The sequence below is a fragment of the Engystomops pustulosus genome, chromosome 3 (genome assembly GCF_040894005.1).
Source record: "Engystomops pustulosus chromosome 3, aEngPut4.maternal, whole genome shotgun sequence".
Classification (NCBI taxonomy): domain Eukaryota; kingdom Metazoa; phylum Chordata; class Amphibia; order Anura; family Leptodactylidae; genus Engystomops; species Engystomops pustulosus.
In genome coordinates this window covers 46,136,862-46,208,950 of record NC_092413.1, presented here as the reverse complement: position 1 = coordinate 46,208,950, position 72,089 = coordinate 46,136,862, and the positions used below count along the sequence as shown (strand labels likewise).

At 42.4% G+C, this 72,089-nt stretch overlaps 1 protein-coding gene and 1 long non-coding RNA gene across 3 annotated transcripts; both read right to left on the bottom strand.

Annotated features, from left to right (window-relative positions):
- Positions 1-9,423: 9,423 nt before the first annotated feature.
- Positions 9,424-21,959, bottom strand: LOC140120463 (uncharacterized). 2 transcript variants are annotated; one of them, XR_011853810.1, is made up of 3 exons: positions 21,878-21,959; positions 10,753-10,961; positions 9,424-9,627 (listed from the first exon to the last, which is right to left on the bottom strand). It is a non-coding gene; the product is annotated as an uncharacterized lncRNA (long non-coding RNA). The 2 variants fall into 2 exon arrangements; XR_011853809.1 differs by lacking the exon at positions 21,878-21,959 and adding an exon at positions 12,043-12,430.
- Positions 21,960-65,950: 43,991 nt separating this feature from the next.
- On the bottom strand, positions 65,951-70,648 carry LOC140121288 (cystatin-like). Its single transcript, XM_072140672.1, has 3 exons — positions 70,351-70,648; positions 68,024-68,131; positions 65,951-66,111 (listed from the first exon to the last, which is right to left on the bottom strand). The coding sequence occupies exons 1-3, from the start codon at positions 70,564-70,566 to the stop codon at positions 66,040-66,042; spliced, it is 396 nt and encodes a 131-aa protein (XP_071996773.1). The 5' UTR covers positions 70,567-70,648; the 3' UTR covers positions 65,951-66,039.
- Between the last annotated feature and the right edge of the window lie 1,441 nt (positions 70,649-72,089).

Genomic DNA, 72,089 nt, shown 5'->3' with positions numbered 1-72,089 from the left:
ATTAAAGGTGCTGCAGTTAAAACTATGTTAGTTGGATCTTGAGATGGAGCTGGCGCTCAGCAGCCAGGCGAGCTTTCGCCAATCCAAGCCCCTGTCTCTAGGCTACTCCCCAAACAGCACTTCTAAGAACCTTTTGTATAAGATCAAGTGTACTAGCGTTCTTATAAGTTTAGGATATGGCGGGTGAGGGGAATGTAAACAGATGCGCAAGAAGCGCTGAAATAATATTGGTAAATGATAAAAGTTTGCCAGTATATTTTGTGGATTACACAGCAGGGTGGCGACAAAGTTAACAAGTTTGATGTGGAATCCATGAAAACAACCCAAAATTCTGCCTGACACAGTTCGTTTGATAAGGAGACCATGTATGGAGGCAGCTATATGGACGACTTTTGGAGGCAGCTATGGCGATGACGTGTGGAGGTAGCAATGGAGACAACGTGTGGAGCCAGCTAAAAAGACGACATGTGGAGGCTGCTATGGAGACAATTTAATTTGGATAGTGCCTGTGGCAGTCCAAAAAAGTTTTCAAACCAGAGGAGCAGGTAGGTGGTCCTCCAGAAAAATTAAATACATAGAGTACTATAGCTAGAGCCAGTTGGCCCAGGCAAAAAAATAGCCAGTTTCCTATGCTTTAGTGTACAAAGAGGAGGAGAAGGAGGACAATGAGGAGGAGGAGTGCATACATTATTCAGGTTGAGCTTCTTTCACCTGTTGGAGAATAAAAATTCGGAGAAATCCAGGCTTTATTCATCTTGATAAGCGTCAGCCTGTCAGTCGACAGGCGTGTACGCTTATCGGTGATGATGCCACCAGCTGCACTGAAAACCCGCTCGGACAACACGCTAGCGGCAGGGCAGGCAAGAACCTCCAAGGCGTACAGCGCCAGTTCGTGCCACATGTCCAGCTTTGAAACCCAGTAGTTGTAGGGAGCTGTGTGATCATTTAGGACGATGGTATGGTCAGCTACGTACTCCCTCACCATCTTTCTGTAAAGATCAGCCCTACTGTGCCGAGACTGGGGACAGGTGACAGTGTCTTGCTGGGGTGACATAAAACTGGCAAAGGCCTTGTAAAGCGTACCCCTGCCAGTGCTGGACAAGCTGCCTGCTCGCCTACTCTCCCTTGCTACTTGTCCTGCAGAAGTACACCCTCTGCCGCTAGCGCTGTCAGAAGGGAAATACTGTTTCAGCTTGTGCACCAGGGCCTGCTGGTATTCATGCATTCTCACACTCCTTTCCTCTCCAGGGATGAGAGTGGAAAGATTTTGCTTGTACCGTGGGTCCAGGAGAGTGAATACCCAGTAATCGGTGCTGGAATAAATTCTTTGAACGCGAGGGTCACGGGATAGGCAGCCTAGCATGAAATCTGCCATATGCGCCAGAGTCCCAATGCGCAAAAATTCACTCCCCTCACTGGCCTGACTGCCCATTTCCTCCTCCTCCAACTCCTCCAACTCCTCTTCTTCTGCCCATACACGCTGAACAGTGAAGGACTGAACAATGGTCCCCTCTTCTGTCTCGCCAACATTCTCCTCCTCTTCCTCCTCATCCTCCTCCACCTCCTCCAATATGCGCTGAGAAACAGACCTAAGGGTGCTTTGGCTATCAACAAGGGAATCTTCTTCCCCCGTCTCTTGTGACGAGCGCAAAGCTTCCGACTTCATGCTGACCAGAGAGTTTTTCAACAGGCCAAGCAGCGGGATGGTGAGGCTGATGATGGCGGCATCGCCACTGACCATCTGTGTTGACTCCTCAAAGTTACTCAGCACCTGACAGATATCATACATCCACGTCCACTCCTCATTGTAGACTTGAGGAAGCTGACTGACCTGACTACCAGTTCTGGTGGAAGTTGACATCTGGCAGTCTACAATCGCTCTGCGCTGCTGGTAAACTCTGGATAACATGGTTAATGTTGAATTCCACCTCGTGGGCACGTCGCACAACAGTCGGTGAGCGGGCAGTTGGAGGCGGCGCTGCGCTGCCCTGAGAGTGGCAGCATCTGTGCTCGACTTCCTGAAATGAGCACAGATGCGGCGCACCTTCGTGAGCAAATCAGACAGATTGGGGTATGTCTTGAGGAAACGCTGAACTATGAGATTTAACACATGGGCCAGGCATGGCACATGTGTCAGTCTGCCGAGTTGCAGAGCCGCCAACAGGTTACGGCCATTGTCACACACAACCATGCCTGGCTTCAGGTTCAGCGGTGCCAGCCACAGATCAGTCTGCGCCGTGATGCCCTGTAATAGCTCTTGGGCGGTGTGCCTTTTATCGCCTAGGCTCAGCAGTTTGAGCACCGCTTGCTGTCGCTTAGCAATGGCACTGCTGCTGTGCCTAGAGCTACCGACTGATGGTGACATGCCCACGGATGGTAATTCGGAGGAGGAGGAGGTGGAGGAGGGGTGGGAGGAGGAGGAGGCATAGTAGGCCTTTGAGACCTGGACCGAGGCGTTGGCAGTATATGACCAGCCCCAGGGTCAGACTCGGTCCCAGCCTCCACCAAGTTAACCCAATGTGCCGTCAGCGATAGTGGCTCTGCCCGGCAGCACTCGTCCACGTGTCCGTGGTCAGGTGGACCTTGTCAGAAACGGCGTTGGTCAGGGCACGGATGATGTTCTCTGACAGGTGCTTGTGCAGGGCTGGGACGGCACATTGGGAAAAGTAGTGGCGGCTGTGGACCGAATACCGAGGGGCGGCCGCCGCCATGAGGTTTCGAAAGGCCTCGGTCTCTACCAGCCTATAGGGCAGCATCTCCAGGCTAAGCAACTTGGAGATGTGGACGTTGAGGGCTTGGGCATGTGGGTGGGTTGCGCTATACTTCCTTTTGCGCTCCAGCGTCTGGGGTATGGAGAGCTGAACGCTGGTGGATGCTGTGGAGGATCGTGGAGGCGAAGATGGGGTTTTCGCACGGGAGGTGTTTGGGCCGTGGTCCTGGGCAGGGGGCTGACTAGCAGATGACACAGGGGAAGGAGCAGTGGTGTGCCCGGCCGGAGGTGAACGGGCTTGGTGCCATTGAGTGCGGTGTTTAGCATTCATATGCCTGCGCATACTGGTGGTAGTTAAGCTAGTAGTGGTGGAACCCCTGCTGATCCTGGTTTGGCAAAGGTTGCACACCACAGTCCGTCGGTCATCCGGTGTTTCTTTAAAGAACCTCCAGACTTCTGAAAATCTAGCCCTCGCCACGGGAGCTTGACTACGGGCAACATTTGGCGCTGATGCACCAGCTCTGGCCCTGCCTCTCCGTCTGGCCCCACCACTGCCTCTTCCAACCTGTTCTGCTATAGGACTCGCCTCCGTCTCAGAAGCACTGTGTTCACCCGGCCTATCAACCCAGCTTGGATCTGTCACCTCATCATCCTCCGATCCCTCAGTCTGCTCCCCCCTCGGACTTCCTGCCCTGACAACAACCTCACCACTGTCTGACAACCGTGTCTCCTCGTCGTCCGACACCTCTTTACACACTTCTTCCACTACGTCAATAATGTCATCATCACCCACAGACTGCGACTGGTGGAAAACCTGGGCATCAGAAAATTGCTCAGCAGCAACCGGACAAGTGGTTTGTGACTGTGGGAAGGGTCCAGAAAACAGTTCCTCAGAGTATGCCGCTTCAAATGCCAAATTTTGCTGGGAGGGGGCAGACTGGGGGGAAGGAGGCTGAGGTGGAGGAGCCGGAGGAGTGCTGATTTCGGTGACATGGGTGGACTGCGTGGAAGACTGACTGGTGGACAAATGGCTAGAAGCATTGTCCGCAATCCACGACATCACCTCTTCGCACTGTTCTGGCCTCAACAGTGCTCTACCATGAGTCCCAGTAACTTGAGACATGATGAACCTAGGGAGTGTAGCTCTGCGGCGTTCCCCTGCTCCCTCATCAGCAGGTGGTGTCTCACCCCTCTGACCCCTGCAGTAGTTGGACGCCCACGTCCACGCCTTCGTCCTCTACCCCTAGCCCTCGGGTTAAACATTTTCCAAATTAAAGTGTAAACTTTTAATTTTTTTTTTTTTTAACCAAAACGATGCTATCCTATTGCTATGGCTAGTTTCTAACCTACACTGACAGCACACAACTGGATTTTGTGCTTTGCAAGATGAGTTTGAGCTATAAAATGAAATAAAGGTAAAACAAAAAAATAAATCAGCAGACTCTGCCTAATTCTAATCAAACCCCTAATAAATTGTCCCACTTCGGTGTTTGAGGTGGATATGCATGTCACTAAGAGCTAAACACAACGGTCGCAGGTCTCCCAGCAAATTCCTCACAATATGGTACTAGCTGCACTACTAATGCCAGCAAGCCCAGCCACAAGCAAACCAAAAAAAGGAAAATATAACGCTATTGTAGGCCTAAGTAAGCCGTTGGGGTTCTCCTATGGCTATTTTGTAGCCGACACTGAAAGCACACTGCTTTGCAAGATGAGTTTGAGCTATAAAATGAAATAAAGGTAAAAATAAATAAATAAATAAATAAATCAGCAGACTCTGCCTAATTCTAATCAAACCCCTAATAAATTGTCCCACTTTGGTGTTTGAGGTGGATATGCGTGTCACTAAGAGCTAAACACAACGGTAGCAGGTCCCCCTGCAAATTCCTCACAATATGGTACTAGCTGCACTACTAGTGCCAGCAAGCCCAGCCACAAGCAAATAAAAAAAAAAAATGTATAACGTTATTGTAGCCCTAAGAAGGACTGTTGGGTTCTTGTAGAATCACTCCTGCCTAACACTATTCTAATAGAACACCCTAACGCTTTCCCTGACCAGCAGCAGCTCTCTCCCTAGCGGCATCCAGACAGAGAATGATCCGAGCAGCGCGGGCAGGGGCTAGTCTATTCCAGGATCACCTGATCTGGCCAGCCAACCACTGCTATCGACGTGTAAGGGTACCACGTCATGCTGGGTGGAGTGCAGAGTCTCCTGGCTTGTGATTGGCTCTGTTTCTGGCCGCCAAAAAGCAAAACGGCGGGAGATGCCATTTTCTCGAGCGGGCGAAGTATTCGTCCGAGCAACGAGCAGTTTCGAGTACGCTAATGCTCGAACGAGCATCAAGCTCGGACGAGTATGTTCGCTCATCTCTAATTATGATTCTTTTAATAGAAAAATTAAACAGACGGTGAAACAAGTAATCAAATGTCACAATACTAGAATATTACACATAACACTATAAATTAGTAAGAAAATCTAAAATATAAAAGTAGTGAGAATTCGCAGTGGATATGGACCTGAATCATCCAGGTTGTTCTATTTTAGTATGTCATTTAAGGGGCAAATAAAACGATAAGCACAACCACGTGTGGGGCTGCTCACATGAATTATGGTAAAGTACAATAGGTTATACATCTTCTGACAAACAAACCTGCATTTCAATGCTATTAACCTTTCGTGGAGTTGACCTTCCACTTCTCAAACCAAACGAATATCATCTGCATGTCACAGGGCATTGTTTTCATGTGCAGCCAAAGCTCAAAGACTATAAAAGCATGACAAGTACCGAAAATCACAATGATGTATATTCATAATAATTCTTTAGATTAAATCTCCTGAAGTAAAGATGGCTGCATCAGTGAACCTGTTCTTCCATCCATTTTAGAAGAAACTGTTACAAAGTACATTGTATTGTAATATATTTGTAATATAATATATTGATTATTAACCGTAAAACAAGCAGTAACAAACCTTTATGTTGATAAGAAGGTCCGCATTAGATGAGTAATAAATTGAAGGTACATTTGCTGAGTAGATTTGTCACTGCAATATCTGTATATTTCAGAAAAAGGAGTTACATTGGTTGAAAAGACATGGATTTTTCAAATTCTGTAAAGATAAAAGGAAACATTAGAGGATCTGGTCTACTTAAAGGAAAACATATTTCTGCAGAAACATATCTTGTTTAATCCCTGAGCTGAGTGGTTTTTCTGAAAAAACTATTATAACATCCAGGACCTTGGGAAAGCTGGATTGCATTCAGCCTGCAGTTCATAAACACATTACATGCCTCCTGAACACATTACAACTTCCTGGACTGTCCAGACAGGACTAATCAACCTGAGCTTGGGGATGGTGCAGTGATTGATTACTTCTGCCTGTCAGGCACAACACAGTAATTATCATTCTCTGGAGCAGTGCATAATTAATTTAAGAGGAAAAGCACCAAACTTCAGCACAACCACTCAACTCAGGGATTAAACAAGATATGTTTCTGCATCAGTGTAGCTACAGCAGTCTCAAGGTATGTTTGCTTCATAATGCATGAAATCTAATGGTAGAGTTCCTTTCATACTCTTATCATTGGCTATACAAATACTTATATTTGGCCTCCATCTTGAAGGCAGTTATATGGTCTTACCAAAATTATCATGAAAAGCCAACCTGATTCTATGAGTTTAGGTTGGAGTTTTGAAAATCCAACTCTCGAGTGACGTTACAGGGTGCACCTACACTCCTCACAAATTTAGCACATAAAGCCCCAAACACCTACACAATATAGAGCTAAACTGTAATGCTAAACTTTACCCTTTAAACTTTAAACTAGAGTTCACTCCGTTTCACTGTCACCACCTACCTTTCTATCAATAATTAATATTAAAAAGGAAAGTAGGTGCCATGTCTACACAAGTCCCTCCACTATTTAGAAACCCAAATTACAGATTAAGAATTATTCAATTAGCTAAGGCTCTAAGGCTACAAGAAGAGTCTTATTAAGTTTTAAAATTTAATAAACATAAATAAGAGTGCATACATGCAAAACATACAATTCGCAGGTAAAAAGGTTAAAATTACAACGCATATACAAAATGTTACATGAATATACTTACTAATGAAATAGTAGCAGATATTCACAGCTGCAAGACCCATCTAAGAATTCCTTTGGGCAGTCTTAAAAGGTGTTATTTTAGTGTCTCAAGATAACTGACAAAGAGTAGAAGTTGGCATGCTTTTTTAAAATTACTACTTAATCCTGCCCCCTTTGTGTTGTGACACCTGTATCTGTGCCTGTCCTAATAATTAAAAAAAGAAATAAGACAGCAACCCATGTAATTACCAAAAGCTGTTTTGTTTGATGCACGCAGACCAGGGTCCTAGTGTGCAGGATCCATAGTCCAAGACAAAAAAAGAGAGTTATTCATGTGAATAACAATAAAGGGTTAAGCCATCGAGATTAAAAAGATCTTACCCATTTATGTTGTTAGTCTCAAACCAAAACACGATTCAGTGGGTCACACCCTCATCCAAGTCGTGTAAAAAAAGCCTTATAGAAAATTTGCCATTTAAATGAACCCACACAAAATAAATACTTAATTAAAAACTATGATTAAAAAGCATTGCCCCTACCCATTAATGTTTAATTTCCATGGCTGAAATGTTAAAAAATCACCTAATGCAAGTCCAATGATATTAGAGGAGTCTTCTTTGTTTCTGATTGACAGGTCTTACTGTTAGGACATGCTGCTGTGTGGAAAATTGAGTTGGTGCTCTGTTACATCATTCGCCACTTCATGTCGTGTGACCAGGGTGATGTCTTCTAAGGTCCTGATTTGAAATGTCTACTCCATGTATGTATCTGATCACATGAAATCACAGCAGCTTCCATGGAGGCATGGGGAGGAGTAGAAGTACATGGAGGCACGCCTTAATACTGCCGTGTGATCAGATACATACAAGGAGTAGACATTGCAAACATACCTGGGTAGAGGACACACCCCTCAGATGTAATATAGTTGATTCATATAGTTAATAATAAAGTTGATTTAAGGTCCCCTTTAACCCCATAGCGCAATAAGACGTACCCTTACGTCTTACTGCGCATGGGGGAGTATGAAGAGGGCTCACAGGCTGAGCCCTCTTCATACTCACCGGGCATTTGCTTCATAATGAAGCAAACGCCCGTCGCTAAAGAGCCGGCGGCGCATGGGCGCCGCCATCTTGGCTCCGATCGTCACTCCCCGTGACGTCACCGGGAAGCGGCGATCCGTTGCCATGACAGCCTGGGATCACACAAAGATCCGAGGCTGTCATGATCGAGGCTATCTATTACAATGTGCGATCTGCACATTGTAATAGATGGTATGCAAAATCCCCATATACTGCCATACTGTAGTATGGCAGTATATGGTAGGATCAGACAACCTAGGGTTAAAGTACCCTAGGGAGTCTGAAAAATAGTAAAAAAAAATAATAAAAAAAAAAGTTAAAAAAAAAAAATTATATTAAAAAATTATAAAAATTCAAATCACCCCCCTTTCCCTAGAACTGATATAAATATAAATAAACAGTAAAAATCATAAACACAATAGGTATCGCCGTGTCCGAAAATGCCCGATCTATCAAAATATAATAACCGTTTTTCACTGCGTTAAACCCCGTAGCGGAAAATAGCGCCCGAAGTCGCAAATGGCATTTTTTTGCCATTTTGAAAAATAGAAAAAATTCTATAAAAAGTGATCAAAATGTCAAACAGTCCTAAAAATAGAAGCATTGAAAACGTCATCAGAAGTCGCAAAAAATGACACCACACACAGGTCCATACACTAAAGTATGAAAAAGTTATTAGCGCAAGAACACGGCAAAATGAAGAATTTTTTTTCTGTACAGGTTTTAATTTTTGTAAATGTATGAAAACATTATAAAACCTATACAAATTTGGTATCCCCGTGATCGTATTGACCCAATGAATGAAATAGACATGTCATTTGGGGTGCACAGTGAAAGCTGTAAAAACCAAGCCCACAAGAAATGGCGCAAATGTGTTTTTTCATCATTTTCACTGCATTTAGAATTTTTTTCCCGCTTCCCAGTACACGGCATGGAATATTTAATACCATCACTACGAAGTGCAATTTGTTACGCAGAAAATAAGCCATCACACAGCTCTGTACATGGAAAAATAAAAAAGTTATAGATTTTTGAAGGTGGGGAGTGAAAAATAAAAACGCAAAAACGAAAAAGGGCCTGGTCCTTAAGGGGCTAAGAACAAACCTAAAAACCTAACTTGTACATATTTCCGTGACTTTCTGTAAATCTAATAACAGTGGTGTTATCTACCTGTGATGGTAATAAAATAACATGACAGGATTTTATTATGTTTCATGGTTAGTAAGTTTGAGGATACAGATAGACATGGAAAATGCAAAAATAAATCACCAAAAATTCTTGATTCAAAACAGACTGTAATTCATTTTTCTGATGACACATTTCTCTTTGTATCACGAGTTTGCTTCTAACTTCGTAGAATAAATGGGAAACAATTTGAAATTCTCTTTTAACAAAAAAAATGGTGTTTTCTGTAGTCAGAAAATGTCCTATTTTTTGTGTATTCATAGAAGATGTTCCAGCCTGGATTACAAATTAAACTGAGAGCAGCCATTGTCATATTTATCAACTATTTTATATTTAGAGATAAATTGGAAAAAAGTTGGACGTTGACTGTTCACTGCCTTTGCCATCGACAAAAGCAAGTGCTATACAATAAAATATCTTGATAAAAGTCATTTCCTGCAACAAAATTAAATTATATTTGCTGTGTGAGTGATATGCATCTTCCCCAGAGAAATGTATTTCGACTCTTTCTTCCAAAGTTGGTTCACTTACTCCATCGAAAGAATAATTTCTTGTCCGTGGATTTCTATTAGATTAAAAAAAAAAATTAATCATCAGATGCCTTTGACTGTAAGTGACTTCTAGGCATTTTGTTGTGCTCTATGATACACGTGCCGGTGGCCTTGGATGATCTTGGAATAAATTGGACTTTATTTGTTCTTTTGACATTATGTACAAATGTTAAAATGGTTCCTGAAGGTATTTAATTATAGTCTTAGAGCCATAGTAATTAGGTTACTGATCTCAATTTGTACCACCCTTGGAAAGGGGACTAGAAGAATATTCTAAAATAAAGCTTTAAGTACTCTGTAACTTTCAAGGGATTATATTCTCATCTAATCCGGAACTATGTTCCTTGCATATCTAATGGCTACTGCCATTGTGGAGCCTAACACAAGCAAGATGTGTATCTATCATCAACTGTGTTCTTGAGGTTGCTACATTTGGATTGGAATTGTGGTGGTTTTTAAGTCTTCAGTATCATCACCTTTGGCTTAGTTTAACTTTGATCCATTAAAGGACACCTGTCATCAGGTCTCTGTCCCTATTTCTGTCACCACTTCCTGTTAGAGCAGCTCACAAGATTCCATCCCAGCCTTTATCTAGTCAATTCATACATTAATCATTCTAAGATGATATTTTATTTATGTAAATTAGGTTGGGCACATGAAGAGAGAAAGTGATGTCACCCATGTTACCACTCCACTTTCCTCCCCCTGCTCATGTCTGCGTGTAATGTAGAGTAAAACATTGCTAGTGCTTCATCTACTGCCTGTGAGAGATACACTTGGATCACACTCTTAAATAAGCCGGACAGCTGAATATGATAATGAATTTATTGGACTCTTCTTGGGTCATTTGCATACAGCTTTAGGACCTGATTATTAAAAGGGAATCTGTCATCAGAAATTGACCCTACAAACAACTGTTAAGTAACTGAACAGCTTCTGGATGATGTTTCTTTCATGGCCTAGGGTGGCCGTATCATCCAGAAAAGTGAGAAGTGAGATGTTGCTTGGTTTAATGAAGTCAAAGAGGCGGAGAGTTTAAATTTGAATACAAAATTGATTGATCCTCCGCCTCTACGTTCATCCACTCCACATTTAAGAAAAAAGCAGTGTCTTTCCGATCAAAGGTTTTTGGTACTCACGGGGACAATCCTTAGTCCATACCCAATGTCCTCAGCGTTGTGTGCATAGGGCATGAAAAATCCTCATGTGAGGTACGATATCTCGGCACGGCGTCCCTCCTGGGGATTCCCGAGGTAGCTCGTAGCCTCTGTGCTACTCCTAATTCTTCCCACCCGGGAACTTGTTCCTCCACTTTTCGTTCCACTTTCTTCGTTCCTTCTTCTAATTGCTAATCAGATTTAGGAAGAAAAAAGAAAAGAACGATGGTGCAGTACTTTTCGGATCCTTAAAATTGTTTTATTAGTAATACTCACAAGAGTAGAAATTAAAAAAGGCCTTGTAATAAAAAGAACACACTCGGTATACTGCCCGACTCCGAGTTTCGCCTAGTGTGAAACTCGGAGTCGGGCAGTATACCAAGCTAAAAGTGTAACAGTGTAATAGTCTTTCACCCTCTGTCTGTCAGCCTCTGTGTAATCTCATCCATCTCATGCATCTCTCATCCATCTCATCTCTCCTTCTACGTGTCAGTGTGTTAGTACCAGTGTCAGAAGCCAAATGAAAGTATATTTACACCTGTACCCTGATAATCTAACCACATTGTCACCCTACAGAACTAGATGGGGCATAATGGGGCACATTTACTTACCCGGTCCTGTCGTGATCCAGCGGCGCGTTCTCAGTCGAGGATTCGAGTCTGGCCGGGATTCACTAAGGTATTGCGCCCGATGTCTTCCAGACATCGCTGCTGCGCTGAAGTCCGCTGGAGTTCACTATCCTATCCTGGGTACAGGTAAGCGTGTGTCAAGGTGGCTTTTCCGAATCCGTCGGGTTTTCCGATGGCCACGCTCCCCCCCGATTTCCATTGCATGATGCGCAACAATCCGATCGTGTGCGTCAAAAACCCAGGGCAATTCAGGGGAAAACAACGCAAATTGGTAATATTCGGGAAACCCGACAGAAAAACACGATTCGTGCCCTTAATAAATGACCCCCAATGTGTCTGCTAAGAGAGTCCCCGCCTACACCCTGGAATTTAGCATCCTAGGGAGTAATAGGAGCTAAAACAGCAATAAAACTGCACAAAATTGTAAAGTAAGTGTCAGCACCCGTCCAGCAAACGCGCAACCACAACCAGACTTGGCGCTAGCGGTCAGACTACGTAAGTGGTGGCGAACTCACCCTGCGAAGTCCCTGCGGGCTAAGGCCCTGCCTAAAGCAGATAAACCGCCCTGATAAGGGTGAACCCACTATCAGGAACCTAACTGATGGTCCCTGAGTGACCCTACAACAGGACAGGGGACACTTACTTCGTCTGGCAGCTGCTGGATGGTGGAGCGGACAGGTAACCGGAATACAGGTATAGACCAGTGTTCACACTGGAGCACAGAATACGAACGCAGGACTGAACAGGAAACCAGAATACAGGAATAGACCAGTGTTCACACTGGTGCACAGAATACAAACACAAGACTGAGACAGGTAACCGGAATAGACCAGTGTTCACACTGGTGCACAGAACAGAAACACAGGACTGAGACAGGGACAGATATATACAGGTCTTCAGGCAGATAATCACAGGTGAGATCCAGATACAGGTACAGGCAGGATATACACAGGTCAGGTCAAGATTAAACAGGTAATATACAGGTCAGGTACAGATACAGGCAGGCAAGCAGAAACAGGTCAAGAACAAACGGGTATAAACACAGGTCACATACAAAATAACCAGCCAGGTATGATGGGAATGGGCAGGTATTAAAAGCCGATCTCGGACACGCCTCCAGCAGCACACTGGAGGAACTGTCCATCAGGCTAGTAACCCTTGCTGGGCAAGACAGAAATGCAGGGAGCAGGGTGTGGCTCAGTTAATCCAAACACAAGAATTAAGCCACAGATCACACACAACTAAACGCCTCTATTCCGCCAACTGCGGATAGAGCGACGTTCAGGCACGGACGTTACAGTAAGGGATTAAAATGATCTTTATTGTGTTAACACCATAGGGGATTGAAATGTGAGAATTTTCTTTCGTAGGAAAACCCCTTTAAATTTGTCAGCCTAGACATTGATCCGATAAGGTGACACACCTAAACCTACAAGCCTCTCCTGGCTTCTCCCTCTTACCAACTGGGGTTATTCCCTTACCCTATCATTCTGATATGTGGATATGGCCTGTGCATGATCTCTTTTCTAGGTGTTTCCTTAATCTATCCAAAGCTTAATTCTGGTCCCTTCTGAAGTTAGAAAACTGTAAGGACTTGACATAGGCTCCAATTGAGTCTTCCACTGTACCATAACAGTGTATTCTTAGAGAACATCTGCCATCAGATATACTGATAGTAGACTGCTGTAACTTTGCTCATATAATATATAATCCATTTTACCTGTATGAAGAGACATGTCACAATACATGCTGTAGATCTTTCGCTTGGACCAGAGGCAACAACGTGTAAAAACAAATACGAATCCAGCACCAAACGTGTTGAGGTTTCAATAAGAACTTGTTCTGCGCTGCTGTAACTTACCTGCTCGCCATGTAATCTAGGGATTTGAATCATTTTTATTCAGTCCTGGAACGCTGGCATTATTGAAATATACACTTTTTATAAATTATGCAAATGAGTCGGATGCACTCCGGAGCACCTCCGGGTTTGGCTGCAGGTCAATTATGCATGCCACTTGTATGTTAACTGGGTCCCACCAATGTATCTCTCAGATTGCCAGGAATGTCTACGGGCTGCATATCTTGCATGAAGTTCAGTGTGGCTACGCAAGAAAGCATGCATGTGTAAGACTGTTATTGTTCCTAGCAGTGATCTATTATACAAGGGGCGTGCATAAATTTCCAGCAGCCAGAACCCGTTGTTTGGGCTTGACGGCTGAGCAGCCAATGGACAAGTTTTCAGGCTCATAGCAACCACTGCTCACAGTTAGCATGGCTGTAATTGCCCAGGCAGGACATGTGACCCTGCAGTATAAAAACAGGATCACATGTTCTAAAACCATTACAGAGAGGAGACAGAGAGGAAAAGGCTGTATCTGCAGGGAGAGTGAGGTAAAGAACAGATCTTTAAAGGACACCTGTCATCAGGTCTCTGTCACTATTTCTGTCACCACTACCTGTTGGAGCAGCTCACAAGGATCACATCCTGGCCTTTATCTAGTGAATTCACACATTAATCATGATAAAATCATATTTTCTTTGTTATGTAAATTAGGCTGGTCACATGGTCAGGGGCAGTGATGTCACCCCTGTTACCCCTCCCCTCTCCTCCCCCTGCTCTGTCTGTGTGTAATGTATAGTAAAGCATTGCTAGTGTCTGTGCTTTATCTGCTGACATGCTCTCTCTCCTAATACACATATTTGAGACACAGACATCAGTTACACAAGTACCTGACATGTTCTGCTATAACATGGCTGCCTGGAGCTGTTGTATCTCTATATACACAGGCTGCAAGGGGCGCCAGCACCAGTAAGCACATGGAGGAGCCATTACACCATTATACCTCACACCATTATACAGGCTGTCAGTCATGTGTGTAGGAGTATCTCATATACACACAGGCTGCAGGGGGCGTCAGCCCCCAGGAAGCACATGGAGGAGCCATAACACCATTATACCTCACATCATTATACAGGCTGTCAGTCATGTGTATAGAAGTATCTCTCACACACAGGCTGCAGGGAGCGCTAGCACCAGGAAGCACATGGAGGAGCCATTACACCATTACACCTCACATCATTATACAGGCTGTCAGTCAAGCACTGGGGGTGTGGCTGTGCCTCCCACTCATGAATAAGCTGGACAGCTTGAATATGATAATGGCTCATTGGACATCTCACAGGTCATGACAGGGACAATGAAGGGATAGAGGCAATGCTTTCTAATGGCAGTTTATGAAAATATATTTTAGTTTAGGGGGTTCATTTGCCTGACGGGTTTTCTTTAACATCAAGAACATCAAGAGCATTTAACCTCAATGACATTAACAACATTTAATTTTTTTTAATTATTTCTTAATGTTTTTATTTTTAGTACTTTCCCTAGCCCATTTCTGTAGGGCAACTGCCATGTTATTACCCTCATTTTGCATCCCTCTACCCCTTACAACCTCTATTTTACAGCCATTTTGGGACCAAATTGATTTCAATTGGGTTCCAATTCAACCTGAGGAAATAATCTGGATCCCAAACTGAGTTCTTTCACAATGTTTGGACGAACTAGACCAATCTGAATTTCGTTAAACACCCAACACTTCCAAGAATGGATTCTGCTATTTCCTGACACTTCTGATCTCCTGATTCTACTGTTGCTAACTGTTTTCTTGGAATTGAAAATCCACCATAAATCCACCAAAATCCACTATATATTGATTTATTTCTTTCATTTACAGTTGTTTGGTGCTTGAAAGGTCTGTGAACACATGTGAATTCCAGGATTCATCCCTTTATATCTATTTCTTCTAATATGGTATACTAGTTTCAATCCAATTAAAGAGCAAGGGTAAAAAATTGTAAAATAATTTAATGATAATAATAAATTGTATACAGAGATGAAGACTGCTGCTTTATTACTTCAGTAGGTTCTACTCTTGAGCAACTCTGCATGAGATGAAAGAGGTTTCCATAGGAACAACAGTAAAAAAAAACACATACCTTTGGGTGTATTTTAACAAATCCAGCAATATTATTTTTAAGAAACGTTAAATTAAAATATGATAATCACATACAAATAAAATTGGAATTTTTTCATCTCTTATAGTACTCAGTATGGTAATCTGCCAGGAGCAATTGGATGAAAACAACAATTTATTGGAAGTAAAACAGAAGGTATGCTACTATTTGTTTACATTTTCGAGCAATTAATTTGGAACTTGATAAACAAACGCTGTGAATAAATATGACAAACCATGCACAGAAATTGATCAAAATTCCCATATTAGTAAGAATATTTCGGAGACTAAGCTAAGACATGGAATAAGAAAAGGTATGCAGATTTGGGTTTGTAAAAAAAATGTTTCCCCATAGTTCTGTTCACACAGTGGGACAGATTTACTTACCTGTCTCAATCCTGTCGCAATACTGCGGTGCGTTGTCCGACAAGGATTCGGGTCTGTCTCGATTCACTAAGATTGTGCACCCGAGTTCCTGCATCCATCGCTTCTGCACCAAGGTCTGCGCGGAGTTCACCTGCTTCTTCCTGGTGCATGCGAGTGCTTCATCTTGTGACACAATTACGTTTTTAAATTCTGCGGTTTGTCCGAATCCGTCGGCAACCCCCCCAATTTCTGTTGCAAGCAAGCCAGCACCTATGCGCCACAATCCGATTGCGTGCTTCAAAAACCCGGGGCAATTCGGCTCAGAATGGAAATAATCACGAAACCCGACGAAAGTGCGGTGTTCAGACCCTTAGTAAAAGTGCCCTTGTATGTAAAAAAATCAGATCCATGCAATTAAAGTATTAAGCTTGGCACTGCATAAATGTTATTATACAGGATGTATGGGGGAGCCTTAAAGTTTGAGCAAACAGTTATTGGCCATATAGGACTGATTTATTATCTATTTATTTATTATTATTTATTAAACGTCATTTATTTAAGGATAATATGGATAAGAGAATGGGTGTGAAAAGTTTGTCTTGTTCTAAAAGCTATTCATGGATAAAGTCACTATATAACCCAGGTTTTAAATGTTAGGTTATTTTTCTTATACTTTGCATCTGCGTAACCAAGTCCCATTCTCCCGCCCGCCCCCCCCCCCCCCAAGCACGAAGTCCCAGTGTGCCCCACAGTAGCCACGTTCCGGTGCCCCCAAGTAGCCAAGTTCCATGCCTCCACATTAGCCAAAAATAAGTGCTTGTTAAGTACAATCCCCCAATAGTAACAGTGACCTCATAGTTTAAGATAAAAGTAAAATAAAATACCTTATTCTTCTATTCTCTTCTGTTTATTTCAATTAAGAGAGATAACGGAGCTGCAGTGCAAGCGACATGTGATGATGTCATAATGCATCTACCTGGCATCACACGACGCCTGAGGCATCATTTCATAGGCCGCACACTGGTCCCTGTGAGATATAGAACTGCGGAGCAGGGAGCTGAAATACACAAACTCCACTGCCAAACTAAAAGGGATATAGTCCTGGGCCAGGCTTTTCCAGATCAGATTCCATCATTGTCTTTGATCAGGGAAAGAGGAGGAAAAACTGGAATTCCAAACCTGGTCCACACCACAATTAGCTGGGGCGAGCCATATAAACAGCTGGAGCAGAGTTTGGGTGTCTTCTATATACACACACCGGCCACTTTATTAGGTACACCATGCTAGTAACAGGTTGGACCCCCTTTTGCCTTCAGAACTGCCTCAATTCTTCATGGCATAGATTCAACAAGGTGCTGGAAGCATTCCTCAGAGATTTTGGTCCATATTGACATGATGGCATCACACAGTTGGCGCAGATTTGTCGGCTGCACATCCATGATGCGAATCTCCTGTTCCACCACATCCCAAAGATGCTCTATTGGATTGAGATCTGGTGACTGTGGAGGCCATTTGAGTACAGTGAACTCATTGTCATGTTCAAGAAACCAGTCTGAGATGATTCCAGCTTTATGACATGGCGCATTATCCTGCTGAAAGTAGCCCTCAGATGTTGGGTACATTGTGGTCATAAAGGGATGGACATGGTCAGCAACAATACTCAGGTAGGCTGTGGCGTTGCAACGATGCTCAATTGGTACCAAGGGGCCCAAATAGTGCCAAGAAAATATTCCCCACACCATGACACCACCACCCCCAGCCTGAACCGTTGATACAAGGCAGGATGGATCCATGCTTTCATGTTGTTGACACCAAATTCTGACCCTACCATTCGAATGTCGCAGCAGAAATCGAGACTCATCAGACCAGGTACTGTTTTTCCAATTTTCTACTGTCCAATTTCGATGAGCTTGTGCAAATTGTAGCCTCAGTTTCCTGTTCTTAGCTGAAAGGAGTGGCACCCGGTGTGGTCTTCTGCTGCTGTAGCCCATCTGCCTCAAAGTTCGACGTACTATGCATTCAGAGATGCTCTTCTGCCTACGTTGGTTGTAACGGGTGGCGATTTGAGTCACTGTTGCCTTTCTATCAGCTCGAACCAGTCTGCCCATTCTCCTCTGACCTCTGGCATCAACAAGGCATTTCCGCCCACAGAACTGCCTCTCACTGGATGTTTTTTCTTTTTCGGACCATTCTCTGTAAACCCTAGAGATGGTTGTGCGTGAAAATCTCAGTAGATCAGCAGTTTCTGAAATACTCAGACCAGCCCTTCTGGCACCAACAACCATGCCACGTTCAAAGGCACTCAAATCACCTTTCTTCCCCATACTGATGCTCGGTTTGAACTGCAGGAGATTGTCTTGACCATGTCTACATGCCTAAATGCACTGAGTTGCCACCATGTGATTGGCTGATTAGAAATTAAGTGTTAACGAGCAGTTGGACAGGTGTACCTAATAAAGTTGCCGGTGAGTGTAGATGGCAGGAGATGACCTCATTCTCACATAGACAGTATCCTCAGCCACGGCTTGAGAAATGTTGCCCATGGAGTAAATCTTATTGCCTCATATCACCATATTTTATTTTGAGCTCTGCTTTTTCCATGGATATGTATAGCTAGGTCCAGGCTAAGATCTTGTAGCACTGCATCTGCCCTTGTGAGCACTGGGCCACCCTGGACTTTTCATCAATAGATATAGATGGATAGAAAGATTTGTTGGCTATAACATTATGTTCTGAAGTGAGCAGATGCAAAAGGAAGAGTAAAGATACACATCTTATAGTTGCTTAGTCTGGGAACTAATTTATTTTCTCAGCACCGTGGCTCTCTCCTGCAGGCTGCCGAGTTTCTGGTTAATTGAGACAAATTGAATGAATTTTAAATACGTGTTACGATTCATTTAATTGGATGAGAATTTGGTGGAGTAAAACATTTTATCATTATGCCCCCTGCTAGTTTGTTCTTTCTCTTTACAAAATGTCAAATCTAATGAAAACTCATTCATAATTTTAACGTTTAGGCTTAAGAGTTTGCCTTCTACCTCTGAAGAAGCTGGAAGGAATAGTATACAGTAATGGTATGAAAAAGAACATCTTTCAACGCTAAGGAGCGAAAAGGAGCGGAAAACAAGGAGCGAGGCTCTCCCAGGTGCAGATAATGCTTGGGTAAGGTAGATTTAGGAGTAACCACTCTAACCATTTTATTGGCATTTTACACGTACAACTGTAGCAAGACAATGGGGTACATTTACTTACCTGTATTTACATACTTGCGATCCCCAAGGTGCGTTGTCCGTCGAGGATTCGGAGCTGCCGCGATTCACTAAGATTGTGCGTCCAATTTCCTGCATGTGTTGTTTCCCCGCTGAGGTCCGCCGGAGTTCACCTTCTTCTTCTTCTTCTTCCCAGTGTATGTGAGTGCATAGGTTGCAACAAAATTTTGAAATTTAAATCCCGCGCTTAGTCCGAATATGTCAGGTTGTTCGACGGCCAAACCCCAGATTTGTGTCGCATGAAAGTCAGCACAATTGCGGCAAAATCTGATCGTGTGCGCCAAAAACCCCAGTTAAATGTGGCGCAAAACGGAAAAAGTCGGGAAACCCGACTTAGTAAATGTCCCCCAATCTATTGCTCTTGTTAATGGCCCGTATTTGTCCATAGTGAGGTAAATTGTACTACATGCACAGTCTTCATTAATCTGGCGTGCTGCACGTGATGATATCGCTTAAACTGAGTGGACCAGTTATTCTTTGGCGCACTCAGTGGACATCAATAGCGTTCAAAAGAAGAAGTGGAAATTATCATTGTTGTTTCCCTCCAGGGTCGCCTCGAATAGGAAGAATCGCGGCGCGGTAATAATCCAGCTCTGTCCAGTCTTCCTCTTGCAGTACAGGGGAAGCCCAGGAGGTGTTGATATAAAATGGCCCTGCAGGGCTACACAGAACTGAATGAGGATGCCAGGAGTCACACAAGTTGTCTGCCAAACTCTGTGCTGGGGTGGCACCTGGGTGCCCACAGGAATGGCTCTGAATGTCAACTCTGGCACCCGTGCCATAGGTTCGCCATCACTGTTGTAAATCAAATTAATGTAGTAACTCTAAACATAAGAGAGCCATACTGGACCTAGGAAAGGTAAGTAGAATGTTGGATGTGAAGGTGTTACAGGAGTACATTGTTCCTGACTGGATACTCTGCTCTATGATTATATATACTATATACAGGGTAAATTGATACAGTATATACTGACAGCATACACTGATATTCTTTAGTAAGATGTCAATGTGTACAGAGGCCATTTGGTTATTAGTATAACAAAAGCCTTCAGCAGGAAGAAGCCATCATGAACCAGGATTCTCTCTCTGCACACTGGGGTCTATCCTAAGTGGTCTTAGGGTGGAGTTATGGGAGTGGACAGGGGCTGCCCACCAGGATATTTAGGCCTGTGAAACTAGAAATCTCTCTCTTTCTTCCTGACCCCCCTGGATAGCAGCACTTACTCCAAGGAACCAGGTTATATTGTGTGTGCTTTCTGTGTATGTATATAACATTATAAGAGTAATTATGATATAGTAGACTTTATACATGTACCTATAGACATTCCAGGTGTTATATGTTTTACCAAATATACATAACTAAATGTCTGCAGTGAGTGTGTATATTAGCATAACTACATTTACAACCTGTAGTCATATCCCATTCATACATGGATCTGTGCCCTGCTTGTATAAATATATCCTATTGTGCATGTGCCTCTATATGTACATGTATATAGTCAGGTACTGGATGTGACTCCTGCTTCAGGGTATATCCAGGAGCTGGTATACTGTTAGATTATATTGTATATACATACACATTACTGGGGATCTAGGAGGGGGCAGGAAGGGAGGCCTCTGTGTGAAGTTGTGCTCTCTATGTATTGTAGTATATGCAGCTTTTGTAGTTACTTTGTCACAAGTATGTTATTAGTATGTGTATATATATATTATATATACACACATACAATATGTACATATCTGTGAGGGTTGTATGTTACTCCTATGGAAATGCCTTACAATAGAAGAAGGCAAAACATATACCCCTTGCAGGGGGAACATTTATTAAACAGATTTTTCCGACATAGCCAGGGATGGGGGAAACAGGGGTGGGAAGGGGACACAGGAGGAAGGAAAAGAATACACAGTCATATGTCACTAAATCTTAATAGATTGTAATGTGAAGAAGCATCAACTTTAATTAGAGAGCTACATGGGCCATGTTAATTCAAAGGGGGATAAGAATAGAGATCTCTCAAGGGTGGGGGAGCCCTGTGAGCCAGTCCACAGGTTCCATAATCCCTCGAATAGTGGGGAGGTGTCTGTCCTAGTTGTTTTTTAAAAAATAAAGGTTCATCCAGCACCGTGTTAAAAGCATTTTCACACTTTATTCTTAATCTTTTAAAGAATTTTTTAGTCGTAGCTAAGGGCCACTAAAGGCTCGAAACGTCTCAAATGCAATGTATGTATCATGTATGGAAACAATTTTTTAAAAGATGAAGAATAAAGTGTGAAAATAATTTTAACATGGTGCTGGATGAACCTTCATTTTCAAAAGACCTTTGTGGATAACTTGGAGTCTGGCCAGGATGTTCATGCCTAGTTTTCTTTCCAAGGAGACACAGCTGTGGAGTCAGGAGGAGAGGGGTAAGTTGTGACCTTGATAAACCTTTTTGGACTTACAACTAAGTCTGTCCTAGTCGCCTCAATTCTCTCAAACAACTTTAATAGGTTGATTCTGTTCTTAACCACTGTAAACAGTAGGTTGGGAGTGTTCTATATCGCCACTATATGGATTCTAGATGCTAAAGCTATAAATTGGATTAAGCAATGAGCCTTGTTCTCGACCTTTTCTGGTTTGCCTCCCAGAAGGAGTATTGTCGGGGTTGCCAGTGTTGCAGAATGCGGATGAGGGTTTTAACACTGTTCCAGAGAGAGGCGACCATAGGCAGTGCTACCAAATATGGGCCATGTTGCAGCATTGCAGCCTCGGAAGCAACCGTTGAGTAGGTGAGGCTACATGTTAGCAAGTCATGAGGGGACATAATAAACTCTATGGGGCAAATTTACTTACCTGGTCCCACAGAGTTCACAAAAGTGCATTGTTCGACGATAATGCACTGTCATACACTAAGATTGTGTGCACGATATCCTGCATGGGTCACTTCCCTGCTCAGGTCTGACGGAGTTCACCATCTTCTTCCTGGTGCATGTAAGTGTGACACAATTTGAAAGTTAAATCCCATGCTCAGTCCAAATCAGTCGGATCATACGACGGCACGGCCTGTGATTTCTGTCGCATGGAAGCCAGCGCAGCTGCGCTAAAATCCGATCACGTGCGACACAATCCCAGCACAAATGCCTATTTCATACCTATCAAAGTTGCGCAAATCCTGAAAATAGTGTACAGTCCAACTAAAGTGCGATCTGCAACCCTCAGTAAATAAGCCCATATGTATCAACCTGAGTGAGGTCTCTGATAATGAGATCTTCTGTCTACCATTTGCTAGTGTGGTACAGTAGTGCCTCCTTCTCAACAAAGAGAACTGACAACGCAGATCAGACTCCAGCTGCTCCATAAAGTGAGACTAGATGTAGGGAGGGGCCATTGAAAATGGAGTATAAGAGGGCGATTGTTTCTCTACCGAATGGATCATTTAAACAAATGTTTTCAAATGCCATTTGGGGGTTTGAGGTTGTGCCTCATGGGATTGACTGTACAAAATGCAATAATTGATTGAGTCGGAAAAGTTCAGAGGAAGGAACTTCATATTGAGTAATGATTTTGCTGTAAGATAGAGGCTTATCTCTTGGATTTAGCTTGTTGTGTTTTAATGGAATAAAGAACTATGAATATAATAGACACAAATACTCTTTGCATATATTTGTTATCTGATTTGCTGCAATGTGCCAATTGTAACTTCTATAGTTTTATTTTAATCCACAAATGCCACTTTATATTGTTGAATCTGATTTAAAAATTGGATGAAAATCTACAATGTTGATTCCAGCGACATTTCTATTTCATTATCTTTGCCAACTCACGAGTTCAATTTGCTGTGAAGATAATTTTTTTTACATGTGTTAATCGTCTCTTTGGAGTCATTTCCCCTGGGGAGAAGGAGATTAAAATTCATTACTATGGTGAAGCGCTGGGGGATGGATATATAGAATGCCTTATTTTTGGATAAAACTCATACATGAGCCTTTACTTCATCCTAGGTTGTTCTGCATAGCGAAGCATCGCAAAACACAAACCCAAGAATAGTTCATTAACACATAAAGCAATTAATCAATAAAATGAAGCCATGAAAATAGCTTCTCATTTAACTGACTTATTTCAGCATATTTAAGTGTTTCTGCGGCGTGACATATTCTGGCATATTGGGAAGCGCTTCATATAGAAAAGATTTATTAAAATGAAGTTAGCAGTATCTTCATGCAGAACTTCATAAATAATCCAGCATTTCTTAGACAAGACAATAATGAACTTATTCCCGACTACTGCCTGGATATTTACAGATTTTTATCTCACTGGAAAATTTGCCATGTAATATTGTTTAGTAGTACTGGAGAGTGTCACTTATATCTTACGTAATTGTTCTATCTTCAGGATTTCGGGATTGATGCACCTGTTGTAATCTTTTTTTGAGGACAGATAAATATTCATAGCCCTGACGAGGGGAAGGGGAAGGTATCCGATTGCCTCCCACAAAGGGGGGCGCCATCCCGATCCTCAATAATAATCAGTGGTTTATGAGTCTTTTTGACATGCCACTGATTACTAGATGCAAGTCCCATAGAGAGGACACTGGAAGCAGTGATATCACGCTGCCGTCATCCTGGAGAAGAAGCGAAGTAGTGAGGAGGAAACATCATGCAGTGCAGGCAGGTGAGTATACATTTTTTCAAATTTCTGATGTGCTTGTTACCTATATACTGGCGGCATGTGCTGGCACTACCTATACACTACAGGGCATGTGCTGGGACTACCTTTATACTGGGGGGCATGTGCCAGGATGACCTATATACTGGGGGTATGTGCTGGGCTTCTATTTGAGCTACATATACTTCTCTTAGGCCTAATTTTAATGGTGGGAGGGGACTTGGTCAACTTGGCCACACAGTTGACGCCATGTCAATGAGCAAAAAGTAGGGGGGAAATAAAGTGATGCAGTTGTGGGGGATATGGCTTGTGAGCACTGCTCTGTTTTCTTTTGACTGGAGCCTATGTCTGTTTTTTTCTTAAAAAATGGCAACCCTTTTAATGAAAATTATGTACTGTAGGGTACATCCAGCCATTTCAAATTTTGCTATCCACCCTATACAACAATAACTTAATTTTGGTGTGGGTCCAGCCCGGGTAGACTAAAACAAATGGAAGTACAATGATATTTTTTATAATCATTGGAAGTCTTATTCAAGGAATAACTTGAAATGAAGTGAATTATTTTCCCAAGAATAATAGAAAATTAAGTAAACTAGAAAAAAAGCAAAACATGGTTGGGGCAAGGGTACATCACCACAGCAGGGAAATCAGCAAAGTGGGTCAGTGCTGAAAATGAGAGCTTATGAGGTGAGTATAGACAAATACATATATACACCAACAACTGTACTATTTATTTCTTTTATTGAGCACATTGGATATATATCCTCTGGTCCAGAAAAAAAATGAAAAAAAACTCATTATTAAAGTGTATATGATGTCAAAGTTCTGGAATGCTGAAGCTGCACTCAGAGACCCATTTCCCATTTTGAGCAGGTTAATGGTATAATTTACAGGTGTTGAACTCCCACTGACCTACCCTATGAATAGGTTATGGAATTTGATAGCGCTATATAGATTAAGATTATTATTATTTTAAATCCTATAAAACCTCTTAAGACATCATCATTTTACTTGATGTAATGACAAAATCAAAAAAAATATTACAAAAATTATTTTTTGTGGAAATTTACAGTAAATGATCCAGTTGTTGGTGCTGCAGCATGCCCCTAGCTTGGAGAACAGCAGTGATTAATAGTTGCCCAGGGGGGAAGGAATATATAGTATAGAAGTACTGAGGGATTTAGAGATGCTACCAGGTAGACTTTTCCAAAACATCATTATTCTTAGCTGAAACCTACTAGGATGCTAGAATAAACACATTTTCAATCATAAACTTCTCTGCCTTTTTGCAATATCAATCAAGATAAAAAATACATAAGATCACCTGATGTTTATTTAATTAGATTGAGAGCATTTTTTGCCATGTTCTCAGAGGACACAAACAACAGCTGGTACAACTCCAATTTGAAATGCTAAGTTGATCACAGAAATCATTTTCAGAAAATCAGGGTTTTACGTTTCATGTTTATTTTCCTAAAAAATGCACCATATATTTGTCATCAAGTTTTTTATATTACTGGAAGAAAAAACAATAGGCCAGGTATGCTTTAGAGCACATTACAATGAAAAATATATACATAAAAAGTTGGATAGCTAGGTAGATTATGATTATTATTGCCTGACCGTTTAACCACCTTTTTGCACCCTAACAGTTAAAAAAAAAACTCACAGTTGCTTGCTGGCGCTGCTGGTTTGGAATACCTTGGACCCACCAGTGAAAAACGTTTTAAGGGCCAACCTTCACGTAACTACAATGTATATTAGATTGATCCTAATTGAACTGTAAAACATCAGTACACATGCTTATACTTCACCAGATTTATCAAAGTGTCTGATGTTAAATTAGAAATCCAGTGTTGCATTCTTTTTCTCGCTTTCAATCTTCAGGATTTTTGGAGGACCTTAAAAGGTCCTGAAATGGTTCTTGTGTACATGTGTATTGAGAGCAGGAACAGGTGTATGAAAAGTTCCTGGGTGAAGGTTGTTCTTAGTATAATATTCAGTGGGTGGTTTGGGCGACCATAGGCCCCCTAGAAAACTTTTTAAAACTATTTATAACATATGCACCTGTTCCTGGATATAAGAAGACCAAGTCAAAAACGGCAGGTCATTAATAGGAATCTACCATCAGTCAGATTGGTAGAAGTCCTTCAATGTTGTAAAATATAGGGGCTGCTGGGCTGCATAGGCTGTTAAATTACAATAGTTTTCATTGCTATTGGGAATGTCTCCGCTATCTAATTTTTGCAGCTATAGGAGTATCAACCATGGCTATAAGTAAGGGCGCTGGCACGCCCCGGAAATGTATTGGCCGTCTTTTGTGCATTGTCCATTGAGAGGTTTCAATAAAAGGGAAAACAGTTATAAACAAGTGAGCTGTGTCCACTACTATATATTTCCTCCTGCATATACCATTGTTAGAGGAAGTTTAAATGAAATCTTCCTTTAATATCCAGCATGATAAACCAGGGGCACTTACTCATAGATCCAGGCACCAGGGCTGTGGTAATATTCTTATATTTGTTATCCATGGCCTTTTTCCTTCTAAAATAAACTTTTACAATTATGCTAATGAGCCTGAGGGGCTCTAAGGGGTGTTTCCAGTGTCCCTCAGTGATGTCTTTTCATTGGTTGCTACAATGATCCAAACATGTCTCCTCCTAAACCCCACCACCCTGCCCCCCTAGCAGCAACAGGGGGAAGAGAGACCTGCTCTGCCCATTGTAACAGCCTGTGAAAATACATCCCTGAGGGGCTGTGGAGCCCCTCAGGCTCATTAGAATAATTGTATCATTGTAATTTATTTTAAGTTGATTTTAAAAGGAAGCCATGGATAACAAATATAAGATAACGAAAAGTCATGGTGCCTGGATCTAAGTAAGTGTCCTCGTTTTATCATGATGGATTTTAATGGTAGATTTTCTATAAACCTCACCATGAATAGTCACAGGTAACGAGGCCGTATCACCCTATTCTCATTTGCTTGAGTCAATACTGTTAAAGGATTTTTGTATGCAATAGAAGCGAGCACCAACATAACATTACATCTCCTAAGGATAGTAATCAATATAATATTTCACAGTAAATTATACTCATTTAACCCCATCTCACTCATCGGCTTCACATTAAAGCAATGTCCTAAAAATCTAAATTGATGAGCATTATGATCAGATAACTTGAATGTGTACCTAAAACTTTTGCCAAAATACATTTTATACTTTTGAATGTTTGTTATTAACTTTCTAGTTTATGGCTCTTGTCTCGTGTGATTTATTGGTCTTCTGCGCTTCAGCAAACATAAAAAGTTTACTGTAAATATCTCCTTGCATCAGCAGCTACACTATAATATGAATGGATAAATATAATTATCCCTCTAGCTCGCCATTATTTGCCATCGCTTCTGTAATCACTGCTAAAGACTCTTTGTTGCTATATAGTGTAAATAGAATGCTTTTTGTTAACATCCCGGATAACATTACAATGGTATATAGCTATAATTCTTGAAAATAGAATAAATATTTATGTCACTAATTACCTTAAGAGCAGAAAAATCTTTTATCTTCCTTTCTTATAAAATACAGCTTTTGTTTTGACAATTAGACTCCCATAGATCTAGTAATGCATGTAATATATCTGCTACTTCTTAGCTAGTTATTATTCTTATGGTGATATTGTTTGTTTTACAACAATGTTTTTGTGATGCCCTACACAAAATTTACAGCCAATTGAATCATAACCATAAAATTCTTTTTAGTACTTTAGTTTTACTGTTTGGCTGCAGTCCAATCAGTGAATGCAAGCGATAAGGGAGTCCACATTTGACGGAGCCATCATTGCATGAATAGTGGATGTCTGACACAACACTCCTCTGACTGTTCAACAGAACAAATAGCACAATGATGTCCTTTAGTGTAGTAATGTGACTGTTTAATGGGAGGAATGCAGAACCTATCACTGCCATACTTGTAGGAACTTTACTGTTGCTGCATTTCGATGGTGATGGCAATCCAGCAATGGCAAGTATGGTGGTTGGACATTCACAATTGTACATTCATTGGTTAAGAAAATAAAAAAATGACTTTAGAACCACAATGATTAACGTGAAGGTATACATCGAGGTGGATAGAAAGGAGTTTTATCTTTTAGGATAAAAATGTTAAAGGCAATCTACCATCAACATCAAGCATGATAAATCAGGGACACTTACCCATAGATCCAGGCACCATGAGGCCTGCCAGCTGCTTGGGAGAGTCCACAGAAGACATTATGGACACCGGGTGTAGGGCCATGAGACAGCAGGAATGGCACTCCGGTCCCCAACGAAGGATTTCCCAAGTCTGCCAGTCAAGCAACAGAAAGTGTTGCTGCAATCATGGGAGGCCCAAAAGCACTAAGGACGTAGAGTGGGTGAGCACATGAAATGACAGTCTTTCCTTGTGCAACGCCCCAATTTTAAGAGACAGTGGCTCAGTACGATACTGAACTGGGTCATGGAGAATCTGTCTGCTGATGGAAAAGATTACCAGCGGCTTCTCTATGCAAACCACAAGAAAGTGATGCTGGGAGACCAAGGCAGCATCCACGAAATTCCCTGCGGAGCCAGAGTCCAGGAAGGCTGAGACTTGAAGCGGGTTGCCTGTTCCAAATCTGAGAAGAGCAGACGAGGAGAAGCTTTGCTCTCTCCTATGAACCCTAGGTGCAGGCGTTTTCCCAGACGCTGTGGACGGACTAGACAATAAGAAATGAAGTGCTCTGGGCTGGCACAATAGAGGCAGAGATTCTCCTGTCTTCGTCTGGAACGTTCCTGGAGAGATAAACGAGCTCTATCCACTTGCATTGGGCTCCTCTGCAATAGGCACGGAAGATGGCTAAGGTGGTCTTTGGAAGACTGGAGCCAAGCGGGGCAAACAACGGGTCCTGACTTGCGGATGTTCCAAGCGTCGCTCCTCAGAGCGTTTGGTAAACCGGACGTCTATCTGAGAGGCCAGAGAGATTAGTTCACTCAGCTTGGACGGAAGGTCTAGTGCAGACAGGGCGTCTTTGATCTGACCAGACAATCCCTTTTTAAAAGTTGCAACCAGGGCAGCTTTGTTCCAGGCAAGCTCAGAAGCCAGAGTACGGAACTGGACCGCATAGTCGCTGACAGATGAGTCCCCTTGACTTCCCGGAGAGAAGGCTGATGATGAAAGCCACTTTAGACCATTCTGAGACAAACTGCATAGGCATGAGTTCAATGTGCAGGGCACACTGAGTGATAAAGACCCTGCACAACATGGGATCCCCATCATATTTAGATGGCATAGATAGACGCAGTCGGGGTTCTGCAGAAGATAATGTGACCGCAGTAGCAGTGGGTACCGCAGGATCCCAATGCGGCTGCTGTTGCTGGAATGACAATAGCTGCTGTAGCATAGCAGAGACTTGTCTGAGTTGCTGACCTTGCACTGCAACTTGCTGGGTCTGCCACGATGATGGGAAAATTCACCAGAACAGCCTGCGGAACCTCAACGGGATCCATGGAGGATTGCAGGTAGTGGATCCTCAGGACCACCATGGACAATGACGTAAGCCAACACCTGGGACCGAAGTCTAAGTTGTACCAGAGCCTGCCGCATAGCAGGTTGGACTTGTTGCGGTACCAGCAGGTCGTTCCACAGGCTTGACTTTGTCTGTGGTGGCGGCCAAGTCGTAGTACAGAAAAAGTAAGGCAAACTTGTGGTCGGGGACATAGCAGTAGCGCAGGACAGGCAGCATGGAATCGGAGTCAGGAACGGAATCAAGGTCATAATGGGAAATCAGGATAATCGCAGAGGGCTTGGAACACAGCTTTCTCTCAGGCATGGAAGCACAAAGATCCAGCAGGGGACATAGGAACGGGCTGGAATTTATTAGGGCAGGCAGCTGGCTAGCGCCAATTAGTAGCGCACCAGCCCTTTAAATTTTACAGAGCCGGCGCGTGCGCACCCTCGGACGCAGGAGCGTGTGTGCGCTGGAGTGCGGCCATTACAGGGATCGCCGCTGGAGACAGAACAGGTGAGTTCCGAGGCTGGGGCACACGGAGGTACACGGGTGCCCCTGCGACCCAGGATATGGGTCGCAGGGGCACCCGTGACAACATGGCAATGTATTTAAAAAAAATTTCCTGATAGCCAAAGATATACTTATATAGGTACCTTCTATTTCTGATCTTTTGAAGGGGAGCAGTACCATTTGATTACGTATAGATGTAACATTGGTTAACATGAGTGGTTTAACCCATTAACCCAATGTGATAACATACTCTTTATTGTTAGCTAATTCAGTAAACCACCTAATTTATGCATTTGCTAAATTATTTTACACACTTTCAGTCCTGTTAGCCAGTGCTACATCTATATGAAATATGCTTCTGGTGTAATTTTAAGATAGGCATCTTAGCTTTCATAACACATTTCAGTTCTGTGAGCTATAGAAAAAGAGATACAGGCACTTATAAATTTAGTTGGGAATGAGATCTGCAAATAAAGGTCCTTTATGTGTCTGTCTTCCCAAATATATGGCTTGATCACTAACAGATCTATGGCACACAGAAAACAACTGTGTTTGAAAGCTGAGAATCTCATCACCAGAAGCATGTACCATGCAAGCACGACTTTGTAGGCAGTTTTTTTCATTTTTAACATAAAACAGGGAATGTTATAGAATATGGAATACTGTATGTCACTGTGTCTGTGTAAGCAATAAAGGCTAATTGCAATGAAGAAATTTTGTCCCCATACACCCAGCTACCTGGTTGATCCTGCCAGTAGTATATGCTTGTTTTAAAGATTAAGTCATGCATGTCTAAGTACTGACTATTCTTTACGGTGAAACTGCGAACGGCTCATTAAATCAGTTATCATTGCAGATTGATCGTTGCAGTGTTATGCCTTTAAAATGTCTCAAAATCGTTCCATCTGCTTATTTGCACCAAATAAGTGAATTTTTGTTATTGAAAGGAGCCAATCCACTCCCCTGAACTTAAGTCTGGATGTATCATATGAATCAGAATGCAGTAAACAACTCTAGGCACATATGTATTACGGTCTTTCGGAGGTCTTGGAAACTGTAAGAACTAGAAGAGACTGTGTGTAACTTTTAGTCAAAAAGTTGCAAATCTCCTCAAAACAAGGCGCTTATTTACTAAGGGTCTGCAGATCGCATTTCCGTCAGGTTTTCCAACCCTTTCTGGGATCGTGCTGCTGGGACAGGGAGCAGGAGGACGGGCCGTCGGATGATCCGGTGGATTCAGACAAACTCTGGGATTTAACTTAAAAATTAATTGTCTCGCAAAACATGCTCTTACATGCACTGGGAGGAAGATGGTGAACTCCGGCGGACCTGATCGGGGAAGAGACACATTCAGGAAATCAGGTGCACAATCTTATTGAATCGCGGCACAGTGTATTGTCGTTGGACAATGCACTTTCGGGAACTCCTCCGGACCGGGTAAGAAAACGTGCCCCAATATGAAACCCCCTTCATCAAGCTGTTTAAACAAGTATTAAAGAATCTGTTATGCAAAAGACATCCAAAGAGAATCTGACCCACTCCAAAAAAAATAATCTGCATCCCAAGCGCTGATGGCTAAGAATATGTTAATTGTTTTAATATATTATACGCAGTATTTAAGCATCATGCATTGTTCTAATAAACTATAATACAAAAGACAGATCTAAATATACGTTGCAAGAGATTAAACTTTTAAATCTCCCAAGTGCCACCAAATCCCCTACAAGTGATATAAAAAAGTATTATAACATGTACTTTCATCGCCAACAGCAAGACACCTGCTAAATAATTAAAAACCAGATCTCGGTGTTCAATGATTCTGCTTTAATGATATTAATATTCTTTAATATTACAAACATGGAAAGAAGTTCTGTTCTCAATCTTATCATTCGCCAGAGGATACAATTAAGATCTGTATATCAGAAAGAGTCGCTTTTTGTTCAATTAAATCATTTCTGCGGTGAGGCGGAGTTCTGGGCATTTATGGGCTCTGAATGCTAATTAGTTGATTAAAGTGTTAAAAGGTTATTTAGGAGTCTATTATGCAAGGCTTTTCGTTTATTATCTGTTGCCTCCCCAAGCTCTCGGGCGATCACAAATTTGTCCTTTTCCAGCATCTTATTATTATGTAAATGTTGCGTACAGTGTCCAACTCCATCGCTATGATTTTATTCGCTTTTTTTATCGCACCATAATAACGCCATATCAGTAGATATTAATTCAAAACAGTAAAAGTGAAATTTTATATCAGTGTAAAGTAGATATCTGATTCGCTGTAAGAAAAGATATGTTGACCTTGAAAAGAAATCTCTAATTACGGAGCACGGCTTTTCATTCCCCCTCATAATATTAGCTATAATTTACTATACAAGTCTACAGGACATAAAGATAAGGGACTGCTTTTGCATATTATTTGTCAGAATTGTTTAGCTTGATGCCCGGTACTGGTTCGGTAGGAAAGATGAATGTACGGTGTAGATTTCTGTTATTTCAGCTAGACATGGTTATTTCTAAGAACATTAATCCTGTCTGTATTTAGCGCTCCTGTGGTGCAGATCAGATGTATAACAAAGCTATGATCAGCCAGACAGGGTCAGCTTGGAGGAACACGGCAAAACAAATAACGTCTCCAGAAAAGGTTTTGCATCTGGTAAACAGACATTTTAATAGAACATTTCCTATTATCGAAAGGTTATGTTTTTTCTCTTTTTTTCCATAAAGAAGTTTTCTACCTCATTAAAGTTTTGTAAGAAAGTTTCTTCCTGTATATTCACTACTGGTGTGTGATTTGTCTGAGAGTGAGATCTTAAACATTCAGAAAAGCCCTGAGCAAGATGCTTTACAGAGACTCATGGGGAGTTTATCACAATAATGAGGGTTCTGATGTGTTTTTATTGCAGAATCAGGACTGACCACCAGTATCTGATTGTTGGGGGGCTCAGATATTGATGTTCTATCCTGATCCTACATTGATCTGCTGTCCTAGATTGCCAACAGGTCTTTGTGTAGATCCCCTGTTGTTGAATTACTACAGCTCAGCTCCAAGTGAAGGGAATGAGAGATGAACTGCAGTAATGGCACATGGCCTCTATACTCAAAATGGTGCCACCTGCATTCAGCTCCTTAACCCCTTAAGGATGCAGGGTTTTTTCGCTCATTTCTTGCTCTCCACCTTCAAAAATCCATAACTTTTTCATTTTTACCTGTACAGAGCTGTGTGAGGGCTTATTTTGTGCATAACAAATTTTACTTTCCCAAAATGTTATTTATTTTAACATGCCGTGTACTGCGAAGCTGAAAAAAAATTCCAAATGTGGAAAAATTGAAAAAAAAAACGCATGTGCGTCACGTTCTTGTGGGCTCAGTTTTTACGACTTTGACTGTGCACTCAAAATAACACTTTTACTTTGTTCTTTGGTTCGGTGCGATCGCGGTGATACCAAATTTATACAGGTTTTATTGTGTTTTAACCCCTTAAGGACAGAGGGTTTTTCGGCTCATTTCTCGCTCTCCAACTTCAAAAATCCATAACTTTTTCATTTTTACGTGTACAGACCTGTGTGAGGGCTTATTTTGTGCGTAACAAATTTTACTTTCCCATAATGTTATTTATTTTAACATGCCGTGTACTGCGAAGCTGAAAAAAAATTCCAAATGTGGAAAAATTTTTAAAAAACCGCACGTGACGACTTTCACTCTTCGTTCCAAATAACACACCTACTTTGTTCTTTGGTTCGGTGCGATCGCGGTGATACCAAATTTATATAGGTTTTATTGTGTTTTAATACATTTTCAAAAATTAAGCGAATGTGTACAAAAAAGAAAAAAAAATTTTGCCATCTTCTGACGCTAATAACTTTTTCATACTTTGGTGCACGGAGATGTGTGAGGATCATTTTTTGCAAAATAAGGCAACGTTTTCATTGCTACCATTTTGAGGTCTGGGCGACATTTTGATCATTTTTTATTCCATTTTTAATGTGATGTAAAAAGGTGTAAAAGTCGCAATCCGGACATTTGGGCGCCATTTCCCGCCTCGGAGGTCACCGCCGGCCGTAACCGTTTTTATATTTTGATAGATCGGGCATTTTGGGACGCGGCGATACCTAATGTGTCTGTGATTTTTACTGTTTATTATGTTTTATATCAGTTCTATCGAAAGGGGGGTGATTTGAATTTTTTATATTTTATTAATTTTTTTTATTTTTTAAACTTAACCCTAGATGTACATTAACCCTAGATGGTCAGATCGTTCCTACCATATACTGCAATACTTGCAATATATGGCATTTTTGCAGCTCATTCATTACAATGAGCCATTAAGACCCGAGGCTACCATGGCAACCGATCGCCACCCCCCGATGACGTTCGGCGGCGCGGCGATTGGAACAAAGATGGTGGCGCCCGCGCGCCGCCGTCTTTTAAATGCCGCCTGCCATTTTGCCGGCGGCAATCAAAGTGTTAATAGCCGCGATCGGTGCAAGCACCGACCGCGGTTATTAGCGGTGGGGGTTTGCTGCAATATGCAACAACCCCCACCTTTGTATGAAGAGGACTCAGGCCGTGAGCTGAATCTTGAGCATGCAAGTTTACCCTGATACTTTATGCATTAAAGGGGTTTCCCCATGACAGAAAGACCTTATCTTATCTTCAGCTTGTAGAGTAAACTCTGCACGCTGCTTGCCATCAGGAAGTGTCTGTGTCTGAGCTGGTCTTGTAATAGAGTTGGAAGGGCAGAAGGCAGACAGCATTGCAGTGTATAGACAAGAGAACCTATTCATGTGAAGAATCTGCCCTGCCCGACTATAGTCCAAAGATTTATGGTCGGTTCCCGAGGTGACTGAAAATGTACATACCAGGACTGATAGAGAAGTTGAAATCTGTGTGAAATGCTGTATTTTTGTTAATAACAGTGAATTAGGGAATATGTTATGTTGTTATCCTGAGTATATTTAAGAATCTTGTTTTCCTGGGGACACACCTTTAACTCCTTAACGCTCTGCGCCGTAGCTCTACGGCGCAGAGGTATAAGGAGTGTATGAAGAGGGCTCACGGGCTGAGTCCTCTTCATACAAAGGTGGGGGTTTTTGCAAAATGCATAAAACCCCCACCGCTAATAACCGCGGTCGGTGCTTGCACCGATCGCGGCTATTAACCCCCTAAACGCCGCCTGCAAAGTCGCAGGCGGCGTTTAAAAGACGGCGGCGCGTGGGCGCCGCCATCTTTTTTTTGATCGCCACGCCCCCGAACGTCATCGGGGGGTGGCGATCAGTTGCCATGGTAGCCTCGTGTCTTCTCTTGACACGAGGCTATCTGGCAGCTGCATATTCGTTACAATGAGCCAGTGGCTCATTGTAATGAATGTGCTGCAAAAATGCCATATATTGCAATACAGAAGTATTGCAGTATATGGTAGCAGCGATCTGACCATCTAGGGTTAATGTACCCTAGATGGTCTAAAAGATAGTGAAAAAAAAAAGAAAAAAAAAAGTTTAAAAAATAAAAAAAATTAATAAAATATTAAAAGTTCAAATCACCCCCCTTTCCCTAGAACGGATATAAAACATAACAAACAGTAAAAATCACAGACATATTAGGTATCGCCGCGTCCCAAAATGCCCGATCTATCAAAATATAAAAACGGTTACGGCCGGCGGTGACCTCCGAGGCGGGAAATGGCGCCCAAATGTCCGAAATGCGACTTTTACACCTTTTTACATAACATAAAAAATGAAATAAAAAATGATCAAAATGTCGCACAGACCTCAAAACGGTAGCAATGAAAACGTCGCCTCATTTCGCAAAAAATGACCCCTCACACATTTCCGTGCGCCAAAGTATGAAAAAGTTATTAGCGTCAGAAGATGGCAAAAAATTTTTTTTCTTTTTTGTACACATTCGTTTAATTTTTGAAAATGTATTAAAACACAATAAAACCTGTATAAATTTGGTATCACCGCGATCGCACCGAACCAAAGAATAAAGTAGGCGTGTTATTTGGAGCGAAGAGTGAAAGTCGTAAAAACTGAGCCCACAAGAACGTGACGCACGTGCGTTTTTTTTTCAATTTTTCCACATTTGGAATTTTTTTTCAGCTTCGCAGTACACGGCATGTTAAAATAAATAACATTACGGGAAAGTAAAATTTGTTACGCACAAAATAAGCCCTCACACAGGTCTGTACACGGAAAAATGAAAAAGTTATGGATTTTTGAAGTTGGAGAGCGAGAAATGAGGCGAAAAACCCTGCGTCCTTAAGGGGTTAAAGATACTATGCCCCTTTATTAACCACATGGACTTTTCCCAAAGGATCTGGGACCACAGGAATTATTATTAGCTTACCTCTGACTTATTGCATCTGTCTATTGTCTCCCACTTATTTGATTACCAATGCAATAGAAATGACTTGGTTCTATCTATCTGGATATGGCTACAATGACTGTATTTGATGAACTGCTCACTGTTTCAAATTTGGGTCTTGATGCAGCCAGTGTTTGGCTATGCTATCACATACAAACACCAGTGCCAAAACCATGATCATAAAAGCTCTGATCCTCTTTGTTTAACCAATTAATCACTGTGGTCCGTGTATGACAGCAGTGTCAAAGTGGCTTCACATGGACTGGACTCCCCATGTTGTTTAATGGCATCCTTCAGCAGTGATTACAAGACAATGGGGTACTGATGGCATCATACGGCAACCCGGAGACCCCCAGATCTGCTGTGCTACAGGAAGAAACTAATAGAATGCCTGTCAGTAATGACAGTGGAATATTCTGCAGTACATAAATACTGTGTACATTTTCTAAGTGTTCAAGTCATGACATTTCAGTATTCACTTGTCAACAAAGTAAATGGCTGTTATACAAAAAGCAAGAAAATAAACCTTCCAACATCCAAATAAAAAATACCCACCCATTTGGACAAAGTATTTATAGACAACTTAGTGGACTAGGTACCATAGTAGTTTTCTTATAAAAGCAAAAAAAAAAATTTAAAAAGAGAAGGAAAAGGGGAAAACAAGGATTTAACATTTTAGTCATCCATCACACAAAATAATTATATGAATAGTCATTAAAATGCAAATGTGGTATTGAAAACTACAGGTCTAAAAACAAACCCTCACGCATTTATATTGACAAATCAAATACAAAGTTATGGTTCTTGGAAGACCATTATGAAAACTTTTAATACCTCTGTATTCATATTGAACCAGGAATTTCTAATGAGATTTCAAAAGTCTTTCCATGTCATAATCTATATTTAGATTTGTACCATATACTGAAATGTATACTCTATGCTTAGCAATAGACTGATACCTCCATATTCTGTTGGGTTTTTTGCAGCAGACACCACAGACAAGAGAGACAAGAATAGATAGGAATAAAATAGAAAAGAACACCTCGATAGAAAACACCATCATTACATCACTTCTAATAATAGATGATGTCATAACTTGTCTATACCTACTATCTGCACAGATCAGAAGCTCAGATGTAGAAATATCTCTTTATGACCATAAACTTCTGTAACACATTTCACTAAATGCTATTACCAGGGTTAAGGCAAGATGGCCGCCTTCACAAGCATAAACAGTAAATCTAAAAAAAAATCTGCATTACGGAAAAAAAAGAGAAAAATAACCACACAAGACCACAAACATCCCCTATAAGCCTTTAGCATTTGCCAAATTAGTACTAAATCTAAATAGTGGATAAATTTATAAGGTAGAAAGTCTTTCCTGAATGAATAAATTTCTTTTGAAAACCATTTAGATTCTTGTCACTAATTTCTCCCTTGTAAATAAGTCTTTTAGAGCGTAAAATGTTTTCAAAGTTTTGGGGAAAGAAATGTGAACGAGTGTCCTGCTGCTGCCTCTGTGTGTGTTAATGCAAGGAGAAAGAAACTTGCTGGAGCTGAGTCCAAATCAAAGTGAATGTATTCAGGACACAGAATGCATCCTACCAAGTCTGTAAAGTCTGGCATAAAAACTGTGCAAGCCGTGCCCATGAAAGTTTACACACAGAACACTGAACATCTTTGTACCCTGCTTTTAAATGCCTGACGTAAAGTTGGCAATGTGTAAGTAAGGATTTATGTATTGAATTACTGACTTCCAAATTTAGGAGAGTGATGTCTTGGAATCATCAACAAAAACCAAAAAGAAAACACAGAATTCCAGATTATTCTATTGATCTACCACAAAATACTGAAAACAAGTATCGAAACTGTTGCTTAAATATATCACTTAAAGGGTGTGTCCAGGAAGCACTAATTATAGCATATGGTCTGTATGAATGTCTGGTCCCTGACTGATCCACTGTTATCCACAGAATAAGTCGATTAGAGTTGTGGACTCTGTGTCCCTATAGTCTCCAGACACTTTCAGCGATACAGAGAGATGGAGCCACCTGACTCCAAGCCTCTGTTTATATAGCTGCTATGACTCCATCCTCCGCCTGTAATCTGACTCCTCAGTGACCTTCCGTAGGCCTTGGAAGAAAAACGAAATTCAGGCAAAAGTCAGAATCAAAAGCACATAGTAACATCATAAATAAGATTAGAAAAAGACATCAGTCCCGCAGGTCCAACCTATTTTACGTAACTAACCAATCCTAAATATTATACAAATAGTAAAAGGAGTATAAGATATAACTTTTAATATGATAAATATAAAAATGCAGCAATTGCCAAGATGCATAAAAATAGGCTCAAAACCTCAAAGTTCAACCATGTACCAAAATGCAATATATATAAATCCACCTGAATGGACACATGTATACAGGCACTAGGATGTATGCCACACACTTTAAAGTCCTAACAATACCTTACTAGTAGAAAATTGTGCATAACAGGAGGAGCCATTGGTAACATCAAGACATCCAGGTCAGGAATAAGATCACCGCACTACTGCTGGTATGCCATTTCATGATTCTTACCTTTGCACCCCAAAGCCCTAATATGCCCTATCCATGACAAGATGCTTGAAGTCATTTCCAATTTTGTTTTTGGGACCAGATGTTCAGGGGAAAAAGGACTCCCCTGACCGCCATTACAAAAATATGCCATTGCAGATTGCATCATAAATGCTGCAGAATAGGGCAGAAATATAGCGCTATGTTTTGCTTTAACTCTTACAGGACTCTTTTTCCTTTAATAAAGATGTATATGGACTTAAAATTGTACTTTTAGTGGCACCATTCAATATTCCATGCAATGTACTGAAAAGCTGAAAAAAATTTCCAAGAACGGTGAAATTGACAAAAAGTAAACACATTTTCCTTGCTTGGGTTCTGTTTTACGGCTTTCTTTGTGTGCTCCAAATGACACCTCCCCTTTATACTTTTGACCAATACAATCATAGAGATACCAAATTTATATAGTTCTTATTAATTTACTTAGGTTTTATAGGTTAAATATAAAAATATTTTGTACAAAGATTTTTTTTGCCATTTTGCCAAATTCTGAAACTTTTTCACACTTTTTTTTGTAATTTTTTGCAGTATGTGCAGGCATTTTAATTTGTATCAATTTGAGACCTATATGACTGCAAGATCATTTTTATTCAAATATATATGGATGGAAATAATCTCTTTTATATTTTGATAGATCTGGCATTTTGGGATGCGGCAATACCTAATATATTTTTAGTTTTTTACTATATATATATATATATATATATATATATATATATATATATTTATTTATTTATTTTTTACTATTATTTCAGACTACCGTATTGCAGTATTTAGTATTTTACTGCTGATCTCTAATAGCCTGCCAATGGGCAGCTATTAGAGATCACTATTAATGGCAGGCCTTTGAGTCACTATGAGACTGCAGTCTGCCAAGGCAACTGATCATCACCCTCCGATGATGTCACAGGGACACCGATTGGCCATTCTACATGCTATTCACCCACCAACAGCACTGTGCCGCAATCAGTTTCAACTACAGCACTTAACTTAGATTTTAGAGGTGGGTTTCAGTTGTGATATACAACTGGGCTTATATATATCTGCACCTCTTTTTATTTGTTTTGTACATATGTGGTGTATGTGTGTAGTGCAGTGATTTTCAACCAGTGTGCCGTGGCACACTAGTGTGCCGTGACACATGGTCGGGTGTGCCGCGGGGAAAGTTCCCCAAACTATGGTGCCCCCTGTGTTTTGTTTCCCGGCAATGCGCAGTGATGCGCAGTCACAGCTTCTTACAATGCAGGAGACGTGTACAATAACACATGCGCAAGCTTTGAACCTTGCGCGACAAAATGACGTCACCGAGGCCAGCGCATCATCCTGAAAGCGGAGAGACCCTCACATTTGCCCACCGCCAAGGTAATGCCCACCAATAATGCTGACTATATGAGCTTTTGCCTGAGTATATGAACTGTTGGCAGAATACTCAGCATATGAGCTGGTACTTTTAGTACTACAGCAGTATACTGCATATAACAATGAGAAATACTATAGTCATGAGGCTGGAGTACTACAAGTACCAGCTCATATGCGGAGTATATAAGCTGGCACTTGTACTCTGGCCTCATGGCCATAGTACTTCTCATTGTACCCCTTTATTTTGCAGTGTATGAGCCACATAATAAGCAGCAATGCCAAGAAAATGATCCAGCTCAAATCCAGTTGAGTAACAGCATAAAATAGTTTCTTTATTTAGTCCAATGTTAAAAGAGACATGGGAAACAGTAAGAAATCCAACGCGTTTCAGACGCTCTTGGCGTCCTTAGTCATGGATAAAAAATACATTTCACAATACTGGTATTTAAATGAAAGGAATCATGTCATGTGACAAGTAAGCCCTCCTCCGTAGGGAGGGGAAATTCGATTGGGATGGCCAACAGCTGGTGTAAGTAAAACACCGTCATAGGGCTGTACGGCCAATCATATCCCCCAGAGGAGTGGTCAGATAGTCAAGCCACGCGGCGAACAACGTCGTCATGGCAACTATCAAACACTCCGCTACGGATGGAATGCAGCGAGGAATCAATGTCGCATAAGGAATGAAAAAGAGCGAGGTAAATTTGATTACGATAATAAGATCACAGGATCTAAGAAAGAATTGTTAGTATCAAATATACCAAATGCGACATTGAAAATGTAGAAGTGGATATAAAAGCATTTTATAACAAAACATATGAAAGATATGTGGTAAAACCAATCATTATCTGGCTGAATTTAACAAGCGTAATAGGAAGGAGACAGAATACAATCTCAATGCAATAGGATACACAAGGATAGAAAAAAATTTTAGTAGTGAAGCATAATTTCATTTCTAATATTCATGCCAAAAGGTGACATGGAATTCAGTTGCATAATCCAGAAAGCCTCCCGGTCTAATAGTAATCTCCTAATGTCACCTCCTCTTTTGGGGATTGTAACTTTTTCTATCGCAAAAGCTGTAAAATTGCAGGTGCGTTTCTGATGAACATCTCTGAAATGGGTTGAGGCTCCACTTATGTTACGGGAGTCTGATCCTGAAATGTCATTCAGGTGCTCCAAAATTCTGGTTTTAAATTTGCGTGTGGTGCAACCAACATAGAGGATGTTGCATTCAATGCATTGTATTATATAAACAACATTGTAGCTATTGCATGTTAAATGATATCTGATGGAGTAAGTATTCTTATGTAAAGTGTCATGAAATGACTTGGTGGGTTTGATGTATGTGCAACATTTGCAACGTTTTGAGCTGCAACGAAAGAAACCTTGGTTCTGTAACCAGGTTCTCTGAGGATGTTGTTCATTAATCATTGAAGGGGAAAGAATGTTGCCTAATGTACAGCCTCTTCGTGCAACAAATTTGCAACCATCTTTGAGGATGTATTCAATTTTGTTATCATCAAGTAAGAGAGGGAGATGTTTTGAAACAATGTGTTTTATGTCCTGAAATTGCAAGCTGTGCTGGAGAGAGAGTACCGGTGTATCTGTGTGTCTGATATTAATGTTACTGTGTCGTTCACGATTAAGTAAGGTATTGCGGTTTTTGTTGTTGGCAATGCGTTTTGCTCTGTCAAGTGTCCACCGGGGATAACCTCTATTGGTTAGTCTGTTGGAGATTTGTGTAGTTTCCAACTGAAAGTCACAGTCGGAACTACAATTTCTCCTACTTCTAACCATTTCTCCAACAGGTATGGCTTTTGTCGTGTGTTTTGGATGGTGGCTGGAGTAGTGTAAAATGGTATTACCCGCAGTGGGTTTCCTAAATGTGGATGTAGTAATTGGAGTATTAACCTCACCCCGCAGCCTCAGATCCAGAAACGTAACTTCACTTGCATGAGAATAATGAGTGAATCTCAAATTGAAATTATTAGAATTCACATAAGCCAAAAATGAGGGTATGGCAGATACATCGCCCCCCCAAATTAGGAGGAGATCATCGATGTACCTGCCATACCACTCAATGGAGGCCAAAAAAGGATTCTCCTCAGTATACAGAAACTGCAACTCCCACCATGACATGACTAAATTAGCTAGTGAGGGCGAATATTTCGCCCCCATGGGGACTCCTTGTGTTTGTAGGTAAAATTTGTTGGAAAACATGAAATAGTTATGGGTTATGAGATGATGCGTTACCTGTATGATGTATTCTTTCAAATCAGGGGAGTAATTGCTGTATGTATTAAGATGAAGCTCCAACGCTCTGATGGCTACTGTGTATGGAATAGAGGTGTAGAGAGAAACAACATCGCAGCCTAACCAATGATGATGATCACGCCAAATATGCTTGTTGAGATTTCTAAGAACATCAGAGGAGTCCTGGAGATAACCCGGAACTCTCTTAACTAGAGGTTGTAAAAGAGTGTCTAACCATTCTCCCATTCTTTCATTGATGGAACCCATGCCAGAAATAATAGGTCTCATGGGAGGTAGTGAGACATTCTTATGGGTCTTGGGTAACCCGTGTATGATGGGAATCAACGGTTCCCGTACATGTAAGTAGTCACTTTGTTTGTGTGTAATGACACCGAGAGAAACACCTTCATTGATAATGTTCAGAAGTTTTTCATTGAAAATTTTTGTGGGATTACAACTTAATTCCCTGTAAACATCTTGATCAGCAAGTAAAGATAAGATTTGGGAACAGTAAAGAGATTTGTCCATAAGGACAACCGTCCCCCCCTTGTCCGACATCTTGACAATTAAGTCAGTATTATTTTTGAGTTCGGTCAAGGCAAGGGACTGTTGTGGTGATAGATTACCCCTTACAGAGCGAGCCTGATTATGTTTAAGGCTCCATAGGTCACGCATGATCCGTTCCTGAAACGTTTTCATGGAAGCGGTGCGCGACTGTAGGGGATAAAAAAAAACCGTTGCTGAGTTTGAGATCATCAGAGTGGTTGACATAATAGTCATTAGAAGAAGTAGTATCGAGTGATATCAAATTTAGCAAAGTGAGTTGTTCCTGAAAACCAAAATCACTGAACAAATTGTAGTTAAGGTTAACATTAGAGTTAGACAGATTGCATTCAAAATTGACATTAGTCTCAACATTAGGTGTACAGGATGAAATGTCATCATCCGTGAGAAAATGTCTCTTGACAGTAAGATCCCGGACGAATTTGTTGATGTCACACACTGTAGAGAAAAAATTGAAATTGTTGGTGGGAACAAAGTTCAGACCTAGTGAAAGAACCTCTATTTGTTCTTTAGTTAGATGGTGTGATGATAAATTCAGAACATCCACAGATGAATTTTTTACTATTTCTGACTCCGAAGTTTCATCAGCGCTGTATCGGGAGTGCTTGTGCTTGCGCCCATCTCTCCGTTTTTTGCTGGAGTGGAGCCATCCTGTGATAATTTCTTACGTTGGTTTCTTTTAGGTTTCCTGTAGTAAGAGGATTTATGTTGAGATGTTTCACCTGAAGTATGGTCTGATGCACCATCTGAAGAGTCAAGTTCTGAGGAGGTGAAATTGACATGGCTTGCTGATTTAGCATAGTTGCCTCGTCTTTTAAGGATGGATTTGGGCGTTTTAATGGGACGTTCCCAACGCCCCCACTCATATACTTGATTTTGTGCATAATCAAAGGTGTCCCTTTGGAATTTATTTTTCTTGGTTACCATAATTTCATCCTCCGTTTTAGCAACAGCATTTTTAATTTTATCCATTTGTTCATTAAAATTGGAAATGAGAGTGTCATTTTTAAGAGTATTTTGTAACGTGATAATTTCCTCTTTGATTTGGTTGAGCTTGTCTTCCTCATATTTCATGATAAGGTGCATAAGTGCAAAAGAACATTCTGATAGTTTCTCATTCCACTCTTTGATGAAATCTGTGCAATAAATGTGTGTGGGTATTTTCTTAAGGCGTAAGCCTCTAGGTATCATATTTTTGACTGTGTAATTCTGGAGAGTAGTAAAATCCCACCATACTTTAGTTTCTTGTATGCACAACTTTTCAAGAAGCTTAAAAGTAGTGTCTCCACTTACTTGTAATGGGGTTGCAGTATTCTGATCAGAAAAAACCGATGCAGCTTTGGCATGACGGGTTTGTTCCAAGGTATCCATCCTTATAACACCTGGTATAAGTCAGCACAGATGAGATGAAACCGATGTTATCCCAAGACGTCTCAAGGATATAGAATCATAAGACCGTGGGAGCACGAACAAGGCTGGAGAAAACAAGGAGTGCGGAAGGTAGTCCAGCTCAAACCACGTGTGGAATGCTGTATGTTGGAGAGCACGGGTCCTCACCCCAGACGAGTAGAATCCACAATGCCAAGAAAATGATCCAGCTCAAATCCAGTTGAGTAACAGCATAAAATAGTTTCTTTATTTAGTCCAATGTTAAAAGAGACATGGGAAACAGTAAGAAATCCAACACGTTTCAGACGCTCTCGGCGTCCTTAGTCATAATAATCAGCACCATATACTAAAAACAGGGAGAAACTGAGAACTGTTGAGGAAGAGCTTCGTGTGTGTCTTTACACCATTCCTGCCAGGATATCCCTTTTGTGTTTATCGAAACAGGCCCAGGTTAAAATAAATTTAGAATCTATATTTTTAACTATATGTATAATATGACTGTTTTAGTGTCATTTTGTGCTATTTTGGTTGGTGGTGTGCCCCAGGATTATCTAAGTATAAAAACTGTGCCGCGGCTCAAAAAAGGTTGAAAATCACTGGTGTAGTGTATGTAAGTGTGTGTAGCATGTATATGTGTCTGAATAAAATTGGAGCATATAAATGGACATCATTGTGATCCAGATACTGATTATGTACGAAAGCAAAAAAAAAGAGATTTGGAAAAATAAGTGCTAAGACAATCTGAGCCCATAGGTGAAACATATAATGTGCGCCAGGGAACACTGACATTTATCTTCCATTACATTGTGGATGCTAATTAGAGATGAGCGAACATACTCGTCCGAGCTTGATGCTCGTTCGAGCATTAGCGTACTCGAAACTGCTCGTTGCTCGGACGAATACTTCGCCCGCTCGAGAAAATGGCAGCTCCCGCCGTTTTGCTTTTTGGCGGCCAGAAACAATCACAAGCCAGGTGACTCTGCACTCCACCCAGCATGACGTGGTACCCTTACACGTCGATAGCAGTGGTTGGCTGGCCAGATCAGGTGACCCTGGGATAGACTAGTCGCTGCCCGCGCTGCTCGGATCATTCTGTGTCTGGTTGCCGCTAGGGAGAGAGCTGCTGCTGGTCAGAGAAAGCGTTAGGGTGTTCTATTAGAATAGTGTTAGGCAGGAGTGATTCAACAAGAACCCAACAGCCCTTCTTAGGGCTACAATAACGTTATACTTTTTTTTTTTTTGTTTGCTTGTGGCTGGGCTTGCTGGCACTAGTAGTGCAGCTAGTACCATATTGTGAGGAATTTGCAGGGGGACTTGCTACCGTTGTGTTTAGCTCTTAGTGACACACATATCCACCTCAAACACCAAAGTGGGAAAATTTATTAGGGGTTTGATTTCAATTAGGCACAGTCTGCCATTTCCTTTTTATTTTACGTTTATTTTTTCATAACTCAGCGTCATCTCATCAGTGTGCTTTCATACTTGGCTAGAAAATAGCCAAAGGAGAATCCAAACGGCTTACTTACGCCTACAATAGCGTTATATATATTTTATTTCTGGTTGATCTGCTGGTGGCTGTCCTTGCTGCAGTGCATATACTAGCCAATTGTCAGGAATTTGGAGTGAGACTTGCGACCGCTGTGTTTAGCGCTTAGTGACGCACATATCCATCGCAAAGACTGAAGTGGGAAAATTTATTAGGGGTTGGATTTCAATTAGGCACAGTCTGGCAGTTTCTTTTTATTTTACGTTTATTTTTTCATAACTCAGCGTCATCTCATCAGTGTGCTTTCATACTTGGCTAGAAAATAGCCAAAGGAGAATCCAAACGGCTTACTTACGCCTACAATAGCGTTATATATATTTTATTTCTGGTTGATCTGCTGGTGGTTGTCCTTGCTGCAGTGCATCTACTAGCCAATTGTCATGAATTTGGAGTGAGACTTGCGACCGCTGTGTTTAGCGCTTAGTGACGCACATATCCATCGCAAAGACCGAAGTGGGAAAATTTATTAGGGATTGGATTTCAATTAGGCACAGTCTGGCAGTTTCTTTTTATTTTACGTTTATTTTTTCATAACTCAGCGTCATCTCATCAGTGTGCTTTCATACTTGGCTAGAAAATAGCCAAAGGAGAATCCAAACGGCTTACTTACGCCTACAATAGCGTTATATATATTTTATTTCTGGTTGATCTGCTGGTGGCTGTCCTTGCTGCAGTGCATCTACTAGCCAATTGTCAGGAATTTGGAGTGAGACTTGCGACCGCTGTGTTTAGCGCTTAGTGACGCACATATCCATCGCAAAGACCAAAGTGGGAAAATTTATTAGGGGTTGGATTTCAATTAGGCACAGTCTGCCATTTCCTTTTTATTTTACGTTTATTTTTTCATAACTCAGCGTCATCTCATCTGGCATAGCAGTGTGCTTTCATACTTGGCTAGAAAATAGCCATAGCAATAGGATAGCATTGTTTGGTTTTAAAAACTAAAAAACACAAAAAAAAACTAAAAAACACAAAAAAACACAAAAAAAGTTAAAAAAAAATTAAAGTTATAACTTTCATTTTCAAAATGTTTAACCCGAGGGCTAGGGGTAGAGGACGAGGGCGGGGACGTGGGCGTCCAACTACTGCAGGGGTCAGAGGCCGTGGTCCTGGGCGGGGTGAGACACCACCTGCTGATGAGGGAGCAGGGGAACGCCGCAGAGCTACACTCCCTAGGTTCATGTCTCAAGTTACTGGGACTCGTGGTAGAGCACTGTTGAGGCCAGAACAGTGCGAACAGGTGATGTCGTGGATTGCCGACAATGCTTCGAGCAATTTGTCCACCAGTCAGTCTTCCACGCAGTCCACCCATGTCACCGAAATCGGCACTCCTCCAGCTCCTGCACCTCAGCCTCCTCCCCCCCAGTCTGCCCCCTCCCAGGAAAATTTGCCATTTGAACTGGCATACTCTGAGGAACTGTTTTCTGGACCCTTCCCACACTCACAAACCACTTGTCCGGTTGCTGCTGAGCAATTTTCCGATGCCCAGGTTTTCCACCAGTCGCAGTCTGTGGGTGATGATGACCTTCTTGACGTAGTGGAAGAAGTGTGTAAAGAGGTGTCCGACGATGAAGAGACACGGTTGTCAGACAGTGGTGAAGTTGTTGTCAGGGCAGGAAGTCCGAGGGGGGAGCAGACTGAGGGATCGGAGGATGATGAGGTGACAGACCCAAGCTGGGTTGAGAGGCCGGGTGAACACAGTGCTTCTGAGACGGAGGAGAGTCCTCGACCAGAACAGGTTGGAAGAGGCAGTGGTGGGGCCAGACGGAGAGGCAGGGCCAGAGCAGGTGCATCAGCGCCAAATGTGTCACGTAGTGAAGCTCCCGTGGCGAGGGCTAGATTTTCAGAAGTCTGGAGGTTCTTTAAGGCAGTGATTTTCAACCTGTGTGCCGCGGCACACTAGTGTGCCGTGACACATGGTTGAGTGTGCCGCGGGGAAAGATCCCCGAACTATGGTGCCCCCAGGGCCGGCGCCAGCACCTGGCAAACCCGGGCAAGTGCTGCTGGGAGGGCCCACTCGTGGCCAGATCTCATTTCCCCGCAGCCTGCCCGTGGCGGGTGCTGGCACCACAAAGCAGTGCTCCGCTTGCCGAAAGACGCTGCGTGGTGTAACCCCCATCCCCAGCAGCCTGGATGTGCCGGGTGCTAGCGCCGTGAAGTGCTGCAGGATGCTGCGTGTGAAGCGTTGTGCGTCTGCCGGCAGGAGGAGGAAGCTCCGGATCTGAGTAGAAGACTTAGGTGAGTACTATTCTTTTATTTTAAATGTCACATTTACTAGTCCATGGGGATGAGAAGGAGCTGTATATAATGAATGGGGGGGTGAGGCGTGAGGAGTGGGCCACATATAATGAACAGGGGGAGGTGTCTGAGGAGGTGGCCACATATAGTGAACGGGGGGGCGTGAGGAGCGGGCCACATATAATGAATGGGGGGGGGGGCTATGAGGAGGGGACTGTATATAATGAATGGGGGGCATGAGGAGGGGGCTGTATATAATGAATGAGGGATGAAGAGAGGACTGTATATAATGAATGGGGGGTGCATGCAGGGGGCTGCATGTAATGTTCGGGAGAAAAGGAGGGGGCTGCATAAAATGGGCGATGAGGGGGATGCATATAATCCATGTGGGGCTGCATATAATTAAACTATGGGTGGTGAGAGGGGCCTGGGCTGTATATAATTAATTCATGGGGGGCTGCATATAATTAATATTAATTATAATCATATTAATTAGTAAAGGGAGGCCGCTAGGGGCTTTTTATTAGTAAAGGGAGGCCGCTAGGGGCTTTTTATTAGTAAAGGGAGGCCGCTAGGGGCTTTTTATTAGTAAAGGGAGGCCGCTAGGGGCTTTTTATTAGTAAAGGGAGGCCGCTAGGGGCTTTTTATTAGTAAAGGGAGGCCGCTAGGGACTTTTTATTAGTAAAGGGAGGCCGCTAGGGACTTTTTATTAGTAAAGAGAGGCCCTAGGGGCTTTTTATTAGTAAAGGGAGGCAGCTAGCGGCTTTTTATCAGGAAAGGGAGGCCGCTAGGGGCTTTTTATTAGTAAAGGGAGGCCGCTAGGGACTTTTTATTAGTAAAGAGAGGCCCTAGGGGCTTTTTATTAGTAAAGGGAGGCCGCTAGGGGCTTTTTATTAGTAAAGGGAGGCCGCTAGGGGCTTTTTATTAGTAAAGGGAGGCCGCTAGCGGCTTTTTATCAGGAAAGGGAGGCCGCTAGGGGCTTTTTATTAGTAAAGGGAGGCCGCTAGGGGCTTTTTATTAGTAAAGAGAGGCCCTAGGGGCTTTTTATTAGTAAAGGGAGGCAGCTAGCGGCTTTTTATCAGGAAAGGGAGGCCGCTAGGGGCTTTTTATTAGTAAAGGGAGGCCGCTAGGGGCTTTTTATCAGGAAAGGGAGGCCGCTAGGGGCTTTTTATCAGGAAAGGGAGGATATCCCTTTTGTGTTCATCAAAACAGGCCCAGGTTTCACACTGAGTGATTAAAATAAATTAAGAATCTATATTATTAACTATATGTATAATATGACTATTTTAGTGTAATTTTGTGCTATTTTGGTTGGTGGTGTGCCCCAGGATTTTCAAAGTAGAAAAAGTGTGCCGCGGCTCAAAAAAGGTTGAAAATCACTGCTTTAAGGAAACACCGGATGACCGACGGACTGTGGTGTGCAACCTTTGCCAAACCAGGATCAGCAGGGGTTCCACCACTACTAGCTTAACTACCACCAGTATGCGCAGGCATATGAATGCTAAACACCCCACTCAGTGGCACCAAGCCCGTTCACCTCCGGCGGTGCACACCACTGCTCCTTCCCCTTTGTCAGCTGATAGTCAGCCCCCTGCCCAGGACCCTGGCACAAAAACCCCATCGTCGCCTCCACGATCCTCCACAGCATCCACCAGCGTTCAGCTCTCTATACCCCAGACGCTGGAGCGGAAACGTAAATATAGTGCAACCCACCCGCACGCCCAAGCCCTTAATGTCCACATCTCCAGATTGCTTAGCCTGGAGATGCTGCCCTATAGGCTAGTAGAGACCGAGGCCTTTCGCAACCTCATGGCGGCGGCCGCCCCTCGGTATTCGGTCCCCAGCCGCCACTACTTTTCCCGATGTGCCGTCCCAGCCCTGCACCAGCATGTGTCAGACAACATCATCCGTGCCCTGACCAACGCCGTTTCTGACAAGGTCCACCTGACCACGGACACGTGGACGAGTGCTGCCGGGCAGGGCCACTATATATCGCTGACGGCACATTAGGTTAACTTGGTGGAGGCTGGGACCGAGTCTGACCCTGCGGCTGGTCATATACTGCCGACGCCGAGGATTGCGGGGCCTACCTCGGTCCAGGTCTTTCAGGCCTACTATGCCTCCTCCTCCTCCCACCCCTCCTCCACCTCCTCCTCCGAACTACCATCCGTGGCCATGCCGCCATCAGTCGCTAGCTCTAGGCACAGCAGCAGTGCCGTCGCTAAGCGACAGCAGGCGGTGCTCAAACTGCTGAGCCTAGGCGATAAAAGGCACACCGCCCAAGAGCTATTACAGGGCATCACGGCGCAGACTGATCTGTGGCTGGCACCGCTGAACCTGAAGCCAGGCATGGTTGTGTGTGACAACGGCCGTAACCTGGTGGCGGCTCTGCAACTCGGCAGACTGACACATGTGCCATGCCTGGCCCATGTGTTAAATCTGATAGTTCAGCGTTTCCTCAAGACATACCCCAATCTGTCTGATTTGCTCACGAAGGTGCGCCGCATCTGTGCGCATTTCAGGAAGTCCAGCACAGATGCTGCCACTCTCAGGGCAGCGCAGCGCCGCCTCCAACTGCCCGCTCACCGACTGTTGTGCGACGTGCCCACGAGGTGGAATTCAACATTAACCATGTTATCCAGAGTTTACCAGCAGCGCAGAGCGATTGTAGACTGCCAGATGTCAACTTCCACCAGAACTGGTAGTCAGGTCAGTCAGCTTCCTCAAGTCTACAATGAGGAGTGGACGTGGATGTCTGATATCTGTCAGGTGCTGAGTAACTTTGAGGAGTCAACACAGATGGTCAGTGGCGATGCCGCCATCATCAGCCTCACCATCCCGCTGCTTGGCCTGTTGAAAAACTCTCTGATCAGCATGAAGTCGGAAGCTTTGCGCTCGTCACAAGAGACGGGGGAAGAAGATTCCCTTGTTGATAGCCAAAGCACCCTTAGGTCTGTTTCTCAGCGCATATCGGAGGAGGTGGAGGTGGAGGAGGATGAGGAGGAAGAGGAGGAGAATGTTGGTGAGACACAAGAGGGGACCATTGTTGAGTCCTTCACTGTTCAGCGTGTATGGGCAGAAGAAGAGGAGTTGGAGGAGTTGGAGGAGGAGGAAATGGACAGTCAGGCCAGTGAGGGGAGTGAATTCTTATGTGTTGGTACTCTGGCGCATATGGCAGATTTCATGCTAGGCTTCCTATCCCGTGACCCTCGCGTTCAAAGAATTTATTCCAGCACCGATTACTGGGTATTCACTCTCCTGGACCCACGGTACAAGCAAAATCTTTCCACTCTCATCCCTGGAGAGGAAAGGAGTGTGAGAATGCATGAATACCAGCAGGCCCTGGTGCACAAGCTGAAACAGTATTTCCCTTCTGACAGCGCTAGCGGCAGAGTGCGTAGTTCTGCGGGACAAGTAGCGAGGGAGAGTAGGCGAGCAGGCAGCTTGTCCAGCACTGGCAAGGGTACGCTTTACAAGGCTTTTGCCAGCTTTATGTCACCCCAGCAAGACACTGTCACCTGTCCCCAGTCTCGGCAGAGTAGGGCTGATCTTTACAGAAAGATGGTGAGGGAGTACGTAGCTGACCATACCATCGTCCTAAATGATCACACAGCTCCCTACAACTACTGGGTTTCAAAGCTGGACATGTGGCACGAACTGGCGCTGTACGCCTTGGAGGTTCTTGCCTGCCCTGCCGCTAGCGTGTTGTCCAAGCGGGTTTTCAGTGCAGCTGGTGGCATCATCACCGATAAGCGTACACGCCTGTCGACTGACAGCGCTGACAGGCTGACGCTTATTAAGATGAATAAAGCCTGGATTTCTCATAATTTCCAATCTCCACCAGGTGAAGGAAGCTCAACCTGAATAATTTATGCACTCCTCCTCTTCCTCATTTTCCTCCTTCTCCTCCTCTTTGTACACTAAAGCAGAGGAAACTGGCTATTTTTTGACAGGGCCCACTGGCTCTAGCTATAGTACTTTATGCATTTAATTTTTCTGGAGGGCCACCTACCCGGTCCTCTGTTTTAAACAATTTTTGGGAGTGCCACATACAGGCACTCAATCTATTCAATTTTTCTGGAGGGCCACCTACCTGCTCCTCTGGTTTGAAAACTTTTTTGGACTGCCACATACAGGCACTCAATCTATTCAATTTTTCTGGAGGGCCACCTACCTGCTCCTCTGGTTTGAAAACTTTTTTGGACTGCCACATACAGGCACTCAATCTATTTCATTTTTCTGGAGGGCCACCTACCTGCTCCTCTGGTTTGAAAACTTTTTTGGACTGCCACATACAGGCACTATCCAAATTAAATTGTCTCCATAGCAGCCTCCACACGTTGTCTCCATTGCTACCTCCAAAAGTCGTCCATATAGCTGCCTCCATACATCGTCCCCTTATCAAACGAGGTGTGTCAGGCAGAAATTTGGGTTGTTTTCATGGATTCCACATCAAAGTTGTTAACTTTCTCACCACCCTGCTGTGTTATCCACAAAATATACTGGCAAACTTTTATCATTTACCAATATTATTTCAGCGCTTCTTGCGCATCTGTTCACATTCCCCTCACCCGCCATATCCTAAACTTATAAGAACGCTACTACACTTGATCTTATACAAAAGGTTCTTAGAAGTGCTGTTTGGGGAGTAGCCTAGAGACAGGGGCTTGGATTGGCGAAAGCTCGCCTGGCAGCGGAGCGCCAGCTCCATGCGCATCATGCGCTTCTTGCGCATCTGTTTACATTCCCCCCACCCGCCATATCCCAAACTTATAAGAACGCTACTACACTTAACTTGGTGCAGGCTGGGACCGAGTCTGACCCTGGGGCTGGTCATATACTGCCGATGCAGAGAATTGCGGGGCCTACCTCGGTCCAGGTCTCAAAGGTCTAGTATACCTCGTCCTCCTCCCACCCCTCCTCCACCTCCTCCTCCTCCGAATTACCATCCGTGGCCATGGCGCCATCAGTCGGTAGCTCTAGGCACAGCAGCAGTGCCGTCGCTAAGCGACAGCAGTCGGTGCTCAAACTGCTGAGCCTAGGCGATAAAAGGCACACCGCCCAAGAGCTATTACAGGGCATTCCACATCAAACTTGTTAACTTTGTCGCCACCCTGCTGTGTAATCCACAAAATATACTTGCAAACTTTTATCATTTACCGATATTATTTCAGCGCTTCTTGCGCATCTGTTTACATTCCCCTCACCCGCCATATCCCAAACTTATAAGAACGCTACTACACTTGATCTTATACAAAAGGTTCTTAGAAGTGCTGTTTGGGGAGTAGCCTAGAGACAGGGGCTTGGATTGGCGAAAGCTCGCCTGGCAGCGGAGCGCCAGCTCCATGCCAAGATCCAACTAACATAGTTTTAACTGCAGCACCTTTAATCTACTACTAGTTCACTGCCTCCATACATGGTCCCCTTATCAAACGAGCTGTGTCAGGCAGAATTTTGGGTTGTTTTCATGGCTTCCATGTTAACTTTGTCGCCACCCTGCTGTGTAATCCACAAAATATACTGGCAAACTTTTATCATTTACCGATATTATTTGAGCGCTTCTTGCTCACCTCCTTTGGTTCCTCTCTGCCACCCATTGGTTTGAGTCCATTTAGGGTATGTCGCCATGCCACTCTCTAGCCTGCCGCTGCTGCCGCTGCCTCTGCATGCCGTCCCCTATAGTGTCAGGGTCAATTATTGGATGTTTTACATGCTATCTAGCTTCATTCTGTCACTCTGTCATGGCCATGCTGTTGCCCATAATTTTGGCATAATGGTGCGATTAAGCAGCCTCAGAGGCATCCATGCATGCTGCCCCTGCTGTTTCCTGTCCATTTCCGTGGTGTTTCCATCCTTTTCTGAGGTTCCCAGGTGTTTGGCCAAGCTTCCCTGTGCAGAGCCTTGGTCCCCTTTAAAAATGCTCGAGTCTCCCTTTGACTTCAATGGGGCTCGTTATTCGAGACGAGCACTCGAGCATCGGGAAAAGTTCGTCTCGAATAACGAGTACCCGAGCATTTTAGTGCTCGCTCATCTCTAATGCTAATTAACAGAAATCTCAGATCTCTTGCAGTTGTGCCTTTTTTAAGAAATATGTAATTCTTTCCTACCTAAGATATTAAATTTTAAAGAATATACCGTATATACTTGAGTATAAGTTGAACTAAGTATAAGCCGAGACCCCTTATTTTACCACCAAAAACTGGGAAAACCTATTGACTCGAGTATAAGCCGATTGTGGGAAATGCATTGGTCACAGCCTCCCAGTATATAACCAGCAAGCCCCCAGTAGTATATAGCCAGCCAGCTCCCAGTAGTATATAGCCAGCCAGCCCCCTGTAGTATATAGCCAGCCAGCTCCCTGTAGTATACAGCCAGCCAGCCCCCTGTAGTATACAGCCAGCGTGCCTGGGAAGTATACATCCAGCCTGCCCCTGTACTATACAGCCAGCCAGCCCCATGTAGTATACAGCCAGCCTGCCCCCTGTAGTATACAGCCAGCCTGTCCCTTGCAGTATATTGCCAGCCCCCTGTAGTATACAGCCAACCCAGCCATCCCCCTGTAGTATATAGCCAGCCCCCTGTATTATACAGCCAGCCCCCTGTAGTATACCGTCAGCCACCTGTAGTATACAGCCAGCCCAGCCAACCCCCTTCAGTATACAGCCAGCCCCCTGTAGTATACAGCCAGACAGCACTTAACAAAAAAATCAACTTATATACTCACCCTTCGGCGGCACCAAGGGTCAGTGCGGCTCCGCAATGTCGACACGGCTCCTCTTCTGTCTTCCCCACAGCAGGCAGGGCTGACACGGCTACTGCTGACGTCATAGTATCCACCGGCCGTGAGATAACATGGCGGCGCCCTGCAGGCGCTCTGCTGGACATTATGCATACATAATTACATACATACATTAATAATATTCTCCCCATTGTAAAGCACAGCCAAATAACTAATGTGATCTGTGTGTCCATTATGTATTTATTACTACTTTGTAATCCACAGTATCAGAACGTCCAAAAATAGGGAAAATACTAAAAGAGTTAATACAACAGAAGGGAGACACTGATATAAAAAATGATGTAAGTTCTTTATCTTTAATTCTATATCAGACTATATTATTGAAACTTTTCTTGGATTCTTCTGTTACTTCCATTGTGGTCTAATACTGCCCTCTACAGCGGAGCCTCTGATACTGATCTGTTTATTGGGTATTATGAACAAAAAGGTTCACTTATTGGTAGTGATGGATGATATTCCATCTGCAATGTCACATGGTATTACTGCATCGGGGCTTAAGCTGAGTTACCTATATCCCAGCAGTTTTACAGTAAAGAATAAAAAATCATCAGTCAATATATTTTTAGAGGTTTTAATAAAACTAATCCTAAAAGGTAAAGAGCAGGGGTAAACCAAGCCTTTCTGCTGCCTGAGACGAACTAAAATTTGCAATCATTTCAGGGCATCTATGCCACTGACATGGCGCAGAAGCCCTGATAAATATCAACAATACTGCATATACAACAATATACAATACTGCCAGGGCCGGCTCCAGGTTTTAGTGGGCCCCTGGGCGACAGAGCCTTAGTGGGCCCCTCCGTAGGCCGCCCTCCAGTGGCCACACTGCCCCCCCTCCCCTGCGGACACACTGACTACCCCCCTTCCACCTGCGGACACACTGACCCCCCCCCCCCCCCTCCTCTGCGGACACACTGAACCCCCCCTCTCCCTGCGGACACTCTGAACCCCCCCCTCCAGAAACACTGAACCCCCCCCCCCCTGCTGACACAATGACCCCCTCCCCCCTCTCCCTGCAGACACACTGACCCCCTCCCTCCCCCCTCTACCTGCAGACACACTGACCCCCTCCCTCCCCCCTCTACCTGCAGACACACTGACCCCCTCCCTCCCCCCTCTCCCTGCAGACACACTGACCCCCTCCCTCCCCCCTCTCCCTGCAGACACACTGACCCCCTCCCTCCCCCCTCCGGGAAAGAAAAAAGAATTCACCTTTCCTGGTTCCCCCGGAGCAGCGGAAAAAACTTTTATTTCTTTGATCATTTGAACTTGGTGGTATTTTTTGGACTTTTCTCCATTTTTTTCCTGCGCTGTTGCCTTCTGACTTGCCTTGGGGTTTTATGGGTATATAAGTGTGTTTTTTGTCAGTATACTATACAGGAAGTCCCCGGGTTACATACAAGATAGGTTCCATAGGTTTGTTCTTAAGTTGAATTTGTATGTAAGTTGAAACTGTATATTTTATAATTGTAGTTCTAGACAAATTATTTTTTTTGCCCTGGTGACATTTGGAGTTTTACATTGCTGTAATGGGACCAAGGATTATCAATAAAGCTTTATTACAGACACCTTACAGCTGATTATTACACCCTGGGACTAAAGTAATAGCATCCAGAGAGCTTCACTAGAGGTCACAGTGGGCAGAGGGGTCCTTCTTTAACTAGGGTCTGTAAGTCGGGTGTCCTTAAGTAGGGGACCACCTGTATATGCTTTTTGAAGTTTCATGATGAGTTTGCACTAGAATTCTATAAAAAAACTAAAGTATCATGTGAGGGCAGCCTCAATAATATTGGGTGTCCTCTAATTAATATACAACCTAATATTATTAATTTATGTACAACTTACTTACATTCATACACAATGGGGCTCAATTATTTATCCAGCTGCTGGAGTTCACCCAAAGTGTATTGTCCTACGATAATGCACTGTGCCGCGATTCACTAAGATCATGGGGCACATTTACTTACCCGGCCCATTCGCGATCCAGCGGCGCGTTCTCTGCACAGGATTCGGGTCCGGCTGGGATTTAAGATGGTAGTTCCTCCGCCGTCCACCAGGTGGCGCTGCAGCGCCGAAAATAATCTTAACGCCCCGGAATGCACCATCCCATAGAAGGTGAAGGTGAGCGCTCCCAAAGCGACACATTTTCGGTTTTTAAATGCGGCGGTTTTTCCGAATACGTCGGGTTTTCGTTCGGCCACGCCCCCCCGATTTCTGTCGCGCGCATGCCGGCCCCGATGCGCCACAATCCGATCGCGTGCGCCAAAAACCCGGGGCAATTCATGTACAAGCGGCGCAAATCGGAAATATTCGGGTAACACGTCGGGAAAACGCGAATCGGGCCCTTAGTAAATGACCCCCCATGTGTCCGATTTCATGCATGTGTCGCTTCCCGCTCAGGTCCGACAGAGTTCACCATCTTTTTAGTGGTGCATGTAAGCGCATGGGCTTACGACACGATTTAAATGTTAAATCCCGGCTCAGCCCATATCACTCGGAGCAGCCAGTCGTGCCAAAAAAGGATCGCATGCTGCAAAATTCTGGCGCAGACACTTGTTAAATACCTGTCTGAGGAAAGTGCGCTCCGCAACCCTTAGTAAAGAGCCCCAATGTTTTTATTTACAGCCCCACACTGACTAATGAATATGTATAGCACTCTCTAATGAAGTTATATATATATATATATATATATATATATATATATATATATATATATATATATATATATATATATCATGCTTATATTTTTTATGTGTTTCATTATATACAGCCCACAGTTTCATTATATACCACCCCATATACAGCCCCTCATTTCATTATATACGGCCCCCCATATACAGCCAGTAGTTTCATTATATCACCCTCCATATACAGTTCCCCCAATTTCATTATATAAAGCCCCCTAACATGAACATCAATACAGCCCCCACATTTTCATTATATAAAGCCCCCATATACAGCCCCCACAGTTTCTTTATGTACAACCTCAGTTTCATTATATACAGTCTACATCCACCCTAACTTGTTAAATGGGTGAAGTTGGACCAAAACAAGATGGCTCAGACAGCTCATTCCCTCTGCTCATCCCTACTACTAGATTACCTGAACAATAAGCATTTTCCCCTCCTCCCCCTAGATCAGCCAGCTCCTTAATAGTGCAGAGATCACACTGGAAAACAGGAATCGTTGCAAAATCACTTTTTTTTATTTTCTTTATCTTGTGTCCCGATATCCAATGGATGCGTCTTTTCCCTTTTGGAAGGTAAGTACTAAGATGATCAGATGGATCCTTGTCAAATGTTACATCGATGAAAGCTGTTTTGATTTCTCCATCAGGGCCAGATTATAGGGGGAGTGCCTGGGGAGCGCACACTGGGGCTTGTACCCCTTTGCCCTTAAAGGGGGCCCCACAACAGTATGTTATGGGGATGTATATAGTTATTTTAGGGGGGTTTGTATATAGTTAGGTATTACAGGGAGCTGTATACGGTTAGTTATTACAGGGGGTTGTATATAGTTATTATAGGGAGGCTGTAGTTAGTTACAATAGGGGACTATAGATAGTTATTATAGGGGGACTGTATATAGTTATTATAGGGGACTGTATATATTTATTACCGTGAGCTTTATATATATTCATACAGGGGGCTGGGTATAGGTATTAGGGAGCTGGATATTTATTACAGGGGGTCTGGATATATATTTATTACTAGCAACATTTACTTTAATGAAAAAAATTGTGGGGAGGGCCCCCAACCAGTTTGCGCCCAGGGACCCCCACCACCCTTAATCCGACCCTGTTCTCCATGATATAGCAACAGGTTGGCGACTATCCACTAGAAAACCATGAGGAATTGATACAGAAAGTATATTGGGAAAATGTATAACTATTTATTATTCAAACAATAACATTTATTTGCTGAAATGGTACTACCCCTTTAACACAAAATGATAGTTGAATAGAAGAGCCTAGTAGACTTTAACTGCTGATGTGCTGAAGAATAACCACTAGATGGCGAACATGCTCTATAATAAGAATTACTTAGTCACCAAACTGACAGCACTAAACTGAAGGCAGAACTGCGGAAATCTCTTCTGTACAGAGACTGTAAGAAAACTATAGTAACGTGTAAGAATAAGCAATTATAATATTTACAGTTATAATAAAATAATAACAACAAAGTGAATAAGCCTATTAACCAGATATGGAGTTAGATGCTCTGGGAGGAAAGTCACATCACTGTCCTGTGTTCACCTATTTACTTGACGTGACTGTGTGCCTGCGCCTATCTGTATGTGGCTGAAACATCTGAAGACATATTTATGAGGGGTGTTTAAATAGTTATGGCTGTTTAAAATATGAGAAACTAATTATATCCCTAACGGTACAATAAAGAGTTTTTATAGAATTCATCCCAATTTCTGTTCAATTAGATTTTACTGAATGCACAAAAATAATTTTGTGGTGCCATTTATTTTGTGTGTGCAATATAATCTTTTGACTGCAGAGTTTCAATCTGTTGCACAAAATACAAATTTGTGCCACACAGAATATTATTTTGTTAAAGAGAATTTATCTTGTCACACAAAATTCCCAATATACATTTTGCCACTGAATTTACAATTAATTTTGTCACTCAGAATTCATTTTGTCATAGAATAATCACAAAATACATTTTTCACACATTTGTTTATTTTGCATAAAATATTTTTGTAAAATAAAAAAACTGCTAATTCTTTCTAATAGTTGTAGAACCATCTATGGAAGCTGCAGACCATCTCTTGAAAAGTCCGAAAAATTCACTTTCAGGCACTCTGCAGGAAAAATATCAAGCCCTGGATTCCAAATTCTGACTTAATAATTGCAAAGCAGTTTTGTGACTTATTGAACTCCATTGCAACATTTCAGATTTTTACACCATTTCAGCAATTTTTTGCTGGAGTTTAAAGAGAACCACTTATCACCTTTCTCCACTCCCAATTATTTGAACCCTTTAATAGGTATATTTCTAGTCATTATAGAAGATTTGAAGTTTTTTCTCTAGTCTCTGCCATTCACAAACATCAGTGTCATTATTTTCAGCTATCCACTGTCAGATGGGTGGAGCCAGGATATCTGCTCAGGTCAAGGAGCACCCACCTGAGAGTAGTATGAGTAATTGGCATAGTTTTAGTATATAATTGTGGAGATTTATCAGTGTCCGAGAGCAAAACTGTTCTAGTCGTTCATGGAAACAATAATATAATAATACTGTATGAATGATACTAATAGTGTAAAACATAATAATACTGTATGCAAGTGGTCTTCAATCAGCGGGCCGTGGCCCATAACCGGGCCATTGAACACTTGGTTGCAGGCCACGGTCCAGAGGAGAAAAAAAATGGATATTCACCTCCAGACCTGCTCTGACCGCAGGGGGGGCACTGCTGTGGGCATTTTATGGGGAGGGGCAGTGCTGGAGACATTTTATTAATGAGGGGAGGCCACTGTTGGACATGCTATTTGTGAGGGGAAGGCGCTGCTGAACATGTTATTAGTAAGGGGAGGCCACTGTTATTAGTGAGGGGAGGCCGCTGCTGGCACATATTATTAGTTAAGGGAGGCCACTGCAGGGGAAATGTTATTAGTGAAGGGAGGCTGCTGCTACACATGTTATTAGTAAAGGGAGACCACTGCTGGACATGTTATTAGTGAAGGGTAGGAGCTGCTGGACATGTTATTAGTGAGGGGAGGCCGCTTCTGGACATGTTATTAGTGAAGGGAGGCCACTGCTGGACATGTTATTAGTGAAGGGTAGAAGCTGCTGGACATGTTATTAGTGAAGGGAGGCCGCTGCTGGACATGTTATTAGTGAAGGGAGGCTGCTGCAGGACATGTTATTAGTGAGGGTAGGCCACTTCTGGACATGTTATTAGTGAAGGGAGGCAGATGCTGGACATGTTATTAGTGAGGGGAGGCCACTGTTATTAGTCAGGCGAGGCCGCTGCTTGATATGTTATTAGTGAGGGTACCCTAGGAGGATGGAAAGGGCGCACTTGGGCAAGGAGATTGTCACTGAAGCGCGGCTGGGTAAGTTGCACTTCTGCTTCATGGGTCACAGGAGCTTGATTGTATAGCCGTTATAAAGTGATTTTTTTGTGTGTGTATTTGGTAGGATTATTATTTAAAGAGAACCCGTCATGCAAAATAACCCCCCTAAACTAAATATATTTTCATAAACTGCCATTAGAGAGCATTGCCTCTATCCCTTCATTGTCCCTCTACATGCCTGTAAACCTAATAATAATAATAATAATAATAATTCTTTATTTATATAGCGCACACAGATTACGCAGCGCTGCACAAGCATGTCAAATTGGTCCCTGTCCCCATGGGGCTCACAATCTAAACAACCTAACAGTATGTTTTGAAGTGTGGGAGGAAACCGGAGGAAACCCACGCAAACACGGAGAGAACATACAAACTCTTTGCAGATGTTGACCAGGGTGGGATTCGAACCCAGGACTCCAGTGCTGCAAGGCAGATGTGCTACTCACTCAGCCACCGTGCCGCCCTAAGCAATGAGGTCCTAAAGCTGTATGCAAATGACCTGTGAAATGTCCAATGAAGCATTAGCATATTCAAGCTGTCCACTCTATTCATGAGTGGGAGGCACAGCCACACCCCCAGTGCATGACAGACAGCCTGTATAATGATGTGAGGCTGTATAATGATGTGCTTCCTGGTGCTGGTGGCCACACCCCCTGCAGCCTGTGTGTGTTTAGGAGGGAACCATAAGCTCCAGGCAGCCATGTTACAGCAGAACATGTCAGATTCATGTGTAGCTGATGTCTGTGTCTCTCACATGTGTATTAGGAGGATGCAGCATGTCAGCAGGTGCAGCACACACACTAGCCATGCTTTACTATACATTACACACAGACATGAGCAGGGGGAGGAGAGGGGAGGGGTAACAGGAGTGACATCACTGCCTCTGACCATGTGACCAGCCTCATTTACATGATAAAGAATAGATGATTTTACAATGATTAATGTATGAAATAACTAGATAAAGGCTGGGATGGGAACCTTTTGAGCTGCTACAACAGGTAGTAGTGACAGGACAAGTGACACAGACCTGATGACAGGTGTCCTTTAATGTTATGAACTCATGGGTGGGAGGGTGGTTGGGTTTTTCATATACATATTGATTATGTTAGTATTACTGAAGCATATGTAAATATTTTAAAACATTTCTAAATAAAGAATTTACAAAAAAAAATGTGAAAAAATAAAGGGACAATGCATAATCTGCTCCGAATGGCGCAGCTCTCCTTCTATGCCCTGGTGGGTGCCCATACAGCACGTTACCACGACATATGGGGGATTGTTGTACTCGAGAGAGATTGGGGCAGATTTACTTACCCAGTCCATTCACGATCCCGCGGCTCGTTGTCCGACGTGGATTCGCGCCCTGCCAGGATTCACTAAGGTCGTGCGCCCGATATCCACCAGGTGTCGCTGCTGCGCCGAGGTCCGCCGGAGTTTACCATCTTCTTCCTGGTGCTTGTAAGTGCGTGTCAAGCGACACATTTATTTTTTTTAAATGCCACGGTTTTTCCGAATCCGTCAGGTTTTACGATGGCCACACCCCCCCATTTCCATCACATGCAAGCCGGCGCCGATGCGACACAATCTGATCGCGTTTGCCAAAAACCTGGGGCAATTCGGCGCAAAATGGTAAAATTTGGAAAACCCGACGGAAATGTGCGATTCGGACCCTTAGTAAATGAGCCCCATTGGGTATCAAACTATGTTGATCTTTTGGGTATTTTATCCACTGAGAATTTGTAAATTGAAAAACACATTCATTTAGCCAAAAAAATGTATCCAAGAAATTTCAAAATTGTACACGACTTTGTTTTAACCACTGTTGAACAATTAAAGGGTTAACAAACTTTTACTGTAATTTACGGATCTCAAAGTGACTTGAAATCTGAGCAGGTCCCTAAATAGCGCGTTTTTTTGCGTTTTTTATGAAAATGTGAAAAATCGCAAAACATACCGGCAAAAGTTTTTATTAAACATGAAGTACAAAGTGTCCCAAGAAAACAATTTCGAAATTTCTTTGATATATTGAAGCATTCCAAAGTTACAACCACTTGTAGTGACACAGGGCAGATTGGAAAAAATGGGCTTTGTCAGGAAGGTGAAAAAAGGCTACGGCGTTAAGGGGTTAAAAGAGAACACAAGGCATGGTGGGATCTATGGGCAAGCTAGATGGCCTCAACCTGAGGGCATAGACGGACAGACATTATTCACCCCTCCACTTCACCTCTGGTGAGAGAGATTTTTGTCTACCACTTTTAGAGCAGAAAATGCCATAACATTGGAAAGAAAAAGCCTCGTTCTGTTTGTTTTCAAAGGGGGAATCACATAAAATAATTTGGTAAAATCACTATAACTTTACAGTTATGCTTTACTATAAGACACTGGGGCTTATTTACCAAGGGTCACACTGCTCACTTTTGTTGGACTGTGCCCTTTTTTCGGGGATTACACGGCTTGCACAGGTATTTAACAGGTGTCTGCGCTGGGATTGTGGCACACAATATCTAGATGTCTCCTGCAAGTCACGGCATTGTTATATCATGTGATTTATTAACCAGATCCATCATTTTGGTTAGGTGTGAAAATAAAGCAAAGCAAAATGCATACAGTGTACCGCCATGTAGTATAAAATGAATACAGCGTGCCATCATGTAGTATAAAATGCATACAGCGTGCCACCATGAAGTATAAAATGCATGCCACATATTGCCATGTAGTATAAAATGCTTACAGCATAACCCCATGTAGTATAAAATGCATACTGCATGCGGCCATGTACTATAAAATACATACAGCGTACAGCCATGTACTGTAAAATACATACAGCTTACCACATGTAGTATAAGATAGATACAGCATACCGCCATGTAGTATAAAATAGATACAGCCCACCACCATGTAGTATAAGATAGATACAGCATAACGCCATGTAGTATAAAATGCATACAGTGTACCGCCATGTAGTGTAAAATGCATACCGCATACCGCCATGCAGTATAAAATTCATACTGCATACCGCCATGCAGTATAAAATTCATACAGTGTACCGCCATGTAGTATAACATAGATACAGCGTACTGCCATGTAGTGTAAAATGCATACAGTTTCATCAAAAAGGTATCCAGCACGCATGGGAACTGGTTGATTCCAGTGGACCTGTAGCTGAGAATGATTGGTTTTTCCACACCGATGTATGCTGTCTGCTTTTAAAGAATAAAGCTTCAATCAATCAGTTCCCATGCGTGCTGGATACCTTTTTGACGAATCTGGTGGACCTAGGGATCTCGAGGTGTTGGCTATCATTGCACCGGGAACAAAGAAGGGAGGTGAGCTGAACTTTTTTGTCTACAGATACAGCATACCGCTATGTAGTATAACACTCACGTATAAGGCAAGGCTCCTAATTTTACCACAAAAAAAAAAACTGGCAAAAGTTATTGACTGGAGTATAAGCCCCAGGATAGGAAATGCATCTGCTACTCCACTAAAATGTCCAGCAGCAGCCGCACCTCGTTACTGGAAAATCCACAGGAGAGCCCCCCCTTTACAGAAACATCTACAGCAGATGCCCCCCTATACTGAAATGTCCACCCTAGATGGCCTCCTTTAACTAAATGTCCCCCCCAGATGCCCCCTTTTAATGAAATGCCCACCCTAGATGGCCCCCTTTAATAAAATGTCCACCCCAGAAAGAAAATATCTATACTCACATTTTGACTTCTTCTCCCCGGCCCCGAGGCTCCGTCTTCTCCCAGTGTCAGACCTGCACGGCGCATAAACAATGGTGTCACACGGCCCAGGCTGTGAAGTGATGTGCCCGGGAACAGCAGAAGACGTAGCCGTGGGGCTGGTGAGAAAGGTGAATATAGATTTTTTTTTTTGGACTGATGGCAGATCTTTATATAGGGCCTGGGTATACAGGGCCCCCGCAAGCCAAAGTCCCCGGGGCCCACCCATACTGCCTATATGAAGATCCACCATTGACTGTGACTAGGGCCCACGTTAGAGGACGGCAAATGGGGCATTTGTCCAGGGCCCCCTGTCCCAGAGAGGCCCCCTGTTTATCATCTATCTCCTATCTATATATCTATCATCTATCTGTATAGTTATCTATCTCCTATAATTTGACCATTTCCTATCTATGTATCTGTCTATCTAACAATTTATCTATATAGCTTTTTGTCCATCTAATTATCTATATATATCCTCTATCTATTATCTATCAATTTTCTATCTTTCTTCTACTGTATATCTCTCATATCTATCTCCTATTTCAAATGAACTTTGAAGTGAGATATAAATTGGGCTTATAAAGTCAAGGAGGCGGAGTGTTCTGCACCGATGTCAAGCTTTCCTGTCTCAGAATACCCCATCTACTGTAAATGACATCATGCACCAGGTTACAGGAGATCAAGTCGATAACGGCCCTGGACACAGGATTGTCTAGTACAGTGAAGTGGGCATTCTTAGGCGAGGAGAACTTGACTTCAGTGCTCAGTTTTCCCCCCCATGTCTTTATACAACCAATTTACATCTCACTTCAATGCTGATTTTCTGGATGATGCCACCACACTGAACCATAAAAGAAACATGAACTTGAAGTATTTAATCTGCTTCCCAACAATCTGGTTGCGGTGTATTAGGTTAATTTCTGCTGACAGGTTCCCTATAATTGGATATATAAATATGTGGTTTAATCCTAATTGGAAATAGATAATGTTTCAATACTCACCTCAAAACAAACAGAAATTCAAAAGATGAACTGGGATATTCTGGTTCAGAAAATGTAAATTTTGGTGTTTTTATTTCCTTTTTATTACTCTTATGACAAAATATTTGTAATGTAAATGAGACATTTTGTACTGATTTCCCATTCTTGTTACTTCTTAGGGTGTATAGTTAGTTTAGAAATGTTTGACACACAGTTCCATTTCTTTTCTTTAGTTAGTGACCCCTCTGATCTCTGTCATCTCTCCAGATTTCATAAATGAGAAAAATAAACCAGTGCAACACATATAAAGAAATGTTTAATATACAGAATACTGCAAATGATATTACAAAGGTTGTTCAGAGTGTTCAGAAGAAGCAATCTCTGCATTAGTTTTACATACAAAAACTTTTAAGCACTTCCTTGATATTTTGCCATGGAACAATTACAACTTCAAATGTGCACCTCTGTAAAAGAAAAAAAAAAAGAAAGAAAGGATAGAAGTTACAAACATCACAAAGCGCATTAACAAACATTTCTGCCAGCTTTAAGGGAAACTACCGCCTCCACCAAGTTTGATAAACTGCTGGTACCATGTTGTAGAGAAATGCTATGTGATCTCCAACATATATTTATTATTTCTGTCCATTATGCAGTTTCTGAGACATTCCCAGTTTAATCCATATGCTAATGAGGCAGTTGGTGCACCCAGGGTGTGTCCTCAGCACCCAGACCACTGCTATTCCTGCCTAAATCACAATCTTTGGCTTATTTGGTGGAGATGGTAGCTTTCAAGACAGGAATAGCAGTTCTCTAGTTGCTTAGAACACGGGCTTGGTGCCTAATTAGCATACGGATTAAACTGGGAATTTCTCATATTTTCATAGGTAATAAATTCTTCAATTGGGATGGGGCAATATTCACCAAAACAATTGAATACTATCCAGAACAGCTTACAGGACAGAAATCTTCTATAGTTTAGGGCAGCTAACAGGCAGTTAACAGGAACTTGCTGCCTGCTATACTTCTAAATGTCAGGGGTCCTGTGGCATTAAGACGCTTATCCCACTCTCCCCTCCCATTGTCTTATGAAATCTTGTGTCAGCAAAGATTTTGTCAGGCAGCGGTGACGGCAGCACTAAGGGAGCATGGAGGAGCTTATGAGTGCTTCATAGGGCATGTAATAGCCAGAGACTCCGGTGGGTAGCCCCAAAGCACATCTGCTTCATTTAAATAAAGATATAACTTCACTTTAGAACTAAAGTAACGCAGCAACGCAACTAATGAACATATAGCTGTATTCATACTTCTATAACCTACCTTGCAGCATGAGTGGTTAATAAACATGTAAATTTAATCCACCTATAATTACTCCCATTCTTTGCAATGGGAAGTAATTGTTTTTTCCACTAGAGGATAATATCTGCTCAGGACAAAGCATGGTGACTGATTTTAAAGTGGATTCTGTGCAGAAATTTAAATCAAATGAAATATCTGCAAAATAAGTTTCAAAATCCATAGCAAAATGTGTTTTTCAGAATTCTCTGTATGAGCCTACCCCTAGGGATATTTTTGTTTGTTTGTGGTGTGAAAGAGATACTGCAGATATTTGCGGCAATTGAGAATTGTGCTGCCACCATTAACATTGCAGCCTGAGCATGAACATATATGAGACATAGAACATTCACCTTAACGTGTAAAATTTATTAAAGGGAACCTGTCATCAGAAAATGCCCTAATTTACCATTTCTAGTATGTTGTGAAGCAGATTAACACCTTCCAGATGATGTTTCTTTTATGTGTGGTGGCATAATTCAGAAAATCAGCTTTAAAGTGAGCTGTACATTGGTTGTATAAAGTCACCTCAGCATTGAAGTCAAGCTCTCCTCACCTCAGAATAATGGAGATCTGGTTAATGATGTGTCTGGATGCAGGACCATCATTAAACTCTGCGTCTTGACTTTATACATATACCAAATTACATGTCACTCTAACAATCATTTTCTGGACGATGGCACCACGTTGGGCCATGAAATAGACATGATCTAGAAAGTGATTAATGATGTACTGGTAGGGGTTTATTAGGTCAATTTCTGCTGACAGGTTCCCTTTGAGGGTTTTAGACCATTTTCAGGCAGTTTTCCAACTTGTGTCCTCATGAAAAGGGGACGTGTCTTAGTCTGTGCACCAAAAATTCATTTGTAAACTAGAGCAGCTAATAGTTGGTCTAAAGTAGACTCCACTGTTCTCAACTACTCCAGATTTATCATCCATCATTATTTATTTGGCGCAGAATAAATTTCCAGAGTCTAACTCTGCACTGGTCTATTCACCAACACTTTCCTAAATCTCTCTAAATTTCTTTGACAAGACGTTTACCTGTTTCTTTGTGTTCTGATTTTGGCATTCTTCTGTATTGACTATTCCTTTAGGGCAGGGACTGACCAACACTTCAACTTCTATTGCATATTTCATACCAGCAACCACCTAAAACATGGGAAGGAAATGGTTAATGCAGCAAATTAATGCAATGTACAGGCTATCCCCTACTTAAGGACACCCGACTTACAGACGACCCCTAGTTACAGACGGACCCCTCTGCCCACTGTGACCTCTGGTAAAGTCTCTGCATGCGATTACTATAGTCCCAGGCTGCAATGATCAGCTGTAAATAGTCTGTAATGAAGCTTTATTGATAATCCTTGGTCCCATTACGGTAAAAATTTTGAAACTCTGATTGTCACTGGAACAAAAAATCTTTTTGTCTGGATCTACAATTATAAAATATATATAGTTTTGACTTACATACAAATTCAACTTAAGAACAAACCTATGGAATCTTGTATGTAACCCGGGGACTGCCTGTACTGGGAAGCAAAATACTAAATGTCACATAATGTCAGAGTTCATACATTTGGTTTTCATAAGCAGTTAACACCAGAGAGAAATTGGCAAGTCCGCAGCAAATATTGGCCATGATTTTTTTAGCAGCCAACCTTCTGTGACATTATCATAATAGTAAATGTGATGTACAGTGTATGTGTTTCCAGTGTTATTGTAGTTTTTATTTGTGTAAAATATTGAAACCCTTATATACAAAGAATTTGGGTTTGAGTTGCTTTTGAGCCATTTTTGAGGTCTATAATTATTTTTAATCATTTCAGCATGTATATTTCCCATAAGCAATGTTTAGGCTTAAAAAAAATTGTATATAAAAACCCCATAAAAAATCTAAAAATAGCTGCAGTGCAATGTAATGTAGTTTGTAATGTAATGAAGCCTCTATGGAGAGGGCTCACAGTCTGAGCCCTTTCTATGCAGGGAAAGTGACTGTAGTATGTGTATGTATGTATATTAAACATTTGGGGGAAAAAATAAAATTCAAATCTCCCTTTCCTAGACTAAACACTAAAAGTGGGTCATACAGAATAAAAATTAAATAAAATTTAAAAAAATTAACATATTCTATATTTTGGACCTATTCCTGGTTTCACTGGCATACTAGGGCAAAACACTAACCAAATACTGATATGTGAAAAAAGCCCCAAATTCTGAAGTAACAGTCAGATAAAGGAACGGATACAAGAGACAAGTCCTTTACTGTATTTCTCTTCTTTGGATCAACCCCTATAAAACTATATGTATGAATTCAGTCTTAAAGGACGTCTACCACCAGGATGAAGGATTGTAAACCCAGCACACTGACATACTGGTATTTGCTCCCTCTGAAATGATCTGTCCTTTCTTTATCTTCTTAAGCCCTTGTTTTTATAAAAGAAAAGGATTTAAAAGTTATGCAAATGAGCATGAAAGGCTCCAAACTCAATAGATGTCAATGGAGCCTGATGCCCCTCAGGCTAATTTGCATCATTTTTAAAAGCTAAATGAAGAGCTGATCCTGTCAGAGGGAGCACACACCAGTATGTAAGTGTGCTTAGTTTACAATCCTTGATCCTGGTGGTAGATTTCCTTTCATTTTCCTTCTTACTAATTGAATATATATAAATAGAACATTTGAGTACAAGAAACCAATGTAAAACCATCTTAAATAACAGAAAGATTATAAGAAAACATTTTGTATGTAAATCATATGCAAGTATGCAGCTTGCTCCTCCCTTATTTCTTTCAAATCGTTCTACCATACTAGACGCTGCCTGTGGGCAGAGGGGCGCTGTTCCTGGAGGAAAGAAAGCTTTGCTGTGAACACAGTCCTAGCTGTTGGTCCAACAAGTGAAGTGTTAAAAGTGAAACTCTGCCCATCACAGTAAAGCTTCTCCCCTGCTGGATGTGCGCCCTTTGTCCTGTGTTGTGTGTGTTTAGTCACCAAGCTCCCGGCACCTATCGCACAGATACTAGTATGCGCAGATACTAACTCTCGCACAGCCGGCCGGCGTTAGGTCCCGAGAGCTTGGTGACATCACGGCTCTCAGCACCTGAAGGAGGACGGGTACAATGAAGGAGGCGTGAATATTTAAACATCGGAAGCCATCGCCCCTCCGAAGATGACGTAGGGGTAGCACCGGAGGCCTATTTACATATGAAAGTTAATGGTTTTTTTAGCGAATTTAAAGATCGCCGTGCCTAACTAAAGTATGTGCCGGCATCACTATTAAATAGCCTACCGGGTAGTCTGCTCGCATGATTTCATCAGCAGTGGTAGGTTTCCTTTAAGAGCAGACACATCTATTTGTGTTCTCATTACTGACCTGCTTCCTCATCCGGATAATCTTGTTGATTTCAGTGATGTAGCCATTTCTGCCCTCATTGTTGTATTGTTCTGTAGCAAACTCCAAAGCCGACATTGCACCTTTATCTCCTTCTTTAGCCTCTCTCCATCCTCCTAGCAAGTTCTTGTTTTGTGCAGAGACTTGTGTGCATAGAGCCAAGGTGAGGACAAGACATATCTTCCAGATCATGGCCATCTCTGTGGTGGTGCTGGTGGATGTTTGCAGTTTCTGTTCTATATTCAGAGTGTGCAGAGGAGAACGTCCTTCAGTATTTAAGCTGATCAGCCCCAGCCTTTGCCAAATCTGTCTGAATCACATGTTTGGCATCCAGCTGCTGCTTCCAGGGAGATATCCAGGAAACACAGTCACAAACTACGTGGAGGGCTGACACTTTCATCTCTCTTGTCATATTGAGCTTTTACAGCTTTCGATCAGTTGAGAGTTACGAAAAACAGAAAAAACATATACAAGTAATAAGTACAGGCTGTCCCTGGGTTACGTACAAGATAAGTTCTGTAGGTTTTTTCTTAAGTTGAATTTGTATGTAAGTCGGAACTTTATATTTTATAAATGTAACCCCAGCCAAAATTTTTTGGGTCTCTGTGACAACTGGATATAAAAACTTTTGGGTTGTCATAAGAACCAGGATTAACAATAAATATTAATTGCAAACACCTTTAATAACTGTTACAGCTGATAATTGTAGCCCAAGTCTAAAGTACAGTAAATGACCAACATCCAGAGGGCAGTTTGTAACGAGAGGTCGTCTGTAAGTCGGGTGTTCTTAAGTAACGGACCCAAAGCTGCAATGTTGACACAGACTTTATTCGAAGTTTCGTTCAGGTTGGGGTTCGGCTCAGCAACCATGCGGGCATTAAATGGTGGGGGTTTGGGTCCATATCTGAACCTGAACTTGGCCAAACCCTGACTTTATTGGGTGCTGTCCTAATAGAATAGAATAATGGACACTTAAAACTTATGGTCAAGGGAGCCCCTCCATTTACCATCCGTTCCAATTGACTTGCAATGGGAATCGTTACTTATAACAGCAAAATAAATGCTACAGCTACTACAGGCAGCCCCCGGGCTACGTACAAGATAGGTTCCTTGGGATTGTTCTTAAGTTAAATTTGTATGTAAGTCGGAACTGTATATTTTATAATTGTACCTCCAGACCAAATTTATTTTTGTCCCAGTGACAATTGGATTTTCAAATTTTTTTGCTGTCATGGAACCAAGCATTATCAATAAAGCCTCATTACAGACACCTTACAGCTGATAATTATAAGCCTGGAGCATCCAGAGAGCTTCAGCAGAGATCAAAGTGAGCAGAGAGGTCAGTCTGTAACTAGGGGTCATCTGTAAGTCAGTGGATCGCCTGTATTATATTTGCCATTTTAGGTAACGACTTTAATTCTTACAGTATTCAATTCCATGTTCACCCCATTTCACACCCCTCCACACTCACTTGCCGTGGAGGTGGTGAAACAGGGGAAATAAATGCAATTCCTGGCGTGGCTTCAGAAATTGCAATTATTTCAGAGCTCGTACTTCAGAAAGTGAAAGAAAGTTGTACAATAATACAGGAGTTGAACAACTACATTCCTCCTAAATTTTGCAATAGCAAAAGGGACAAAAGTTGCAGCATCCCAACCACTTATAATAATAATTTTTTGCCCCTTTTCCTGTTGCATCCCCATATATAAGGCCACCATTTT

Coding starts and splice junctions, on each gene's coding strand:
- LOC140121288 (XM_072140672.1), bottom strand. CDS start 70,566: ATGGCCATGATCTGGAAGATATGTCTTGTCCTCACCTTGGCTCTATGC. Junction 68,132..70,350: donor TTATCCGGATGAGGAAGCAG/GTCAGTAATGAG, acceptor CCCATGTTTTAG/GTGGTTGCTGGTATGAAATA. Junction 66,112..68,023: donor ATCAGAACACAAAGAAACAG/GTAAACGTCTTG, acceptor TTTCTTTTACAG/AGGTGCACATTTGAAGTTGT.